This window comes from Capra hircus, chromosome 3 (genome assembly GCF_001704415.2).
Source record: "Capra hircus breed San Clemente chromosome 3, ASM170441v1, whole genome shotgun sequence".
Taxonomy (NCBI): Eukaryota; Metazoa; Chordata; class Mammalia; order Artiodactyla; family Bovidae; genus Capra; species Capra hircus.
In genome coordinates, this window is record NC_030810.1 from 61748223 (window position 1) to 61820311 (window position 72089).

At 39.6% G+C, this 72089-nt stretch overlaps 1 protein-coding gene and 2 pseudogenes across 8 annotated transcripts; 1 reads left to right on the forward strand and 2 right to left on the reverse strand.

The window, feature by feature from the left end:
• SSX2IP (SSX family member 2 interacting protein) lies at positions 777 to 60268 on the reverse strand. 8 transcript variants are annotated; one of them, XM_018045680.1, is made up of 14 exons: positions 60148 to 60268; positions 31129 to 31248; positions 30358 to 30527; positions 29694 to 29906; positions 20888 to 20998; positions 19182 to 19317; positions 16575 to 16650; positions 16316 to 16493; positions 12376 to 12526; positions 10785 to 10921; positions 10271 to 10441; positions 7299 to 7413; positions 6667 to 6832; positions 777 to 2923 (listed from the first exon to the last, which is right to left on the reverse strand). In XM_018045680.1, the coding sequence occupies exons 2-14, from the start codon at positions 31157 to 31159 to the stop codon at positions 2749 to 2751; spliced, it is 1830 nt and encodes a 609-aa protein (XP_017901169.1). In that variant the 5' UTR covers positions 31160 to 31248; positions 60148 to 60268; the 3' UTR covers positions 777 to 2748. The 8 variants fall into 8 exon arrangements, with proteins under 8 accessions (XP_017901169.1, XP_017901168.1, XP_017901166.1 ...); XM_018045679.1 differs by having other exon boundaries at positions 777 to 2926; XM_018045677.1 differs by having other exon boundaries at positions 777 to 2926; positions 10271 to 10444.
• Positions 53493 to 54150, reverse strand: LOC102187365 (annotated as a pseudogene).
• LOC102187095 lies at positions 70501 to 71106 on the forward strand (annotated as a pseudogene).

Consider the following 72089-nt stretch of genomic DNA (forward strand, 5'->3'; position numbering starts at 1 on the left):
TCAAGGCTATGGTTTTTCCAGTGGTCATGAATGGATGTGAGAGTTGGACTGGGAAGAAAGCTGAACGCCGAAGAATTGATGCTTTTGAACTGTGGTGTTGGAGAAGACTCTTGAGAGTCCCTTGGACTGCAAGGAGATCCAACCAGTCCATTCTGAAGAAGATCAGCCCTGGGTGTTCCTTGGAAGGAATGATGCTAAAGCTGAAACTCTAGTACTTTGGCCACCTCATGCGAAAAGTTGACTCATTGGAAAAGACTCTGATGCTGGAAGGGACTGGGGGCAAGAGGAAATGGGGACGACAGAGGATGAGATGGCTGGATGGCATCACCAACTCAATGGACATGAGTTTGAGTGAACTCCGGGAGTTGGTGATAGACAGGGAGGCCTGGCATGCTGCAATTCACGGCGTCGCAAAGAGTCGGACACGACTGAGCGACTGAACTGAACTGAACTGAAACAAGAAGACATTTAAGATGGTCAGGAGGGCTTCCAAGCAAAAGTGAACATGGTGCTCTCATGCACCATCATAGCTAAATGCAAGACTGCCACATGGCTCAACTACTAGAACACAGCAAATACCTACAGAAGGAAGGGAAACAAACTCTAGTAGGAGTTTTATATGTGGAGTCAGGAGTTATCCAGCATGGAAACCTTTTTAACATTTTGGGAAGCTTTGAGAAACTAGGAACCACTGTTAGAGCTGAAACGTAACTGACACTGTTAAGTAAAACACATGACTTCTGGCAGATCTATGCACACTTTTTTCAAAAGTATGATGACCCTGGCTTTCATTTTGTTTCTTTCACACCTGAGATTTCAAAGTAAGTCTCAAGGGAATTTTTCTTTTCAATAAGAGAATTCAACCAACTCCAAAATGGAAAGAAAAAACATGCTGCTTTGTAGAAATTCATCACTATGAAATGCAACATTCCCTAAAATAAGATCTAATTTAAAAACTAGAGCAAGTTTCTAGCCAAGTATATCATGGAAACCCCTGAAAAAAACACCCAATTCTTGACAAATATATCACTATTTAGAAAATTTGCTTTTCTTTGATATCATTATTGCTCAGTTCAGTTCAGTCGCTCAGTCACGTCCGACTCTTTCCAAGTAGCCAAAGAATTATACCACCAGCTGTTTCTTCCTTTGGAATATGGTACTATTTCTGAAATTCTGCATAATTTCTAATATTTTAAATGGTAAAGAAAGGGCATGCACCAAGCTGAATGTAGTGAGTGACTAATTTGCTTTTACTCAAGAGCCAGCTTTTTGAGACTGTAACTGCAGTACTTTCACTAATGTCTTATAAGATACTCAATGATATGCTATTAGCCCTGAAAAAGTTTTCTATACAGTGAGTGGGTGACAAAAGTACTATTTAACACGACAAATTTCAATGGGACAGCCATAACCAGGTGAGTGAATATAAATGGTTAAGACTGCTAGAAAATGGGAAGGCAGATGGGCCTCAACTACAATACCTGCAGCAAGGACTGGGTATGTGTAGGTTTCTACATGCAGAGATAAATAAGGGTTAGGTACTTAAAGCTTTCTGATGAAAACCCTGGAAAGGGCTTGGGCCCACACTTACATTATTCTTACTATAAATAATAACAACAGTAACAACCATGAAGAAACATGCAATTAGTCCAGAAAATAAAACAAGTCTGTCCAGAGTATCATAGTATCTGGACTATAAAGTCTGATAATTTATGTTGTCAGATTCCCTTATTACTAAATATCTCATTGAAAAATTATTAAAGAATTATTGGCAACTATACAAAGCCTTTGCTGGTACAGGCGTTACAGTATGGGTACCCATCCGGTAAAGAAAATATCACCATCCAAACATCTTAAATATCAGTATCTTCTAACATCGAAGTATCCTAAGCCAATACTCTTAAATTGTTTTATCCAAAGGTACTCTAATCATCTTACCTCTGTTACCCTAAAATCAACAGTCCTTTGAAAATTGTAATATCCTTCATATTAAAAAAACCAATGCTATAGAAATCTCAAAAATGGAATGTTAGTAATGTTAATTATCTAAAGAACTTGGCTTCATGGAATAGCTTTTGAGTATTTATTGCTCAGATGGGTTCAAAAACTTCTTAAACATAATGCTGCAATGGCTTTCATACATCTGTAACAGAATATCACTAATAAAAATTTACCGGCATGAAATACTATAATTATGGATGTGTAAAATCTTTAAATCTTAAAGCCTCTTAACATAATCATGTATATCTATGTACAAAACATACATAAACTTCACTTTATTTAAAACATATGAAAGAGGGAATTTCAAATCACATTAAACATAATAAATATAGAACTTGCTTTGTTAAAAATCTACAGTATACATTCAAGGAAAGGCTAAACTTCCAATGCCAACTATGTATGAGACAAAATTAAACATTTACAATAATCAGTTTCCTAAAAGTGCTATTTTTAAGATCTATAATAGGAAACTCATTCTAGTGCTTTGTTTTCATCCAAACATGTATACATTCCTTTATTCACAGAACCAGATGCTTCTGTTACTAAAAATACATATCCAAAGTTTTTATATCCTTTTAAATAGATTTAACATTTTAGTTCTTTGGGGAGGAACAGGGAAGTCCAAACAAACAACACAGACCACCTTAAATTATTAAGAGATCACTGACTTTATAACATGCCCTGTTTCAACTCAGATGTGAAATCTGATGACCATGTTAATGAAAAAAACACTCCCTGTTCATATATCTAAGGTAAGTCATCCTTCTCTACATGAGAACTTGTGTAGGCCAAGGAGCATCCACTATAGCAACCTTCCTGTGACCCAGGCCTTGACGACATGCTCCACTTCTGATTTGTACATTCTCTTCCAACCTGATTTGGCTTAGTTTCTTCAGGGGTGATATTCAGTACATTGATTGAACTGCTGGGGAAAGAAAGGCAGATCTTAATTATTATCTCCTCCCTTCATACCTTAGATATGCCTGAATGTCTAAAATCTGATTTCTCCCTTGCCCCATGCTAAACAAAAATTTTGAGGACACACTGGTCAAGAACATACAAGTGCTTTAACATGGTCTAGTCTAATTTATTACTTTGATCTATCCATCTATTTATTTATCTGTTCAGTCTACTCTGAAGGATGCTACCCAACCACAGCCTAAGGCAGACAGATAACATGTGAATTTTGAAAGCTAATGTCTCCCATACCACAATGTCCTAGTCTTTTTATGCTTTCTTTCTTCACTCATTGATTTGTTCATGCACGCTTGCATCCTCCATCCATTCAGCCATGCAGATATTTAATGAGGGCCTACAAAGTAGTGAAGAGTCTAGGCCCGAACAGATGGTTTAGGTTCACATCCCAGCTGGACCACTTAGTGCATCATTTCTGGCAAGTTAAGCCCTGCTGTTCTTCAGCTTCCTCAGCTGTAAAGTGGAAATAATAATAGAACCCATAACTCATAGGCTTGAGGTGGAAACTAAATGAGTTAACACACACTAAGCACGTGTGATGATGCTCAGTTAACTTTAAGTGTCAGACAACAACAATTTAAGTGTCTGAACACTGACACAGCCCCCTAACCTCAGAGATACTGTCTGAGGTATGCTCTGCAACCAGCCCCAAAGCAAGGAAATTTAGTTAAATGACTACTTGCAAATCATGGGCTGAGCCAATGAACAATACATTTTTATCAACTAAATAGCTTAATTTTTTCCATAAAACTTATTTTCCCTAAATATTCATTTTTTGATGTGACTTTGGTTAATAACTCAACCTTATAATGTGGCAATCCTTAAAAAAATTAAGGTGCTCCAATTCTAAAACTCTAAACCAAAAACACTGACAATTTTATACTTATTTGCTTTAAAAAAAAAAAAAAAAGGCACTTGCTTATAAATCAGATTCAGAATCCCTGCCATCTCAGATGAGATTAGATCAATGGTGAACTAAGTTTCCTACATAACTTAGTACGTGAGTTACTTTGCCGTTACTTTGCTGTAACGTGAGTTACAGCTGATATGTAAAATTCCACTCTACAGTGAAGGAGGAATGAGGATGTGCTATAGAAATTAGGCATAAATACTCCTAATTATTTTGCCATAATCTTATTACAAACCCAGATCCAAAGTGCTTGAAGATCAGAAATTCAAATACACCAAATAATTAAAAATTTCAAGGCCGATGTCAAGCTGCACAGCTTCTTGCTTGATAACTAGTCACATGACTCTTATTTTATCCTCAGAGGCCAGCAACTGGGAATAGCTTAATGAAATTTTCTTAAGCTCCAAAATTCTGTTTCTATGCCACTGATACTGTTCAGTGTAGCTCTTGGGATACAAGAAACAGAAAAGCATTTTTAGAATCCACTTATGCTTACATATATTTTTATATGCTGCTACTGAAGGTTTACAAAGGGCCAAGTACTGTTTTAAGTGCTTTACATATACTGGCACTGCATCTCACACAGTACCCTTAATGTAGGTACTAAATGTTGGCCTTTTTATTAAACACAGAGTCTTCAAGGAGTTATAACTAAAAATAATTATGTAAAAAGGTAAAAATTCTAAATATATAAATATAATTGAGGCAACTAGGCTACATTCTCCTTTAGGTACAGAATGCATTATAAGCATACTTCATTTTATTGCATTTCAACTTACTGTACTCTTTGCAGATATTGTATTTTTTACAAACTGAGGGTTTATGGCAATCTTGGGTTGTTTCCTAGTGATAAAGTATTTTTTAATTATGGTAGGCACACTGTTCTCTAAATACACTGCTACTGCACACTCAATCAATAACAATACAGTGTAAACACAACTTTTACATGCACTGGGAAGCCGGCAAGTTCGAGTAGCACACTTTGTTGTGATATTCCCTTTTGTCTCAATGGTCTGGAGCTGAGTCTGCAACATCTCTGAGGGCTGCCTGCATTTGTGAATTGCAACTAGAATGTGTATCTAAATCTATACGCAGAGTTTTGATTGGTCAATTTGGGGGTTTCAATAACATTCTACACATATACTCTGAGCTTACATTATCTTTTGATTGTAAATTAAACAAACTTTACCCTCCCACATTTAACCCATCAGTCAACCCACTGGCTCTAACTGCAGAATACAGCCTAAATCTAAGCATAGCCCTATCTTCAGGTTATGACCCCAGAGTCCAGATGACTACATCTCTCATGTCCACTCCACTGACGTCTTCTAACTGGGTCTCCTGGCTTATACTACTGGCTTCTACAATCTGTTTATCACATAATAAAATGAAGTCATCTTTTTAGAACTTAGATTTTTAAAAAATCATGCTCTCACTTATAAGGTCTCCAATTGTCTTCCAATGCCTTAGAACAATCCTACTTACAAGTACAGACTAACATAGTTTACAAATGAAATCTTAAGTGCATCATGGGGGGAAGGTGTCAAGCACAGCAGGGTTGTATACAAACATATTAGTCATGAGTTGACAACTAATGAACCTGGGTGATGGGTACACAGGGACCCTGACCGTATTCTCTTTATATCTGTATATATTTGAACTGTTACATAAAATATTACTTCTCACCTTCACACCACTTGGTTTTGCTCGCACAAACACACCTGTGTCCTACTTCAGGGTCCCTACACTTGCCTGGAGGGCTCATCCCCCAGTCTTTTTTTGCCCCTCCATATTTAATATTTAGAGCCCGAATCCTTTTAAAAGTCAACTATAAAATAGAATGCCTTGTCCTTTTCTAAAACTTCATATTTTTGTTTAAAAATTCTTAAATTTTGTTTCAAAAATGGACAATTATTGGTTCAAGGGCTATTTGGCCTCTTCAGCACTGGGCTCCATGCCAGTCTGTCACTGGACAGGCCAAGTGTACGCCAGCCCCAGCTCCTGCGGTTCTGAGATGCCTGGCCAGGTCCAAGCGCCACTATCTCCTACTTTAACGGAGAGGAACGAGATCATGCCACACGTTGCAACATAGCCCTTTGCTCTTTTCTGTTCTTCTCTACCTCCCTAGGAATGTTCCATCTGCTTAGTTCAAAATTAATCTTGAAATAGGCTCTGAGGTAGTGCTGACATTATACCTTAGAAAATGATTTAACAACTTAAGACCAAGGAAAATACTGAAATGCAGCAGTTAAAAGCAGTTATCTGGCTTTCCTGGGGGGTGTGGAGCAACTCTGCCTGTCCTGTCACCCTTGGATACAGATCCTCGTCACCAGTCAAGGGAAGGTAGCTTTTCTCAGGTCTTTGTCCTTCCACATCCATAACATGGGCATACCACATGAGATGCTTAAAGAGGTACTCTACAGAAACTATCAATGCAATATCCTTCTATTCAATACAATTAAAATATTAAGTAACTCCTGAGATAAGACTGTACTTTAAGTTGTATTTTACCCGTGAAATGAAAAGAATCACATATGTATATGACTCCGCGCCCAGAAGACAGCGACCAGAGCTACCTTGCTCACCACTGTATTCCCCACATTAATAGGCATCTCTATGTAATGGATACCCAATAAATATGTGTACAATGAATGAGTCAATCTATTCAGTTCCTCTTCAGAGCCTTTACTAGTCCTCATCCTAGACAGGCCAGCTCTTCCTTCACAACGCCTCTCTAGCACTGTAACAAGTGTGTGAGGAGATCACCTACAGGCCAGTACCTATGTTCAGATGCACAAGAACGTGTCTGGCAAAAGTCTGAAGTAGAAGGAGAAGCAGGAAGAGACTTAGTCAGTTTAGACGTGCAAACTGGAGACCCGCTAGGCACACCGTGAGGCTTCTTTTGCCGTGACCTCGAGTGTAATGTAGGGGTGTCCCGATCAGAACCTGTTAAAAAAAGGAAGAAAAAGAAGGAAGAAAAAAAGGCAGTACATATGAGGAAGCATTAGTAATAAATACACTGAAGGTAATCAACTAGGACCCTAGACTAGGTTCCTTTGCAGCTCTAAGGGAGGTGTGAGAACAATCTGAATATCTTCTGTACGTATGAGTGTAGTCTAGCTAATCTGGTGAACTTTGCTACGTTCAGTCCACAAACATTTAGGAGGATCTAGTTTAAAAAATATTTCTAGATTGTGGATTTTCAAAACTTGACATTACACTCACAAAAGTTGTCTTCGGTATGCAAAATCCTCCTGTCATTTCTATTTTGGTTACAGTAAATTAAAATATCAAAGTTGACTTTTATTCCAATTAGAGAGTTTTTACTGGTGACTGCTAAAGTTCTATATTAATAACCTACAGTACTTTATTTACATGTATTTTCAGATTAAAAAGCTTACGAAGTACTCACTTCCTGAGAAGGCACTGAAAAGTTTCACATTTTCTGAGTTCTGGTGGTCAAAGGTAGTCATATTTAAAAACTGTTGCTTTAACCAACTGGCTCTTTCTTCTTCAAATGCCTTTCTCTACCGTAACAAGCAAACCAAAAAAACAATGATCAGTATTTCAACATTCACACAGTTGCCATTTTGCACGATTTCTCTAGGTATTTGTGCTTGCTCTCTGACTATCTCTATATATTAAGTGAAAGGAATTAACCCTAGAAAACCAAAATTAAATCTCATCTAAGAAAGCTGTTAAAAATAAAAATTCACCTGTTTCTCCTAACAAGTCAACTACTATTTTCACATCAATTCTGAATAAATTCAAGAGTATAACACAGAATAAGCACATTAGCATAACTTTAAACATACAGAATATCAGCATAACTTTTGAACATACAAAACATGGTAAATATAAGATTACAAACAACAGAAAAATACCCCATTGTAAACTAATCACTTGGGGAAGAAAAAGGCTTCACTGAGCACCGCTCTCTTCCTCAAGCCACGGCCCAGGGCCTAGCAGCCCTCATCACTTAGGACCACAAGAGGGCGTATGTGAAACCTCCCCCTTCTGAAGGCGCAGGGGATGGAGCCTAAATTCTCCCTCACCTCTCAGGTCTCCGTTTCAGGGAGATGCGTATGCAAAGTAACAAGAGTATCTCTTGGATTGGCACGGAGAGAGGTGAGGGATATGAGCTCAGAAACAGAGGTGATCCCGTAAGACGGGAGAAAATGCTAGCACAAACTGTCTGTTTCCTGAGGAAGACAATAGCTATAGATAACACAGAATTTCGTAATGAAGGAGGAAGGCGTCAGCTACTTAAGATAACATACAGTCTTTCATTCATAAACATTAATACAAAATCATGGATCAACAGACATTTGAAGAAAAGTAATAGCATAAAAGAAAAATGCCAGGAGAAATAGAGAGAACTGGCCATGGGTAAAGCTCAAGGCAAGTTTTTTTAAGATAACACAAATTATCAGACAGACTTAAAGACATCTGCAAAATATAATACGAGACACAAAACAAAAAATACACTATAAAACTTAAAAGATAAATTGTGAAGTAAAAACTCAGTGGATGAAGTGAAAAATCAAACTGACCTTGCTGAATACCAGGTTGGTGATGCACAAGATAAAAGAGAAAATATTCCCGAATTCGGAACATAAAGTCAATCTATAGATGTAGTCAGAAGGCCAAATATTTGTCTAGCAGAAGTTCCAAAATGCAAGAGAAGTCAGAGAAGGAAAAAATACAGAATTGAAGAAAATATCCCTGAACTGAAGAAATAGAGCATCTTCAGGTTAAAAGGAGCTACCCAGACCTACCCTGGTAAAATTTCAGAACTCTTAATTTAAGAACATAAAATTTCAAAAGCTTCCACAGAGGGGCAAAAACAGCACAGCTGTCTAAAATTAACCCAGGGTATTTTATAACCAGGCTGCTCATGAGCAAAATCAAACAATGGAAGAATCAGAATAACTCACAGTTTTGAAAGGAAAAGTTGGAAAACAATTCTACATCCAGGCAAACCAATCAAGTATGAATATATTTTTGGATAGTCCAGAATTCAGAATATTTTTCACTCACACACACTTGTGAAAAAATTACTCAAGAAGGTAATACAACAGATTGAAAAAGGAACCCAAGAAAGAGAATATGAGATAGAAGTTGAACCTGATTCAGAAATCATAAAGCAAGCACACACAAAAAAGTCAAAGAATTTACTGCAGATTCTCTTCTGCGTGACAGTTTTAACAACAAAGAATACTATATAAAAGTGTCCAAACATATTACTTGGCCATAGAATGAATATTAATATAATCACAGTGTTATCAATGTTCTTTCTGGTTTTCCATTCTTAAATCTCAATCTTGGACAAAGTACTTACACTTGAATTTGTACTAAAAATCAGAGTATAAATGTGGTAACACTTGACAGTGAAAAATAGCATCACTGACAAAAACTGAGGAGTCGAGGGGTAAGAGCAGTGCAACAAGGGTAACTACAAGGACGCCCTCACCTTCCATTTCAGGGATAAACCCATCCTGTCTAACGCTGAGCAAACATGGAATGGAAGCATTAAACAAATTTACTCAGAGTAAAAAAATCAACCAGGAGAAACAGTTCTTTAAAAATTAGCTTAAAAAAGTAACAATATTATGAAGAAATCATATGTATATGAGAAATAGTGTAGATGGGAGCTCTGGTAAGGGCACTAAACTCCTTGTGTTTCATAATGGGGAGTCAATAGGCTGACTGTAAGAAAAAAGGCTGAATTTTATTCAAGCTAAAATAGTTTTTCCCAGAAGAATCATAAACCTTCAATAGTGGTACCTCTGAGGAATGAAACTGAGAAGAAGGAAGGATACTTTCACACCTTGTAGCTTTTTGGAATGAGTTTCTTTTTTTAAATCATGTCCAGACATTACTTCTCTAGGTTTTGATAGGGAAATAATGCATGTAATACACTACTAAATAAAAAAGTGAGCTGCTGAAGTGCACACACACACAGTTCATCCCTGGGTAAGGCAATGGCGATACACTGTACTCTCCCTTCCCTTAAAAAAAAACCCAAGACACTCTCTTGGTTGAACTCTCTCCTGACTTTACACCTACTAACAGTGGAGAGATGACAGATGCCCAGAAGAAATCTCCTTCGTGAAGCGAAACTCTGAACAGCAGAAAGCTACCCAGAAGGCATGACAAATGCCTAGTTTTTTCAATATAAAATTTTTTTCAATTCCCAAATCTGAAGGTAAAATGATACACCTCTATTACAGCTTCCGTTTCAAGCTATTTTGTGAAATCACTGGTAAAATACTTGAGGAAATGTACAGCAAAAAAACAAAAAATAAGAACTTCAATGCATTCTAGTGAGGCTTCTCCAGGACCTTCAAACATTCTACAAGGAAGGCCAATTGCTTAGAATACCTCCAATCCTAGGCGAATAGCTGCTTCTGTAAAGCTTCGTCTTTCCTTCTCGAAATTCTTTTTCTGCTCTTTGAAAAGGGACCACTCTTCTTTGAGGCGTTCCTTTTCTTCCAACAAGTAACAGTCTCGTAGCAGTGAAGTGGTGTCATCATCACATGCAGTAGCGAGCTGCTGCTATTAAATTTTAACACATAGTAAGTTCCAGAGGGTCCCTGCAACACTCCAACAAGTTGAAATGAAAGCAAGCAAAAAAAGCAGGCCTAACTTCAGGGCAAGGAGAGAGATGATGAAGAATCAGAAAGTCAATGGAAATGAGAAGCCTCATTTCCCAAATGCTTCTACTCTAAAAGGCAAAGCATCGACTAATGATGCTTTGTGGTCTATCTGCTAGCAAGCAGAGAACTTAGACTGTAAAACATATCTTACGAAATAAAGGAGCAAAAATCTAGTAAGATTCAATAAAATCCTGACCCTTCACAGGGGAGAACAGCTTTAAAAGGTGTCCTGCGTTTACCTGTAAAAGTTGCTGCTGAGTTTTAATCATCTCTTTACACTGCTGAATTTCCAACTCGAGTTTTTCAGTTTCTTGTTCATGGTCTTGTCGTGAGATTACATCTTCGTCATTAAAACCTTCTAAGTGTACCTTTGAAACTAATACAAAACCAATAATTTGACATAAACCTTATAGTCTCCATTTTAGTTTATGGCATTTGGGGACATATATTTAAAAATCAAGAAATAAATTTAAAAATCAGAAAGGTTTTCCCTTTCTGGAATCTCAAAGGTTTTCTAAAAGGTAGTTATTTCTTTTGTCCTTTAAAAACTCCACTAGCTATAATAACATAGAATAAAAGGTATATTATTTAACACTAAAATATTTTTTTAAGTAAGCAACTGTAATGAGTTCGTGGTAACTATAAATTCATGCTATTTCTGGACTAAATGATACCCTTACTTACAAAATTCTATTTCCAACATTTAACCTGTAATTTGTATTCATTCAAGATGATGTCCTAATTAGAAACGCAAACCTATGTTCCCAGAAAAATTAACGTTCATAAACTATACTCTTTTGACACTTCCTCAAAGATCAGTGCAAGATTACAAATCTTGCTGTTATTAAATCTGACAAATATCAGGTCCAAAAATACTTGCTATTTACTAATAGACAGTGATAAATGAAATCAACAAAACCTCATGTATAAATTAATTTTGATACTTTAATTGTTCTGACTTCACTTTTTAAGACAATTAGCACTGAGATTGTCATTTCTGACCATTTAGAATAAATTTTCTTTAAGTAGACTGCATTTACTTAACAGACGTCTTAATTTTCTTGATTTAAAAACATGCAAGCTTGAACAAATATAAAATGTTAAGGATATACTCATCAACATTAATCTACTATGTATCTATAATGACAGGAAGTGGTTATCTAAAAATAATACACTGTTGAGTGAAAAAAGAACAGTGTAGAAAAAAACAAGTAATATTCAATTTATGGTTTGTAGACATTTAAAATAAGTATTTTGCAAATGCAGAAAGGTCTAGAAAGGTATGCACAAAGCTGTTAAGTGTTACACATAGGGAACAGAGACCTGACTGTTCTCTTGGGTTAGCCAAAAAGTTTATTTGGATTCTTCAATAAGATCTTATGGACAAACCTGAATGAAGTTTTTGGACAACCCAATACCTTATATACTTCCTGATATTTTGAATCAAATGTCTATTACTTTGAAAATAATTTAAAAATGAATTATTTGCAACTTAAGAATATGCAAGTATCTATGAATAATAAGAAAAAGGTATATATTTATACTATATTATGATTGATATTTCCTGATTGCCAAGATATAGTAGAAGACCCAGTTTACTTTATTCAACTGTCTTCTGCACTTGGAATGGATGGACAATAAGATGTCCTTTTTTGAGAGATTCTGAGAGCAAAGCATATTTTCTCAAACCGCACATCTGGAAGTAGGCAGAATTTTGCTTTTCAAATTGCCAAGCTAAGCTAAGGACTTTAGTCTGAGCCTGTACATGACTTTCCAAGTCGGCTTCCTGAGTGTCACAGCTTACTCTATCTGCATTCAGGCGGTACTTACCTTGGTTATCAAGTTTTTCTACGTGACTTTTCAAAATTCTCCACTGTTTTCTGATGCTATTGGTAAGCTGCTCTCTCACAGTCTCACAGGAAAGGTCCCATATACTCTCTCTACTCAACTCCCCAGCATCCTCTTCAACATCAGAGATAACCTACAAGTGGCCAGAGATGAGAGGGAAAGACCAATATCTTAAAAATGATTTGAGACACTTCAGACAAAAATCATCAGACTGATGGTCAGAGACACATATCAAAATCATTTCTATGTTGTATGTGCAACATAAATGACCTAGTTCTTAACATAAATGTCTTAAGAAAAAATGATTAATACTGGAGATAGAAATTCCCCAATTCAGGTCTCTTTAAACCTGAATTTGAAGCCAAACACAGTTAGTGACAAAGGCATGGAGCTGTGTGAGGAAGAGCCTCACAACCTGTCTCATGCTGTGTGAGGTGCTTTCACATGTCAACTGGTCCTCAAATCATGTTAGCATGTGAGGAAACTGAGGCTTAGAGAGGCAGACTATCCCGATGTCACACAGCTCTAATCCAACCTGCTTCCAATTTTGGCTGTTCAGACAACTAAAACTGTGAAAAAATCTCCAAAGTAAAAGCAACTAGTAATCCTATTTTTCTCAAATACTTTCTAAAATGAAATTGGAAATATTTTTATCTGTATTCTACCAGAACATTAAATCACTGTAAAATGTAGCAACCTTTACTACTATGATCGAATAGAATCAAAGCAGGAGAAAGAACACTACCTGCATCTACATAAAATGGTCCTAATTTGTTATTAACGTTCAGGAAAGTAGATACATATACTTAACTAATTTGAACAAGAAATATCTTCCTGGAGAAAAAAAAAGAAGAAAAGAGAAGATAAAAACAAAGAAGGGCTGATTAGACTGTTCCCACAAGCAGGGACAGAAGTGAGGTAGTGACGGAGTCTGAAGAACTGTATCAATATCTGAAGTCAGCAATGGACTGACAGAGGTCAGGATCTCCCAGGGAGCACAGATGAGGGAAAAGCCCAGGGTATGGCTCACTATGACTCTGGTTCTTTCCAATCAACATTCTGGAGCTAGCTGACAATAATTTTTCCAAGGAGCTACACCATGTCTGCTATACATTTCAAGGAATACCAGAACACTACAAATTCATTATTAAAATTAATAATTTCCAGATTGAGTGTAAAACCATTAAATGAAGACTAAAAAACACTGAGCAAAAAAAAAATCACCACACTTAACTTGAATTTTGGGTATATATTTTGGCTACAATTAAGTCAGCAAAATAAAAAATGAAAACTTGGATGCTAACTAGGCATTCCAAAGTTTTACTAATAAGCCTAAATCTTTCCCTCAAGTAAGGAATAGCTGAATTACTTTTAGGAGAAATTGGATCTAGAGAAAGATCTTCTAAAACTAAGAAATATACAAGAAATTATTGTTTCTCCAAACTTCAGCATTTGAATTATGAAAAACTATACAGGATACTATCATTTGTATTAAATTTAATTTAATTTTTAAATAAATTTAGTTTAAAAGACACTTGCTCCTTGGAAGAAAAGCAATGACAAACCTAGACAGCGTATGAAAAAGCAGAGAGACGTTACTTTGCCGACAAAGGTCTGTCCAGTCAAAGCTATGGTCTGGTAGTCATGTATGGATGTGAGAGTTGGACCATAAAGGAGGGCGAATGACAAGGAATTGATGCTTTTGAACTGCTGTGTTCAAGAAGACTCTTGAGAGTCCCTTGGACTACAAAGAGATCAAACCAGTCAATCCTAAAGAAAATCAACCCTGAATATTCATTGGAAGAACTGATGCTGAAACTGAAGCTCCAATACTTTGGCCACTTGATATGAAAAACTAACTCATTAGAAAATACCCTGAGCTGGGAAAGACTGAACGTGGGAGGAAACAGGAATGAGAGAGGCAGAGATGGTTGGATGGCATCATCAACTTGATAGACCTGAGTCTGAGCAAGCTCTGAGAGATGGTGAAGGACAGGGAAGCCTTGTATGCTGCGGTCCCTGGGGTCACAAAGAGTCAGACACAACTGAGAGACTGAACAATAACAACAACTATCATTTCAGAAAGACCTCCTTCACTTACCACGTACTTTTGCTGACTAAAAGTTGGTAATGAGAGGTGAGGAAAGGCTGGGCCCAAAACTGAAAAACTAGAGGAGTTATAGGAACGATGCCAACCCTGGCAAAGTGTTAGCGAGTTATGAACTGACCCAAAGTGATGGAAAACCTTTCAGAGAAAAGGTTAATTAAGGGAATATAAGATGTCAACATCAAGCAGATCTCAAATTGGAGAGTCTAAAAGAACATTCAGGTTCTTCTTTAAAGAAGAAAAAAAAAGGTAGAAGATGAGCTTATCAGTTAGACTGATTTTTGATACTACAAAATAATCCTCAGATACAGGTTAAAAAGGGGCTTCCCAGGTGGTGCTAGTGGTAAAGAACCCGCCTGCCAATGCAGGAAACGTAAGAGACATGGGTTCGATCCCTGGGTCAGGAGCATAGCAACCCACTCCAGTATTCTTGCCTGGAAAACTCCATGGACAGAGGAGCCTGGGGGGCTACAGCCCATGGGATCACAAAGAGCTGGACACAACTGAAGCAACTTAAACTTAGCATGGCTCAGCACATGTTAAAAAACAAGTCTGGTGACTTACTGGTAATTTTAGCACTTTCCATCAAAATCGTCATTTTCACATTTTAGTTACTAATGTGAACTTGCCTGAATTTAAATGTCTATGTAAAGAACTAAGTTTAAAAAACTTTTCACCAATATATGACTTGTTTTTTTCAGACCTCTACACATTAGGCCCTTATCAAATGATTTCCCTAGGCTTTCTATCTCAAAAATACCTACTAAGGGGTAATTCAAATGTGACTTTCTGTGATGCCTTCCATAGTTGTTTTGTTTTATACACTGCATCACTCTATGTACCTGTTAATGTGTATAATAATCACTTCTCTATATACCTATCTCTCTCAAAAAGAGCTTCTTGCAGGATGCAATGGTCTGAATGCTTGTGTTCTCTCAAAACTCATATGTTGAAATCCTAACCTCACAGCATTAACAGGTGGGTGACCTTAAGTAAGTGAACAGATCATGAAGGTGTAGCCTTCATAAATGGGGCCCCTGAGTTCTCTCGCCTCTTCCCACCAGATGAGGACAAAAGTCAGCAATCCAACCAGGAAAAGGGCCCTCACGGACACCCACTCTGCTGGCACCCAGATTTTACATTTCAGTCTCCAGAATTGTGAGAAAACTTCTTGTTTTTTATAGGCCAACCAGCCTACGGTACTCTGCTTTAGCAGCCTGAACTAAGACAAAGCAAACAGTCAAAATCTTCTAAGCTTTTCCTTTCCAGGGATTAGAACACATAACAGACATTCAATAAATTCATGGACTAAGTGATCATTTGGTTCACAAAGTTAGTAAGCGTTTCACTCTGGAAAGTAAAGCCTGAAGTTACTGAAAACTGAAGCTACTTAAAGGACACTTGGCACAATGCTTAGAAGCAGGGGCTGTGGAGTGAGACAGCCTTGGATTCAAATTCTAGTTTTATCATATGTTGACATTAAACTGGCTTTTGTGCCTCAGTTTCCTCACCTACAAAAACAGGGACAATTACAGTACCAAAGCCATCAAGTTATTGTAAGACATAAGTGAGACAATGTGCTTTTCAGGGTGCGTGGCACAGACCGAGTCCCCAGAAAACCATTTCCATCATTTCCCAGGACACGTCAGGATACTTAGAGGGACATTTTTTGGGGTTGTCAGAGTGACTGGGTGTAGCATAGCAGTATCAACAGCAGTATCAACATAGCAAAATATCAACAGTGACCTATCTACTGTTTTACTTATTCTGATGAGCCATTTGAAGACTATATTAAGAGAGGAAAGAGCCACTTACAGTTCCTGTACTATCATCTGCTCTTTCTCTAGGTTTCTGCTTTTGGGGAGAAAGAAGAGAAATCATTTCCTTTTTCATTTGCTGAAGAACCTTCTTAAGTTCAGCATTTTCCATTAGGATTTGTTTCTGACGATATTCATAATCATTCAAGAGAATTTTATACATTTCATCTTCATTCCTGAGAAAGAAACTGTCAGTATGAAAACGCAGTAGAGAAAGGGAAGTCTGGTGAAACGTGTCAGTTTCAATCGTGCTTTACCTGGCTTCGGTTTTACCCGTCCTCCAGGAGCCTCTTTTGCCATCAGCTCGCCCCACATAATTTAAAACTTCCATAGCTACAAACATGAACACAAAGAACAAAACCAATTCTTACATTACATGTTTAAGTGTTTAAAACCCTAACACTCTATATGCATGAGGGACATAAGTTAACCTGGTATACAGATTAGGATTTGGGCTCAAACAGCCCAGAGTTTAAGTTTCCATTCCATCATTCATAAACATCTTGGCAAGTTATAACTGCTAAGCCTGTTTCTTCATCAATGGGGTAGTAATAATAAAAGTATCTAAGAACTGTTGTGAAGATTGAAAGAAACATTGAAGTACTTAACACAGTAAGTACTTACTGTTAATTATCATTATTAAATTTTATCATCAGGGTTGACAACTATGGCCTGTAGGCAACTGCCTGATTTTTTAAATTAAATTTTTATTAGAACATAGCCTCACCATTTGTTTATGTATCTTCTATAGCTACTTTTGCACCACAATGGCAGAGTGACAAAAGACCATAGAACCCACAAACGCCAAAATATTTACTATGTGGACCTCTACAGAAAAAGCCTGCCATGCCTTGTATCTTGACCACCACTGACATCATCCTCAAAGCAGTCAAGGTTCCTAACAGTATTAATGTGTCCTCATCCCAGGTGGAGATGAAAGCAGTTGACATAAAAAGGAATAAGATGAGAGTAAGTATTGTAATTTTAGATCTGATTAAAAAATCATTACAGAATGGTCACTTCCAGTTGGGTTTGGAACAGGAAAAGAACCGCTACTGCTGCTACTGCTAAGTCACTTCAGTTGTGTCCGACTCTGTGCGACCCCAGAGACGGCAGCCCACCGGGCTCCCCCGTCTCTGGGATTCTCCAGGCAAGAACACTGGAGTGGGTTGCCATTCCCTTCTCCAATGCGTGAAAGTGAAGTCGCTCAGTTGTGTCCAACCCTCAGCAACCCCATGGACTGCAGCCTACCAGGCTCCTCCTTCCATGGGATTTTCCAGGCAAGAGTACTGGAGTGGGGTGCCATTGCCTTCTCCGAGGAAAAGAACTAGATACCCATAATAAAATGGCTCTGCTACAGAGTTAAATATTTAATAAACTTCTCTAAGTGTTACATTTTATACTTCTAGTATTTCATCCTGCTCTTTGTTATTTCTTTCATGAATGAATAAGAGGTTAACCAATCTTAAAAAGCATTAAGTGTCCAAACTGAGTTTAAGATTTATAATCTCAGAATACGTTTTTCAATTAATTTTAAATGAAAGTGTTCAAATAACTGTAACAGTGCTCCTGTACTGAATGACAGTGACACAGTCCACACTGAACCACTTGCTGGGAACAGGCTTAGCCACCATGTGACAGCTTGAAACATCTGCTCATCAGCTGTTGTATGCAAGTCCAAGTTCAGAATAATGCATAATGTGGGTTAGATGACAGCGTATAGTCCACTTGGAAACCACTCTTCAATAAATCAATGTGCAGATTTCCTGTTCCCTGAATCTTGGCAGGCCTGCATAACTTTATCTGTGTAGCTCTACTTTTGTGTGTCTGCAGTTCTCTTTTTCTGAAGTATAGTTTATTTACAATGTTGTGCTAACTTCTGCTGTATGGCTAAGTGACTCAGTTATACACACAGATACGTTCTTTTTTGTATTCTTCTCCACTGTGGCTTACCCCAGGAGACTGCATATAGTTCCCTGTGCTATAGAGTCAAATCTTCTTGTTTACCCAATCTGAATAGTTTGCATCTACTAACCCCACACTTCCAGTCCATCCCTCTCCTTCCCACCCTTCCCCTTGGCAACCAGAAGTCTGTTTTCTATGTCTGTGAGCCTGTTCCTGTTTTATAGATAGGTTCATTTGTCCCATATTTTAGATTCCACATATAAGTGACATCATATGGTATTTGTCTTCCTCTTTCTGACTTACTTCACTTAGAATGATAATCTTAAGTTATATCCATGTTGCTGCAAATGGCATTCTTTTTTATGGCTGACTAGTGCAGTTCTATTTTTTAATCTACACTATCTACCTTTTGAAAGCATGCATCAACTTAGATGAAATAAGTGGTAAATAAAAGTTTCAAAAGAATAATAGAAAAAAGTACATTTTAACAAACTTTAACTTTCACTGTCAAACTGTACTTCAAAGATGCACGCTAAAGTAACTGAAAAGAACTCCAAGTGACATGAATGATTTGGCCTGATGAACAATTTTATGAAATTAACTAAAAAAATCATACTTTTGAGACTCAGGAACTGATCCTAATTTTAATATTATCACAGTTCTTTGCTACGAAAGATTAGTGTGTCCTCTGGCTTAGCTTTCTTCTGTGGATTAATCCTACATTTGTCACGTTAAAAAAAATACATGCAATTCTTATATGCAACTAAAGTAGCAAAGCAAAACCACTATTTTTCAAGTAACCAGTTGTCTCAATTTCTAGTTCATATGGATATATACCATCTATAATCAATTATATAAAGAATGAAAATGACACTTCAGGAATTACTGAGCTCAATTCCTCTACATTTCTTAGCGTAATACTAATTTATTTCCCTTTATCTTAGCCAGCTGCTTTTTACCAATTTTTTTATCCTTCTTGTTCATAACAAGTTGATGTAAACGTTCCTTTAGTTTATTATATTCACGCTCTTTTCTCTTCATATCATGATTATACTGAGTAGCTCGACTTGCAATGATGTTTTGTAATTTCTGCACCTAAAAAAAAGAGCATTTTCTATTAAATGAGTCCCTTTTGGATTGGTAAACTCAGTTAAAATTTACAAATTCAAGAGAGAGAAGTCATCCTAGAATTCAGCTCCTCAGAATAGTTTAAAAGTTATAGGATTATTCTTCCTTCTCTATAGCCACTGGAAACCACTCTTTAAAACATCATTAAATAAAGCACATAGAGTGCTTATTTTTTAGTTCTGAAATTTCCAGCGCTTATAACTCTCTAAATTATCTTCTACACCTTTCACCCTAGGTATATAGATTCTGATCATTTAGAAACCAAAAATGCTTACGGAAGTATTAATGTGATTAAAGCTTCATTTGAAACAAGTAGATCATTTGTAAGGACTTCCTTTTACCACTGACTTGAATCATTTTATTCTTTCTCAATCTGTGACAAGCCCAATTAGTCATGGCATGTGGCAGCAGATAAACAGGTTTGTTTTTCTCTGATCAAAAACAGTTCTCAAATTAGAGTGAGGCAAACAGCAGACAGAATCTGGTTCAGACATTTGCCAAGTACTTATATGCCAAGCACTACTGGTCAATGTTCGTATCTGCTACAACTGCTTAGGCAGCCCTGGATGGGAAGTAAGTTCTTTAAAGACATTCTTTATCTCCACTAGAGATGATTATGTTTAACTTAGTCCTTACAAAAGAAGAACGATAGTCAAACCATTTCAAGTATAATCAACAGATTAAGTCAAAATTTTCCGTGAAATAACTCAAGGAAAAGTATACATAACCTTGTGGTTTAGGTAAGATACTTCATTACCCATTTACTAAATATACTACTACATGCCAAAACAAACCTGTCACTGTAAGGTGATTTAGACAAGCTCCCTTAAAAGTCTAATTATCATCAAAGTAACATATACAACACTGAAAATGTTCTGCTTTTACCGTGATCACGTGGTCAGAAACCAAACCACAGAGCAGTAAAAACCTAGTGATTTCTTCTTATATAAATTCAAAGATAATTTCAAATGCATTATTAGTTCTATAGGTCCAAATACCAAGTAATCAATAAGGCAAAAATGAGATTAGAATTATAATGTCTTCAGCCTAGAAATTAGATTTTTAATGTGAATTGCTTTTTTCAAACAGTAACTCGTGTGTTCATTTAGTCAAGTAATTGTCTCACTAGATGGACAATGTCAATATTTCAGATAGTTCAGGAAGAAGTATTCAAGATACAAGTAAAGGTATGACAGAGAATAAAAGATGTGCATTTAAAGCACCCCTGTGTCTGACAAAAAGTGGCGTGCGTGTTGAGTCCAGGATGGATGGTACAGAACACTGGATGTCACAAGCTGCGCACTGACACACTAAGCCAGATAAGCCCCTAGGGGAGAGGGAGCTGGAGAAGGTTCCTGACCTCTCAGCTGAGTACGAGGCAACACTATACACACAGAGGTCTGCCATACCAATCTGATACAGGATGAACAAACGGTTCTATCTTGTTATAAAGTTAAGTGACCGTTACAGTCACCTCAAATTACAAACAACAACAAAAAATTCACTTCAACTTTATCTGCAACAACTGACAACTCACCTCATCTTTCTCATTTTTCAGTAGCTGATGCAAATTCCTATTCTTGCACTGTAATTGTCTGTCTCTTTCCTGAAGACCAATCATTTCTCTCCTGGAGCTTTCCAGTTGTTCCTAAAACATTCGTATGCAATTTTGACTAAAATTAACATTGGATTCAGAGCAACTGAATCCTTAAAAGATTAGTAAAAACAAGTTACATGCCCTAGGATTTGTTACCTAAAATTGAAGTTTAGCAGCACACAAAATATTTAAAACAATTATAAAGCTTGATACTATAGTTACAAATTTTAAATCTGGATAGCAAATTTTAATTTAAATACCAATTTTAATATAAATGCAAAAGACCTTCAAAGTGGATCCTTCAAAAGGCCCTTCACCTATTTCAGTGATATTGCCACTGAACATTTTCATAATTTCCTTTTAATACTTTTTAACACTTCTATGACACACTCTTAAGAAAGATCCAGAAATGATTTGGAGCTAAGTCTAAAGAAGACAGGTGACTACGCAAAGAAAAACACTTTTTCCAGGTCAGAAAAGGTGGGACTGCAGCATATCAGTCCTGCCTTGCAAACAGTAAACTCTCTCAAAACCTTTCCCTAAGTGCAATGGCAGCATTGCCAGAATCAATATGGGATTAAAATGTGTGTGTGTTAGCCACACAGTCGTGTCTGACTCTTTGTGACCCCATAGCCTGCCAGGCTCCTCCGTCCATGGGATTTTCCAGGCAAGAGTACTGAAGTGAGTTGCCATCTCCTTCTTCAGGGGATCTTCTCGACCCAGGGATTGAACCTGGGCCTCCCACATTGCAGGGGGATTCTTTACCGTCTGAGCCACCAGTGAAGCCCTGGATGTTCACTTGAAATTCATTTCACACATTTCCAGAGGAACTGTACCAAAGTATGCATGAAGCTGCTAGAATATTTTTTTAATCTTCTAATATTTATAAAATATAAAAGGCACTCAAGTGATGTCACAACTAACCACAAACAACTTGTATGATCTCTGGAACAATGGACCTCAAGAAAAATTTAGGAATAAAGCTTAGATAGCTACAAGGTTGCCAAAATTTCCTATCATGCTTAAAACTTGCTATCATGCCAGACCATCTGGCACTGGGCCAGCTGACATATCCCACACACATCAAATCAGATTCTCTCAGAGTCATCCACACTTCCCATGAACTTACCATCTTCTCTGCAAATCTATTTCTTATCCCAGCGAATCATACTGCCATCATCAGTAAATTCAAATCAGAGACCTGAACAGTATCTTTAATTCATGACTCTCTTTTCCCCAAATTCAATTTTTCATAAAATTCTACTCATTCTACTTCTTGAGTTTTCCTCATGTCTCACTCTTACTCTCTTCACTGGCACTTTCTCAGTTCAAGCCCAAACACCCCTGGACTGAGCGATTGCTAAGGACTGCTAAGAGATGACCTTTTCACCAGGCTTCCTGAGCCTTTTCCTCCATTTCTCTATCTTCTACACCTCCTCCTCTAATCTCTTCAGCCAACTCCAGATGAATAGTCACATCCTTCCTTGTGCTTACATTCCTTGGTGCCTCCAGGTTTCTGCACAATGTCTTTCATACCTGGAGACAGAGTCCCAGCCTCATGTCTTACTATTCTTCACCATATATCACATAGATCAGCCCCTACTGAGCTGTTTGATGTTCACTGAAAGGAAAATACTCTTATCTCCATGCTTTTATATGGGTCATATGCTCTGCCTAGAATGGCTTTCCCAACACTAGTGAATTGTTTTTTATTAATTTATTTAATTAGAGGCTAGTTACTTTACAATATTGTAGTGGTTTTTGCCATACATTGACATGAATCAGCTATGGGTGTACATGTGTTCTCCATCCTGAACCCCCCCTCCCACCTCCCTCCCCATCCCATCCCTCAGGGTCATCCCAGTGCACCGGCCCTGAGCACCCTGTCTCATGCATCAAACCTGGACTGGCGATCTATTTCACATATGGAAATATACATGTTTCAATGCTAGTATCTCAAATCATTCCACCCTCGCCTTCTCCCACAGAGTCCAAAAGTCTGTCCTTTACATCTGTGTCTCTTTTGCTGTCTCGCATATACTGTCATCATTACCATCTTTCTAAATTCCATATATATGCAATAGTATACTACATTGGTGCTTTTCTTTCTGACTTACTTCACTCTATATAATAGGCTCCAGTTTCATCCACCTCATTAGAACTGATTCAAATGCATTCTTTTTAATAGCTGAATAATGGTCCATTGTGTATATGTACCACAGCTTTCTTATCCATTTGTCTGCTGATGGACATCTAGTTTGCTTCCATGTCCTGGCTATTATACAGTGCTGTGATGAACACTGAGGTACACGTGTCTCTTTCAATTCTGGTTTCCTTGGTGTGTATGCCCAGCAGTGGGATTGCTGGGTCATATGGCAGTTCTATTTCCAGTTTTCAAAGGAATCTCCACACTGTTCTCCATTGTGGCTATACTAGTTTGCATTCCCACCAACAGTGTAAGAGGATTCCCTTTTCTCTGCACCCTCTCCAGAATTTATTGTTTGTAGACATTTTGATATCAGCCATTCTCACCAGCATGAGATGGTACCTCATTGTCGTTCTGACTTACATTTCTCTGATAATGAGTAATGTTGAGCATCTTTTCAAGTGTTTGTTAGCCATCTGTATGTCTCCTTTGGAGAAATGTCTGTTTAGTTCTTTGGCCCATTTTTTGATTGGGTCATTTATTTTTCTGGAATTGAGCTGCATAAGTTGCTTGTATATTTTTGAGATTAATTGTCAAGTTGCTTCATTTACTATTATTTTCTCCCATTTTGAAGGCTGTCTTTTCACCTTGCTTATACTTTCTTTCATTGTACAAAAGCTTTTAAGTTTAATTAGGTCCCATTTATTTATTTTTGCTTTTATTTCCATTACTCTGGGAGCTGGGTCACAGAGGATCCTGCTGTGATTTATGTCAGAGAGCGTTTTGCCTATGTTCTCCTCTAGGAGTTTTATAGTTTCTGGTCTTACATTTAGATCTTTTATACATTTTGAGTTATTTTTGTGTATGGTGTTAGAAAGTGTTCTGGTTTCATTCTTTTACAAGTGGTTGACCAGTTTTCCCAGCACTATTTGTTAAAGAGATTGTCTTTTCTCTATTGTATATTCTTGCCTCCTTTGTCAAAGATAAGGTGTCTATAGATGTATAGATTTATCTCTGGGCTTTCTATTTTGTTCCATTGATCTATATTTCTGTCTTTGTGCCAATACCATACCATACCATGACTGTAGCTTTGTAGCACAGTCTGAAGTCAGACAGGTTGATTCCTCCAGGTCCATTCTTTTTTTTCAAGAATGCTTTGGCTATTCAAGGTTTTTGTATTTCCATACAAATTGTGAAATTATTTGTTCTAGCTCTGTGAAAAATACTGTTGGTAGCTTGATAGGGATTACACTAAATCTATAGATTGCTTTGGGTAGTATACTCATTTTCACAATATTGACTGTTCCAATCCATGAACATGGTATATTTCTCCATCTATTTGTGTCCTCTTTGATTTCTTTCATCAGTTTTATAGTTTTATATATATAGGTTTTTTTGTTTCTTTAGGTAGATTTATTCCTAAGTATTTTATTCTTTTCATTGTAATGGTGAATGGAATTGTTTCCTTAAGTTCTCTGTTTTCTCATTGTTAGTCTATAGGAATGCAAAAGATTTTTGTGTGTTAATTTTATATCCTGCAACTTTACTATATTCATTGATTACCTCTAGTAATGCTCTGGTGGAGTCTTTTAGGGTTTTTTATGTAGAGGATCATGTCATCTGCAAACAGTGAAGAGTTTTACTTCTTTTCCCATCTGGATTTCTTTTATTTATTTTCCTTCTCTGATTGCTGTGGCTAAAACTTCCAAAACTATGTTGAATAGTAGTGGTGAGAACGGGCACCCTTGTCTTGTTCCTGACTATAGGGGAAATGTTTTCAATTTTTCACCATTGAGGATAATGTTTGCTGTGGGTTTATTATATATGGCTTTTATTATGTTGAGGTATGTTCCTTCTATTCCTGCTTTCTGGAGGGTTTTTATCATGAACGGATGCTGAATTTTGTCAAAGGCTTTCTCTGCATCTACTGAGATAATCATATGGTTTTTATCTTTCAATTTGTTAATGTGACGTATCATATTGATTGATTTGCGAATATTGAAGAATCCTTGCATCCCTAGGATAAAGCCCACTTGGTGATGATGCATGATCTTTTTAATACATTGTTGGATTCTGTTTGCTAGAAATTTGTTAAGGATTTTTGCATGTATGTTCATCAGTAACACTGGCCTGTAGTTTTCTTTTTTTGTGGCATCTTTGTCTAGTTTTGGAATTAGGGTGATGGTGGCCTCATAGAATGAGTTTGGCAGTTTACCTTCCTCTGCAATTTTCTGGAAGAGTTTGAGTAGGATAGGTGTTAGCTCTTCTATAAATTTTTGGTAGAATTCAGCTGTGAAGCCATCTGATCCTGGGCTTTTGTTTGTTGGAAGATTTTTGATCACAGTTTCGATTTCCATGCTTGTGATGGGTCTGTTAAGATTTTCTATTTCTTCCTGGTTCAGTTTTGGAATGTTATACTTTTCTAAGAATTTGTCCATTTCTTCCAAGTTGTCCATTTTATTGGCATATAGTTGCTGTTAGTAGTCTCTTATGATCCTTTGTATTTCTGTGTTGTCTGTTGTGATTTCTCCATTTTCATTTCTAATTTTGTTGATTTGATTCTTCTCCCTTTTTTTCTTGATGAGTCTAGCTAATAGTTTGTCTATATTATTTATCTTCTCAAAGAACCAGCTTTTGGTTTTGTTGATTTTTTCTATAGTCTCCTTTGTTTCTTTTTCATTTATTTCTGCCCTAATTTTTTATTATTTCTTTCCTTCTACTAACCCTGGGGTTCTTCATGTCTTCCTTTTCTAGTTGCTTTAGGTGTAAAGTTGGGTTATTTATTCAATTTTTCTCTTGTTCCTTGAGGTAAGCTACATAGAGTTACATAGGGAAGAGAAGAGGGAGGAGGGAGATAGAGATGACCAGGAGGAGAAGAGGGGGAGTCAAAAGGGGAAAGACCAATCTAGCCAATACTCAGTTCCCTAAGTGTTCCCCACAGCCCAGAACACCCAGAGAGATTCACAAAGTAGAAAAGAGAAGGGGCAGGGAGGAGATAAGAGGTGACTTGGGGAAGAAAAGGGAGAGTTAAAAGGGAAGAGCAATCAAGCCAGTAATCACATCCCTCAGTAAAAATGGGTACTGAATTTTAAGATTCTTAAAGGTACAAAACTGATAATACCAAAAAGCAAAGATTAAGAATCTAGAGTAGATGTTAGACTACTACAAAAATATATTAAAAATACAAAACAAAATCAATCACAAAAGTTATAAAAAATAAATATATGAAATTTGCTTTAAAAACAGGGTCTTTTTTTTTGCAAGGTAATAGTAGGTTATAATAGTAGGTTATAAAATTAAAGGAGTAATAAAGAACTTAAAATTTTTTTTAATTTTTAATGAAAGAATTATAATAGTAAAAATATATCTAGAAATTTCTCTGGAGCTGTTCAGGGCAGTGTGAGGTCAGTTCAGTTTCAGCTAATACTTCTTCTCAAGGTCTACAGGCCCATTCCAAGCTTCTTAGTCAATGCTAACTACAGGGTTTTAATCTGTTGCACCTGTCACTTCCAGAGCGGTTCCCTCTTCTTTATTTTGGTTTCCTCTGTTTCCAAGTCTCTTCAGTGTCTGATTTCCACCCTGACACAAAAGGGCGAAGGTGGTCACTTATTTAGGCCCACTTTGCTGTGGGGAGGGAGGAACACTGCACACAAATATCATTGGCATGTGTGGGGAATGCTCGCAGTGTATGGACCACAGTGGGTTTGCCCCAGCTCACAGCAGCATGTGCTTTCCCGGTCTACACTGCTCAGGCTCCAGGTTGCTCTGCAGGGGAACTGTCTAAACCGGGCCCTGCATCTCCTGCACTTCACAGTCTAAGCTGCTCAGGTACAGGTTCTCAGGTACTCCACAAAGTCACAGACTCGGTTGGGTATGCGTTTTGTGCCCTTTCCAGGTTTGAGCAGCTCAGGCAGCCAGATGCTTGGCGTGCACTGTCCCAGGTGGGCTGTGTGTCTTAATCACCTCCCAGGTCCCAGCAGCTTGGTTTCCCGGTTACGCCGCGAGAACGCTGTCTCAGGCATGCTGTGTGTCTCCTCTGGGGACCTGATCTCTGGCTGCAACCCTTCTGGCAGATGTCAACCGTCTTGGATCCCAGCAAGACTTGGATTAGCAACTGGGAGCCTGCTCACTGGTGGAGGATGCTGGTCTCTGGGGCTGAGACTGCCCTTTGTCTTCTGGCTCTGGCTGTCACCAGCCTGCCTCTCTGCCTCGGGTGGACAGATGGGCCAATCTGCAGCTGGCTAGCTCTCTTTTGGTATTTGCGCTATCTTTTGTTATGTGAGTGGGCCAGGCTGCACCTTAGGTTAGAGCTTTCGCCGGAAAGTTTTTTTTTTTTTCCCTCCTCTTTCTGGCTATCCCCCAGTGTGGGTTGCTATCTCACGTTAGCTCCCTCAGATTGTCCTCAGGGCATTCAGGCCCGGTCCTTACCCTAAGCAATGCAGCCGGTGCCTCCCTGTCCAGCCCATGCTTGCTGGTGGCGGACACAAGCGTCTGGGCTAGTTCTCCGCTGGGAATTGCGGTTAGGCGCATATTCTGTGGGGGTTTTTTTTCTTCCCCTCCCAGTTATGTTGCCCTCTGAGATTCCAAAACTCCCCACAGACCAGCCAGTGAGAGGGTTTCCTGCTATTTGGAAACTTTTCCTCCTTCACGACTCCCTCCCCAGGACAGGTCTCCACCCCTAACTCTTTTGTCCCTCTTTTTGTCTTTTATATTTTGTTCTATCTCCTTTTGAAGAGAATGGGCTGCCTTTCTGGGTGCCTGGTGTCCTCTGCCAGCATTCAGAAGCTGTCTTGTGCAAGTTGCTCAGCATTCAAATGATCTTTTGATGAATTTGTGTGGGAGAAAGTGGTCTCCCCATCCTATTCCTCCACCGTCTTAGGACCGCCTCCACTAGTGTATTTTTATTCATTCCTCAAATCTCAAATCGAGCGTTACTTCTCTCTGTAGCATTCCTTCCCTCCCACACCAACAATGAGTGAAGCAAATAATTACAGATCAACCTGTCCGTTTACAATGGACTACAATCTCCTTGCAAACAGGGACTGGGTTCTACTCATATTTGAAACCCAGTGACCACCACAAAAATACTCCATAAATTCTGCTCAACAAACTGAGTGAATAATAGTCAGATCTAGAAACTTTCCTAGGATAGATCAGCAACTCCTCCCATTGTACACACATTTCTGTCCATAGCTGATCCAAAATACCTGATTTTGGCCCAGGTCAAATCCCAAATTAGAAGATTTCTTAAAAAACACTCTACGCTTTGGGTCGTCCCAATGAATGATCATTTCTTAAAGGAAAGGTTCAACAGTCCCAGATTATCAATATTATTATGTAATTACTCACTAGCTATTTATAAGACAGTGAACCAAAGGTGCCTAGAAAAAGTTTTAATGCAGAATTACTCCCTTCTAGGACTTAAAACTTTGGGTCTAATTCATAAGATCTTCCATAAGTTTCTCTGATAGGTTGGAGGGTATCAACTATCCCCTCTATCACAGTTCCCCAATCACACAGAATGTACAAAAACCTAGTATTATTATAATAGAGAAAATATACTGTTATATACGTATATGAGCTGAGATGACAACATACAGTCGTATTTGGCAATGACAGGCTGGTATGGGCAAGGGCTGCTGAGAAGCTAGAATGCTTCCCTATTACATATATTTTATATTATATACTAGAGATTCTATTATTTTCCAATAGAGCTCAGAGATTCAAAATGCTGAGCAGGTTGTTGTTATCTGTTCTTGGAGTGGGGTAGGAGAAGATACAGAAGAAAAATAAAAAAGGAAACCCATTATAGAACAATATCTTTTAAAAAATTTTGCTTTGAATTGACTATTACCTCCTTTATAATATACAATCATAAGTCCCTACCAGACTATGATTTGAATACCTTCTTTCCTCTCAATAAATGAGAAATTCATTTCTTAAATAAATAATACTTTTTTTTAAAAAAAAAGGAATACATCTGTTCCTTTAAAAGGAAAGGATGAACAAAGTAGAGCCAGCAATAGATGTTCCATAGTTCAAGGTAGCAGGTCAATGTAAAAAATACTTCTTTTGTTCTGAGAAATTAGCAGGTCTCTGAAAGCATTCTTCTCTGGTCCTCTCTAGAGTCCCAGGGACTTCTAAGACTTAGTAGTTATCTGGTCTGCTTTCATTATTGAGCTTCAGCACCTGTGGCACAGATCACCTCAAGAATATTATTCTTGAAATAAACTGATGCAGTATCTCACAGTAAAATTATTTTAAATTAAGCATTTATAGTTTATTAAGCAAGACTGGATAGGGTGGGGGAAGGTCCTCATTTTATTTTCCTCAGATTTAAGTATTTCCTGAACTAACTTTTCAAAGATTCAGCAAGACACCAAACAGTTCATAAAATCATCGCCTTCAACATTGATATCAGGAAGCGGCACAGTTGATTTGTACAAACTATGCTCACTTTCACTCAGCAATTTAAAAAAAATCCTAAAACTTAAAAAAAAAAAAACCCACTAAAATTTGTTTGATAAAGTCCAATGAAAATTTATCGTATCAAACTACATAACAATGGCATTGAAATACATACTGAAATGTAATTTCTACCTTAAGTTTTGCATAGCAGTTCTGTAGATGGTCCATATCGCTTCCCAGTTTCAAATTCTGTGTTTCCACATTTTCCTGAGCTAGAAGGTTCTTCCGCTGAAGTACAAGTAGCTCATTCATGCAATTTAAAACAGCAACTATATTTAATTCTCTCTTTGTCTCTTTACCTTTGGATTCTTCATATAATGAAGGAAAACCGAAAGTAGTCAATTCCTAGTAGGAGAAAATGTTTTCCTAAAAGTTGGTTACTGACAACTTAGTAAATAAACAAAAGACAGAAATCTCTTCTGAGAAAGAAAACTATCCTAAGATACTTAAGAGAATAGTACCTATGCCAAAGGACAAAGAATTAAGAGACCTGGGCTCTTTCAGCCTCTGCTCTACAATTACCTGTGATCTGGAATAGGCACTTAGGTTTCTACATGTAAAATAAGGGTAAGGCTCCCCCTGGCAGAGCTCCTGGAGTGATGAGGGAGCTGACCGGCTCCAGACAAAAGCATTCAGCTGGTATCTAGACTAGATGGTCACCGAGGTTCTCTGCAAATCTTATATAAGTTTCGGGCCAATATGTAACATATGCGTGCTTGACAAGTTTACCACTCTTATGTACTACTGTATAACATGATTTCTGTTATTTATTGTATCTTACAAAAAAAAAAGTTACCTGATCAAGATATGAGATACTTTGCTCAATATTCTCTTCTGTGCAGAAGGCACTAAAATAACTGTGCACATTTTTTGATAAAGGTATTGAAGAACATAGCACTTGCTGTGAGTATAAACTTGATGGAGACATCTTTGTTTCTGAGGTATATTGAGGGAGAGTTTTGCTTTCTGAAAGAATCAATAAAATGCATTTACATAAATAATTTGCAAAAATGCATGCAAAGCTAATAACATGATCTTCATTACCAAAGACTGTGAACTACAGAAACATTGTTTTTTCAAGTTAAGGCAAAGCTGGTTTTTGTATGAAAACTATACAATATTTTCCAAAAAATATACAATAAAGTGGTGCTCTTAGAAGGCATGTTAAGCTGCAATATTCTATCTTAAAAATTAACAGTACTTTAGATTTATAAAACTGCTAGGCAAAACCTACTTGTCTATGCACTCAAACTTTATGTGATTAAAGGAATAAATCAGAGAAATATACTGAGGTAGCCAATGAATTTATTTCAAACGCAGAAAAATCTCCTCCTTAAGTAATCAACTATTCAGCCAAAGCACTTAACCCTACTAATAAGGCACAGTTCTTAGCTCTCCCTGATGATTTTACTAAAGAAAGATGAAAATTATATATTTTAGTCCTATTTATGTCTCTCTCTAGGTACATCTTCAATATTTATGGCAGTTATAGTGTCACTGAAAATTAACATTTGCAATTATTGCTCTAGCTTACAACTATTCTAAACTCTGTTATCTGAAGACAGACCTGGATCTGTAACAGTCATCCAATCTCCCATAGCAATCACCAGAGCCAGGATACCTGAGGAACCAATTCAGCAGTGACACATTCAGCCCAGCTGCTGTCAGGCTTCTATGTAGGCATTTCCTTAGAAAACAAATCACAGAATAAGAGCATCGAATTAAACATATGAAGGCAAATATAAAGTCAATGTGTCAGAGATAGTCATATGTGCTTCAAACCAGGATTCTGTATAACTCTCATGTACTATCATACAGAACACAGTAAAGCACAATAATAAAAATCGTGTGTGTGTGTGTGTGTAAGTTCAGTTCAGTTCAGTCACTCAGTCGTGTCCAACTCTTTGCGACCCCATGGACTGCAGCACACCAGGCCTCTCTGTCCATTAGCAACTCCTGGAGTTTACCAAACTCATGTCCATTGAGTCGGTGATGCCATCCAACCATCTCATCCTCTGTCGTCCCCTTCTCCTGCCACCTTCAATCTTTCCCAGCATCAGGGTCTTTTCAAATGAGTCAGTTCTTTGCATCAGGTGGCCAAAGTATTGGAGTTTCAGCTTTAGCGTCATGATTTTCTTTAGGATGGACTGGTTGGATCTCCTTAAAGTCCAAGAGACTCTTAAGAGTCTTCTCCAATACCACAATTCAAGATTCTAGCTTGTGCTTCATCCAGCCCAGCATTTCACATGATGTACTCTGCATGTAAGTTAAATAAGCAAGGTGACAGTATACATCCTTGACATACTCCTTTCCCGATTTGGAACCAGACTGTTGTTCCATGTCTAGTTCTAACTGTTGCTTCCTGACCTCCATATAGATTTCTCAAGAGGCAGGTCAGGTGGTCTGGTAGGAATGGCAAACCACTTCAGTATTCTTGCCTTGAGAACAGTATTAACAGTGTGTGTGTAAGGATCAAGGTTAAAAGGCTTCTCAAGTTATAGTAAGGTATTCATATTACTTCACATATACAAAGTGCATGATCTGACTCACAATATAAATCTAAGGTACAGAATTGTACTAGAATATTGGAGTGGGTTACCATTTCCTACTCCTAGGGATCTTCCCAACCTGGGGATCAAACCCGTGTCTCTTGCATCTCCCGCACTGGCAGGCGGGTTCTTTACCACTGAGCCACCTGGAAAGCCCTAATAAATATTTCCAAATTGTATCCTTTAAAGTAGAATTCCTACTTTACTTTACTTTTTTGAAAAGAAAAAAATTTCTTGGCCAGCATTCCCACTTGTTTGTTTGAAGTTTTTACCAACTATATTAGCAAAACTTTTAATTAGTGTTGGCATGGATGCAGTGAAATGAATACTGCCATACACTGCTCTCCAGAAAGATTAGATCAATTTATACTGCTGCTGCTGCTGCTAAGTCGCTTCAGTCATGTCCGACTCTGTGCAACCCCACAGACGGCAGCCCACCAGGCTTCCCCATCCCTGGGATTCTCCAGGCAAGAACACTGGAGTGGGTTGCCATCTCCTTCTCCAATGCGTGAAAATGAGAAGTGAAAGTGAAGTTGCTCAGTCCTGTCTGTAGCAATTCGACAATATGTATCAAAGTCTTAATAATTAAAATATATTTTGATCCAGAAATTCCACTGTTAAAACTTAATCCTAATAAAATAACATCTTCCACAAAGATTCACCTACATATTGTTCCTTATAATATGAAAAAGACAGAAATCACTTATATGTTCTACAATAGGAGATTGGTTATATAATACATTTATATACTGGAACACTGTGCATCCTTTAAACACAATCATTCAGAATTAGAGTGGCTAACAAATACACAAAAGGCAAGAAATGTATATGAATCAAGTAGACTAAGTATACGAAACACATAAACTTTTTAGCCTACCATTCATACTTCTATTTTTCTATAGAGATAACGGAAGTAGTAAATATTTCTCCACCATGAAAAATTCAAGTGAAATTATAAATGGCAACTGGAAATTGATTTCAAGGTCAGGGACAGGAGGAGAGAGGTGAAGACGGGAGGCAAACTGGAGAACACACGTCAATACTTTGGACAGCTGCTTCCCAGCCACAATAAACTGTGGCCCAATGAGAAAGCAACTCCTATGTTGGTACATCATTTCGAGAGATGTTGAGATGCTGGATTTCTCTGTGAAATCTCCAAATAATATTAGCAGCTAATTACAAACATGAACTATGCAAGCTACCCTGTGCAAAGGCGGAATGGCTAGAAGGGGGAGATCAGAGCACCACACATTTTGATCTGAGAGGTTGTTACTTAGGTACACATATCAGTACAATTCATCAAGCTGTACACTTAAGACCTGTGCACTTGACTGAATAGAATTTATACCTCCAACACCACCATGTTTTAATAAGCCAAATAAAATGTGTCTTTAGGCCAGATCTGGACTATAGCTGGAGAGTTTATCATACCACCTCTCTTTTGAATATTAAAGATGTGGGAGAATATTCACAATATGATGTTAAAGTGAGACGAAATCTTTCATTCATTCAGTAAAATTTTAACTGTGCTACTACATGCTAGCATGCTTTTCTAGGCATAGGGAAAGCCCTGCTCTCAGGAAGTCCATATTCTGGTGGGGTAGAAATAGATCAGAAGTAAGCAATAAATTACAGTAACATCACACTCATTGTGATGAGAATAAAGAAAATAAAACACTAATGAGAGAATGCAGGGGGTGGGGGGAATATCTGGATCAGCCAAGGACGGCTGCACTGAGATGCTGATGTCTGAACTGAGACCTAAATGATACGGAATTATCAACCACAAAATATAGCCAATGACCAGAGAAGCCCAGGTGGAGAAAACAGCACATACAAAAACCCAGGATGGAAAGAACCTGGTACATATGAAAACCTTAAAAACAGCCAGTACACCTGAAGCACAGTAACAGAGGTACAAAGCTGGATTTCCTCTGAACTGCAATGAAAAGCTCTCAAAGCAGTTTAGGCAGGAAAGCAATGTGATCCCCTTTAGGCTTTAAAAAATATCATTATGACCACTCTGCCCTATGAGATTACAGGGGGCAACAGTGGGCACTGAAGAAATCAAGCTACTACAATAATTCAGGCAAGAAGACCAGAGTTACAGTATGTCTCTTCAGTGAAAGCAGAGACACATGGATAAATTAAGGATGTGTCCTGGAGACAGAACCTTCAGGATTTATAGATGGATTGGAACAAGGTCAAAAGAGAGACGACAATTCCTAGATCACACAGCAACATAAAATATATACTCATGCAAATCACTATATTCACAATTATGTGATATCACATATCACAATTACGTGATAAAATGTCACATATTATACACATAACATATTATGATGTCATACACATACACATAGAAGGTTTTCTAGGCTAGCACTTATCTTTTGCTATTTTGCTACTTTTGTGTTTTGGGAAGAACACCTTGAACTCTTGTACTTTCCACTGACCTTAAATGGGTGTCTTTAGCAACAGGAAGAACAGGGTAAGAGTTGAATCTGCACTTAGAATGAAAAATGATCTCACTTTTGGTTTTCAGAAATAGTAGCTATAAGCAAAACAGAATCCAAGGGACAATAAACCCAACAATTCTAACCTGACTTTGGTTTGGGTAAGTTATTTTAACTTCTCCAAGCCCTAGTTTCCTCACTGATAAATTGCCATTATCTTCTAAGGACTGAGATACTGCACATTAAATATTTATTTAGCAACTGCCTGGCATATGGGACACATGTAATTAATATCAGTTGTTATCATCATCATCCCAACATGGATCTGATTGGTATAAATGACAGGATTCTAAAATGCATTGCTGCTCTAAGACTTCAACATAAATCCTCAGAAGACCTGAGACACATCACTAGAAAACCTACCACTGGCTCTAAGTGCCTTTTCTCCTCATACAGAAAGATTATTAAACACCAAAATATGTCTAATACAATTCGTTGTTGTTCAGTCACTAACTCGTGTCTGACTCTGCAACCCCACGGACTACAGCACACTAGGCTTAAACCTCCACTATCTCCCGGAGTTTCCTCAGGTTCGTGCCCATTGAGTCAATGATCTGCTACATATCCACACTTTAAAACTGTAACTTAAGTGAGTTACACTTAAGTGTGTGTTTAGCTCTCCAATGTCTACAGGTTTCAACAGTAAATGGTTCCCTGTCCTGCTAAAAACAAAAACATAGTTGCAAATATTCAGGTCTAGTTAAATATCCAAAGTGAAAACCAAAACTACTCTTCTATTCAATGAGGTACCAAATTATACACATTGAGGCTTGTGATAAAATGTCACCTAGCCACTTTTCAAGAATAAGCAAACTATGCTATACGTGTCTCCTGAGAAACCTGTATGAGGGTAAAAAGCAACAGAATCAGACATGGAACAACTGAATGGTTCAAAATTGGGAAAGGAGTACGTCAAGGCTGTATATTATCAACCTGCTTAGTTAAATTATATGCAGAGTGAGTTCAGTTCAATCACTCAGTCATGTCCGACTCTTTAGGACTCCATGGACTGCAGCACACCAGGCTACCCTATCAATCACCAATTTCTAGAGCTTACTCAAACTCACATCCATCAACTCGATGATGCCATCCAACTATCTCATTCTCCATCACCCCACTCTCCCCCCACCTTCAATCTTCCCCAGCATCAAGGTCTTTTCCAATGGTCGGTTCTTCCCATCAGGTGGCCAAAGTATTGGAGTTTCAACTTCACCATCAGTCCTTCCAATGAATATTCAGGACTGATTTCCTTTAGGATGGACTGGTTGAATCTCTTTGCAGTCCAAGGGACTCTCAGGAGTCTTCTCCAAAACCATAGTTCAAAAGCATCAATTCTTCAGTGCTCACCTTTCTTTAATAGTCCAACTCTCACATCCATACATGACTACTGGAAAAACCAGAGATTTGACTAGATGGACCTTTATTGGCAAAGTAATGTCTCTGCTTTTTAATACGCTGTCTAGGTTGGTCATAGCTTTTCTTCTAAGGAGCAAGCATCTTTTAACTTCATGGCTGCAGTCACCATCTGCAGTGATTTTGGAGAAAAAAAAATAAAAAGTCTGTTACGGTTTTCAGTTTCCCCACCTATTTGCCATGAAGTGAAGGGACCGGATACTATGATCTTAGTTTTCTGAATGTTGAGTTTTAAGCAACTTTTTCACTCTTCTCTTTCACTTTCATCAAGAGGCTCTTTAGTTCTTCTTTGCTTTTTGCCATAAGGGTGGTGTCATCTGCATATCTGAGGTTATTGATATTTCTCTCGACAATCTTGTTTCCAGCGTGTGCTTCATCTAGCCCGGCATCTCACATGATGTACTCTGCATGTAAGTTAAATAAGCAGGGTGTCAATATACAGCCTTGACATACTCCTTTCCCAATTTGAAACCAGTCCATTGCTCCATGTACAGTTCTAACTATTACTTTTTGACCTGCACACAGATTTCTCAGGAGGCAGGGAAGATGGTCTGGTATTCCCATCTCTTGAAGAATTTTCCAGTTTGTTGTGATCCACACAGTCAAAGGCTTTGGCATAGTCAATAAAGAAGATGTTTTTCTGGAACTCTCTTGCTTTTTCGATGAACCAGTGGATGCTGGCAATTTGATCTCTGGTTCCTCTGCCTTTTCTAAATCCAGCTTGAACATCTGGAAGTTCACGGTTCACGTATTGCTAAAGCCTGGCTTAGAGATTCTGAGCATTACTTCACTAACATGTGAGATGAGTGCAATTGTGCGGTAGTCTGAACATTCTTCGCCATTGCCTTTCTTTGGGATTGGAATGAAAACTGAACTTTTCCAGTCCTGTGGCCACTGCTGAGTTTTCCACATTTGCTGGCATATTGAGTGCAGCACTTTCACAGCCTCATCTTTTAGGATTTGAAAGATCTCAACTGGAATTCCATCACCTCCACTAGCTTTGTTCATAGTGATGCTTCCTAAGGCCCACTTGACTTCACATTCCAGGATGTCTGGCGCTGGGTGAGTGATCACACCACTGTGGTTATCTGGGTCATGAAGATGTTTTTTGTATAGTTTCTGTGTATTCTTGCCACCTCTTCTTAATATCTTTTGCTTCCGTTAGGTCTATCCCATTTCTGTCCTTTATTATGCTCATCTTTGCATGAAATGTTTCCTTGGTATCTCTAAGTTTCTTGAAGAGATCTTTAGTCTTTCCCATTCTATTGTTTTCCTCTTTTTCTTTGCATGGATCACTGAGGAAGGCCTTCTTATCTCTCCTTACTATTCTTTGGAACTCTGCATTCAAATGGGTATATCTTTCCTTTTCTCCTTTGCCTTTAGCTTCTCTTCTTTTCTAAGCTATTTGTAAGGACTCCTCAGACCACCATTTGCCTTTTTGCATTTCTTTTTCTTGGGGACGGTCTTGATCACTGCCTCCTGTACAATGTCATGAACCTCCATCCATACAGTTCAGGCACTCTATCAGACCTAATCCCTTGATTCTATTTGTCACTTCAACTGTATAATCATAAGGGATTTAATTTAGGCCATACTTGAATGGTCTAGTGGTTTTCCCTACTTTCTTCCATTTCAGTCTGAATTTGGCAATAAGGAGTTCATGATCTGAGCCACAGTCAGCTCCCGGTCTTGTTTTTGCTGACTATATAGAGCTTCTCCATCTTTGGCTGCAAAGAATATAATCAATCTGATTTCAGTGTTGACCATCTAGTGATGTCCATGTATAGAGTCTTCTCTTGTGTTGTTGGAAGAGGGGTTTGCTATGACCAGTGCGTTCTCTTGGCAAAATTCTGTTAGCCTTTGCCCGGCTTCATTCTGTACTCCAAGGCCAAATATGCTTGTTACTCCAGGTATTTCTTGACTTCCTACTTTTGCATTCCAGTCCCCTATAATGAAAACGACATCTTTTTTTTGGTGTTAATTCTAGAAGGTCTTATAGGTCTTCATAGCACAATTCAACTTCAGCTTCTTTAGGATTACTCGTTGGGGCATAGACTTGAATTACTGTTGATACTGAATGGTTTGCCTTGGAAATGAACAGAGATCATTCTGTCGTTTTTCAGATTGAATCCAAGTATTGTATTTCAGATTCTTTTGTTAACTATGATGGCTACTCCATTTCATCTAAGGGATTCTTACCCACAGTAATAGATATAATGGTCATCTGAGTTAAATTCACCCAATTCCAGTCCATTTTAGTTCACTGATTCCCAAAATGTTGATGTTAACTCTTGCCATCTCCTGTTTGACCACTTCCAATTTGCCTTGACCCATGGACCTAACATTCCACATTCCTATGCAATATTGCTCTTTACAGCACTGGACTTAACTTCCAACACCAGTCACATCCACAACTGGGTGTTGTTTTTGCTTTGGCTCCATCTTTTCATTCTTTCTGGAGTTCTCCACCATTCTCCAGTAGCATACTGGGCACCTACCAACCTGTGGAGTACATCTTTCAGTGTCCTATCTTTTTGCCTTTTCATACTGTTCATGGGGTTCTCAAGACAAGAATACTAAAGTTGTTTGCCATTCCCTTCTCCAGTGGACCACACTTTGTCAGAATTCTCCACCATGACCCATCTATCTTGGGTGATCCTACAAGGCATGGCTCATGGTTTTACTGAACTAGAGAAGGCTGTGGTCCAATTAATCAGTTTGATTATTTTTCTGTAATTGTGGTTTTCATTCTGACTGATAGATAAGGATAAGAGGCTTATGAAAGTTTCCTGATAGTAGAGACTGACTGAGGGGGAAACTACACCTTGTTCTGATGGGCAGGGCCATGCTCAGTAAATCTTTAATCCAATTATATGCAGAAAGAAAGAAAGAAAGAAAGAGAAAGTGAAGTCACTCAGTCGTGTCTGACTCTTTGAGATCCCGTGGACTGTAGTCCACCAGGCTCCTCCATCCATGGGATTCTCCAGGCAAGAATACTGGAGTGGGTTGCCATTTCCTTCTCCAAGGGATCTTCCTGACCAGGGATTGAACCCAGGTCTCCTTCATTGCAGGCAGACGCTTTAAGCTCTGAGCCACCAGGGAAGCCAATTATATGCAGAGTATGTGTGAAATGCCAGGATGGATGAAGCACAAGCTAGAATCAAGATTGCCACCAGAAACATCAACAGCCTCAGATATGCAGATACCACCACCTTTATGGCAGAAAGTAAAGAGGAAGTAATAAGCCTCTTGATGAAGGTGAAAGAAGAGAGTGAAAAAGTTGGCTTGGTATCCAGTCCCACCAGTTCATGGCAAACAGATGGAGAAACAATGGAAATAAGTGACAGACTTTATTTTGTGGGGCTCCAAAATCACTGCATATGGTGACTGCAGCCATGAAATTAAAAGACGCTTGCTCCTTGGAAGTAAAGCTATAACCAACCTAGACAGCATATTAGAAAGCAGAGCCATTACTTTGCCGACAAACATCTACCTAGTCAAAGCTATGGTTTTTCCAACAGTCATGTAGGGATGTGAGAGTTGGACTATCAAGAAAGTTGAGTGCCAAAGAACTGATGCTTTTGAACTGTGGTATTGGAGAAGACTCTTGAGAGTCCCTTGGACTCTGCAAGGAGATTCAACCAGTCCATCCTAAAGTAAATCAGCCCGGAATATTCACTGGAAGGACTTTTGCTGAAGCTGAAACTCCAATACTCTGGCCACCTGATGTGAAGAACTAACTCACTGGAAAAGACCCTGATGCTGGGAAAGATTGAAGATAGCAGACGGCGATGACAGAGGATGAGATGGTTGGATGCTATCACTGACTCTATGGACATGAGTTTGAGCAATCTCCGGGAGTTGGTGTCAGACAGGTAAGCCTGGCATTCTGCAGTTCATGGGGTAGCAAAAAGTCTGACATGATTGAGCAACTGAACTGAACTGAATCTGTAACCCCCAATTCTCTTTATATACCTTGGATTAGAGTAGCTGCCCAAATTCCCAAAATCATGAATGAATTTTATGAGCAAGACATAAGGATTAAGAATTTAATATCTGGTGAAAGATACTTCATTCATTTAAGATGGATGGGAACAGTCATGAAATAAAGAAAAAAATCTATAAAGTATCCCATAAGTAACAATTTTTTCTCCTACACATCAGAAAGACATAGTTTTGTTCCTTCCTAGTGAATAACATATATATAGGCACATAATAAACTTTCACATTTCAAGTACTCCTCAATGTACATTCCAATAAATCTTCATAAGAGAAAACCTTACTAATTGCAGTAAAATTGCAAACTTCAGTAAAAATGTTATCTCACTATTTCTGAAGAACTACTTTGGCATCCATCTATGTTGCTATGGGACCCAAGTACAACACAATATACCTCAGTGTAAAATAAGCAAGGGTAATCTGGTCTTTTCTGGGTGGATTATGCAAAAGTCAAGAATTATCAGGTAGCCATTTTTTAGGTTAGAATCCTGGCACAAAACTGAGAAGCAGTGAGACAGCATATTAAAAAGCAGAGACATTACTTTGCCAACAAAGGTTCGTCTAGTCAAGGCTACAGTTTTTCCAGTAGTCATGAATGGATGTGAGAGTTGGACTATAAAGAAAGCTGAGCACCAAAGAACTGATGCTTTTGAGCTGTGGAGAAGGCTCTTGAGAGTCCCTTGGACTGCAAGGAGATACAACCAGTCCATCCTAAAGATCAGTCCTGGGTGTTCATTAGAAGGACTGATGTTGAAGCTGAAACTCCAATACTTTGGCCACCTGGTGCCAAGAACTGACTCATTAGAAAAGACCCTGATGCTGGGAAAGATTGAGGGTAGGAGGAGAAGGGGACGACAGAGGATGAGATGGCTGGGTGGCATCACTGACTCGATGGACATGGGTTTGGGCAGACTCCAGCAGTTGGTGATGGACAGGGAAGCGTGGTGCACTGTGGTTCATGGGGTCACAGAGTCGGACATGACTGAGCGACTGAACTGAACTGAGACAGTTGAACATAACGATTTACACTGTTTCTGAAAGAAAATGAGGATTTTAGTAAGTTTCCAAAAAGAAATCCATCACTCTTCATGTCAAATTATTTTCTTTCATATGTATTTATCTATATTACAGATAGGAAACTCGGGCTCAAAGAAGTCAACAGGACCGCCTGAGGTCACACTTGTAATGGGTTGTGAAGTTCAGTTCAGTTGCTCAGTCGCGTCTGACTCTTGAAGCCTAGACACAAATCTCCATCTTTAAACTGGTGCTGTTTTCACTCTACCATTCAGTCTTTCAACACCGTACACACAAATCCATTGATTAATCTCTCTATGTTAAAAGAAGAATATAATGAAAGATTTTCATAAGGTTCTTTAAAAGACTGAGTACCTCTAATTCATTTTAAGTGATTCCACTCAGAACACACAATTCTTAAAGGATCTTACCTACTATTTAAATTGAGATACACTTCTGAACTTCTCCCCTGCTGTGCTACCAATAATAGCTTTTTACTCATTTATGAACACTCTGCTTTAAAAAGGCATAAAGACAATGCCTAGAAATGAGATCAGTTCCACAAAAAGTTTAATGAGGGTGGAAGTAAGTCATTTTACCATTTATCCCTCAAATATTAAGACATCATCAAATACAAGTTTATGGGTCTTTAGCAAGAACATTTGTGGTTCTAGGTTAATTACATGTGTTTTTTCCAATAGAAATGTTCCTTGCCTGATTCTTCCTTCTTCCCCAAAGACTCAGGGTTGCACAATATATATCAACCACGTATAGCATTTTAGGGTAGGCAGCCTGTAGATTATTCTGTTCCTTTAGATGATTCTGTTCCTTCAGTGTGGGCTGTATTTAGTGACTAGCTTCTAATAAACAGAATAAAGCAGAAGTGATTAGATTTTACTTTCATTAGGTTATAAAAAAGGTCATGCCTTACATTTGGGGTCATTCCTGGTAGCTCAGATGGTAAAGAATTTGCCTGCAGTACAAATTGGCTTTGATCCCTGGGTTGGGAAGATTCACCTGGAGAAGAGAATGGCTACCCACTCCAGTGTTCTTGCCTGGGAAATTTGAAGGACAGGGGAACCTGGCACACTACAGTCCACAGGATCTCAAAGAGTCAGACACAACTGAGCGACTAACACCTTCACACTTTCACTCACTCAAGGTATCTTGGATCCCTCTTTCTGGAGAAAGCAAGCTGTCACAGCTGTCCTATGGCAAGCAGCCCCATGAAAGGCCAATGTGGCAATGAACCAATGTCTCCAGCCAACAGTCAGTGAGGGTTTGAGGCCAGCCAGCAGCCACGTGAGTGAGTCTGGAAGTAGATCCTCCCCAGTCAAGCCTTGAGATGCCTGCAGCCTTGGCCAACACCTACAGCAGCCTAGTGAGAGACCCTGGGCCAGAGGCACCCAGCTAAGTGGCACCCAGATTCCCAATGGACAAAAGCTTGGAGATAAATGACTTATTTTAAGCTGCTAAATTCTGGAGTAATGTGTTATTTATGCAGCAATAGATAACACAAGTTTACATACACATATATGTATTAAATTTTTGAGTCCCTTCCATAATTATGTTTCCTGCTGAAACGTAACTAAAGTGATACCATGCACAACAAAAGCAACTCATCAGGTTTATGACAATGATACCATGCAGTATTACAACTAATCATTTCATACATTTTTAGTTTACTAGTTTATCAACTTCTAAACTAGGGTGAGAAATGTATTCACCTCTGTATCCAACAGTTCCTGAAACACAGGAGATGCTCAAGCAGACATTTATTACATGAACCAAGTCCCACATCTGGCACACTCACTTCGGCCTGTGTGCTCCACTTGTGCTTTCTTCTTTCACCCGCCCCCAAACTAACATTTCTTCAAAGCCCAGATCACCCACCATCATCCTGTTCACAGAGTCCAAGGAACTCTATTCTCTGGGTCCTTCTAATTTATTTCACTTTTCCATCTAGACCCCTGAGTCACATTCTCCACTTCTGTACCCATCTCCCATTTTAATAGAATAATCAATGAATACCCAAGTAAATAACTGATGATAAATTAGCACATTCATTCCAGCAAGCAGAAGTGGATAAACAAAAACAGTAATGGAAGAGACGCACAAGATGTGAGTCGTTTAGAGAAAAGAACTACTCTTCAGCATCTCCCAAATCTCTCCTAACACTCCTACCCACGGAAAGAGAGCTTGGCAGAAACCTAAGTGATTTGATTACAAGATTTCCTTCACACAGTACACTATTTTAACTGTTCTTTTCAAGTTCACTTGAAATTCAAACTTGAGAAGGCACAACTGCCTACCTAATCAGAGTTCTAAGACAAACTTCAATCAAGTGTCAGATAATATTGCTTTTTTCATTATACAGGAAGGTAGTAACATGATACTATCTGGACTTCTAAACATTACACAGAATTTTCCACAAATAACCAACTAAAGTCTTTGCTAAAATCTCACAGAGTTACCCAACTTTGGGTTAAGAAAATAAAATTCTTAAAGTCTTTAAACATTAGTCCTTACAAATTCAGCCATAAAACTTTAGAATTTAGTTATCTGCATACTTTAATAAATGCTATTACTCTCAAAAACCAAATACTTTATGATTACATGGAAAAATACTATTCTACTATGATTTTATTCCAAAGTAAACTATAGCTTTCAATTCAATTATTAATACCTGTTACCTCACATATAACTATTCAGATATGCATATCAGTACAGATAAATACTAAATTCAACCTCTTAGAATCTACTTTTTACAAATTTAAGATCTAAATGATTTCATCTGAGAGGCATAATAGTATAGATTTTTCCACAGAAATAAACTCTTCTCCATAAATTAAATTTTAATATATATCTGAATGGCTGAAACTCAAAATCTGATATCCCTTTAATCACCCGCCTTGTTGCTGAGTTTGTGGTTCTGAGGACCTATAGTTGGGGACACAGTGCAAGTACTGTGAGCCTTGCAGGCCTGGGCAGACAGGTCATATCCTGACCAAGTCTCTCAGCTGGTTTCCTTACCCAGAAAACAGGGTGACACTACCTACTTTGCAGGGTGTTTATGGGTATTTAGTGACATAAGTGGTAAAAACTCAGTACCGAATACCTAGGGAACTGATCTAACAAACACATGTCAGGTGCTGTTCTAAATGCTATAAAAATTTATGAAGGCAACCTTCACAACAACCCTGAGTCATCACATTATTTCCCTTTTCAGTGATAAGGGACATGAAGTGCAGAAAAGCTAGGTAATTTGCCCAAGGTCACACAGCTGGCAAATGGCAGAATCGGAGGCTATTGCCCACTCCACACTCCAGAGCCCAGGTTGCTGCTTCATGGATGAGAGGCCCAAGAACAGTACCTGCTACCACCACTCATTAGAGCATTTGGGCAGAACTGCACAAAATAGTGTACAGACACAAACTGGAGGAAAATTTTTCCCGTGTATCCTTTTGAGCTGAGGGAGACAATTGCCGTAAAACTTCAAGTCAGAATCTTCCATTAGAAAGCTACCCTCGTAGCAGCTTAGGGAGCAGGAAGCTAAATCAAATCCTTTATAAACACCTTGACCCAGATACTGCTGCAGTATGAGAAACAGTACTTAAAGCACAGGGTCCAAAGTCAGACCACCTGGTTTCAAACTCAGTTCCAGCACTTACAAGGTAAGTGGCTCTGAACAGAAATATCTGGACCTCATTTTCTTTATCTGCAAAAGGAGAGTAAAACCAGTCTTTACCTCAAAGGATTATGATAAAAAATCCAAATTAAATAATTATGGTTAAGTAATAAACTTAGCTTTAAATGTACTTATAACTTTATTAAATAAGTATATTCATGCAAAGGACTTAAAACAGAGTCTTGGGTATATGGTAAGTGCTCAATAAATGTTAGCTATTAGATATTTTACTAATTTGGAATATTTCCATGATATTTTATAAGTTTAAAGAAAAGGCTGTAGGACAATAACATGATCTTATTTGGTCTTTTTAAAAAATCTAAACAGTGTTCAAACTACTATACAATTGTGTTCATTTCACATGCCAGCAAGGTAATGCTCAAAATCCTTCAAGCTAGGCTTCAACAGTACGTGAACAAAGAAATTCCCAACGTACAAGCTGGATTTAGAAAAGGCAGAAGGACCAGATATCAAACAGCAAAATCTGTCAGATTAAAGAAAAGGCAAGGGAATTTAGGAAAAACATTTACTGCTTCACTGACGAGGCTAAAGCCTTTGACTATGTGGATCACAACTAACTGTGAAAAATTCTTAGAGAGATGGGAATACCAGACCACCTTACCTGCCTCTTGAGAAACCTGTATGTGGGTCAGGAAGCAAGTTAGAGATGAACATGCAACAAAAGACTGGTTAAAAATTGGGAAAGGAGTACATCAAGGCTGCATATTGTCACCCTGCTTACTTAACTTTTATGCAGAGTACATCATAAGAAATGCCAGGCTGGATGAATCACAAGCTGGAATCAAGATTGCCAGCAGAAATATCAACAACCTCAGATATTCAGATAATACCAACCTAATGGCAGAAAGTGAAGAACTAAAAAGAGCCTCTTGATGAAGGTGAAAGAAGAGAGTGAAAAAGCTGGCTTAAAACTCAACACTCAAAAAACTAAGATCACGGCATCTGGTCCCATCACTTCATGGAAAATAGATGGGGTAAAAGTGGAAACAGTGGCAGATTTTATTTTCTTGGGCTCCAAAATCACTGCTGATGGTGACTGTAGCCACGAAATTAAAAAACGCTTACTCCTTGGACGAAAAACCATGAAAAACCTAAATAGCATGTTGAAAAGCAGAGACATCACTTTGCCAACAAAGGTCCATACAGTTAAAGCAAGGTATTTCCAGTAGTCATGTACGGATGTTGAGAGTTGACCATAAAGGTTGAGCACCAAAGAATTGATGCTTTTGAACTGTGGTGTTGGAGAAGACTCTTGAGAGTCCCCTGGACTGCAAGGGGATCCAACCAGTCCATCCTAGAGGAGATCAGTCCTGGGTGTTCATTGGTAGGACTAATGATGAAGCTGAAACTCCAATTTGGCCACCTCATGAGAAGAGCTGACTCATTTGAAAAGATGCTGATGCTGGGAAAGATTGAGGGCAGGAAAAGAAGGGGACAACAGAGGATGAGATGGTTGGATGGCAACACCGACTCAATGGACATGGGTTTGGATGAACTCAGGGAGTTGGTGATGGACAGGGAGGCCTGGTGTGCTGTGGTTCCATGGGGTTGCAAGGAGTCGGATACAACTGAGCGACTGAACTGAACTATGGTGTTGGAGAAGACTCATCTTGAGAGTCCCCTGGACTCTTGTAAGATCAAACCAGTCAATCCTAAAGGAAATCAACGCTGAATATTCACTACAAGGACTGATGCTGAAGCTCCAATACTTCGGCTACCTGATATGAAGAGCTGACTCATTGGAAAAGACCCTGAGGCTGGGAAAGACTGAAGGTAAACGGAGAAGGGGATGACAGAGGATGAGACGGTTGGATGGACATGAGTTTGAGCAAACTCCAACAGACAATGAAGGACAGGGAAGCCTGGTGCACTACTGTCCATGGGGTCGCGATTGAAACAACAACAATATACGAATGTATATACACATAAAAGTTTTGCTCTGTAACGTTTGTATAAGAACAGAAAAAATTAGAAGACAAGACCAAGACCAACCTGGGAGTAGAAAAGAGAAGGACAACAGCAGGACATCCATCCCCTTCACAACGTATTTTCACACACAAAGGTATTATGAATAATCCCTTTTTTTGCGCCTTCCAAATTTTCTATAAGTGAATGCGTTTTTCATATGAGAAATAAAATCCACATTTTAAAAAGGCAATTACAGAGATAAGCAGAGAAAATGGGGGAGAGTAGCACCAAAACTCACCAAAACTTAAAGCAGAATGGCATGATTGATAAAAAATATAAAACACTTACCTTCAGACTAATCAGTTAAGCGGCCCTGAAGAGCAAAAGTTGATTAGAAATATACAAATGTCCCAGAGTTATTCAGACAGTCAATTATGTAAGTGAAATAGAACTTTACCAGAGGTCAGGAGTTTGCAGTTTTAGATGGCAACCCAGCAGTCCACAAAAATTTGAAATGCATAAGTCTTTCTGCTAATCAATTATACTTCTAGGCATCTATTACTGCATATTCAATCATACAAGTTAGCAAGCATGACATATAAGAACACTGTTGACTACAGCTTTATTTTTAATGGCAAGAAATTTGAGAAAATTTAAATATTAATAAGGAGGGAATTCCCTGGCGGTCCAGTGGTTAGGACTCCATGCTTCCAATGCAGGGGGCCCTGATCTGGGAATCAAGATCCTACAAGCCCCATGACGCAGCCAAATGAGTCAATGAATGAATAAATAAATATCAATAGAGAAACAGTTAAAAATCAATATATATGGTATAGTCAAAAGAAGGGGTACTCTGGGATTAATAAAGTGAAGTAGATTTGCATATAGTGTGAAAAAAAAGTGATGAAAAACAAAAATATTTTGACTACCATTTTTTGCTACATTATCTAAATACATTTAGGCGAACAGTATGGAAAGGTTATGAACTGTTAGTGAAGACGGCCCTGGGGAATGGGATGCCTGGGTGTAGTGAGGCCAGTGTTTTCACTTCTACAGCACACCTGTATACAGCTGGATATTCTAAGGCATGTACTGGTCTGCAACATTTTTAGAGGTAGTGGATTCATGCACGGTTAATGAGATGGTATGGATGCACTTTAATCCCAGACAGGAGCACCGCTGCCTTTTAGTGAAAACATCAATGTAGACAAATGATAAATGCTCCCCATCAATCAATGACACTTCCAGAACCTACCCCCTCCTCATGATCACATATACAGGTGAGCAACGGTGCTGCACTCTTCACACTGACCCTGGCCATGTCAGAGCATGTCTGTGGGGAACCAGCCCACCAGGGAGGAAGGTCTGCCTTGCACTGATGTGAAGAGCAAAAACACCAGAGTACTGGCTGGCCTGGCGAAGATGGACTCTTCCTCCAGATCAATTACAGTCTAAACTCAGTAGGGAGAAAGAAGACGGAGGTTGACTTTGGTTTATAACTATTGATATTCTTCTCAAAAAAAAAATGCTCTTAATCTACCAACCTTCTAGGACTCAAGCAACTAGTACGATGCATTTCTCTCCTTCAAGAGAGCAGCTGATGAAGTTAGATGGGTATGTCCTTAGAGTCTATGCCACACCATCTGGTATTTCATTATACGATGACTTCTTATTGCTCATGTTTTCATCTGTTTTGGTCTTAGCTCTTCCAATAAACTCATCTTTTTCAGGGCACTGTCCCCTCAGGGAAGCTGCACAAGGCACTGAAAAAGCACCAGACAAGAGTCAAGGGCCACAGTTCCCAGAGCCACTTCCACACTGTGCAACCCTGAGCAAGGGATCATTTCTTTGGTCTTCAGTTACATGTGTAAAATTAGGAGTTTTAAAGACTTTTCCATTCTACTATCTATGATTTTTACATTTCTCATGGGACCTATTATAGAATAGAGTACAGCTATTTATATCAAAATTTTCTCACATTTTTAAGCAGAATATGCACACGTTGTCTTCACAATCATCAAACAAGATTATACTTAATTTTAAGAATAAATTAAGTATAAACCATTTGAAACAAGTAAACTGAAATCATTTTACATGTATTAACTGCTTAAATTTCACAATAACTCAGTCAATTGCCCCTATCAGAGATGAGGAAACAGGTCCAGCAAGCTTTCTTACCCAAGGTCACACAGCTAGAATATGATGAAGTCAAGAAGCAAAGCATAGGAGTCCAGCACATTTAACTACACACCCTCAGTTCAGTTCAGTCGCCCAGTCGTGTCTGACCCTTTGGGACCCCATAACTGCAGCACGCCAGGCCTCCCCATCCATCACCAACTCCCGGAGTTCACCCAAACCCATGTCCATCAAGTCAGTGATTTCATCCAGCCATCTCATCCTCTGTCATCCCCTTCTCCTCCTGCCTTCAATCTTTCCCAGCATCAGGGTCTTTTCAAATGAGTCAGCTCTTCGCATCAAGTGCCCAAAGTACTGGAGTTTCAGCTTCAACATCAATGAACACCCAGGACTGATCTCCTCTAGGATGGACTGGTTGTTATCTCCTTGCAGTCCAAGGGACTCTCAAGAGTCTTCTCCAACACCACAGCTCAAAAGCATCAATTCTTTGGTGCTCAGCTTCCTTTATAGTCCAACCCTCACATCCATACATGATCACTGGAAAAACCATAGCCTTGAATAGATGGACCTTTGTTGGCAAAATAATGTCTCTGCTTTTAAATATGCTGTCTAGGTTGGTCATAACTTTCCTTCCAAGGAGTAAGCATCTTTTAATTTCATGGGTGCAATCACCATCTTTAGTCATTCTGGAGCCCCCCAAAATAAAGTCACCCACTGTTTCCACTGTTTTCCCATCTATTTGCCATGAAGTGATGCAGCCATGAAATTAAAAGACGCTTACTCCTTGGAAGAAAAGTTACAACCAATCTAGATAGTATATTCAAAAGCAGAGACGTTACTTTGCTGACTAAGGTCCATCTAGTCAAGGCTATGGTTTTTCCAGTGGTCATGTATGGATGTGAGAGTTGGACTGTGAAGAAGGCTGAGTGCCGAAGAATTGATGCTTTTGAACTGTGGTGTTGGAGAAGACTCTTGAGAGTCCCTTGGACTGCAAGGAGATCCAACCAGTCCATTCTGAAGGAGATCAACCCTGGGATTTCTTTGGAAGGAATGATGCTAAAGCTGAAACTCCAGTACTTTGGCCACCTCATGTGAAGAGTTGACTCACTGGAAAAGACTCTGATGCTGGGAGGGATTGGGGGTAGGAGGAGAAGGGGACGACAGAGGATGAGATGGCTGGATGGCATCATTGACTCGATGGACGTGAGTCTGAGTGAACTCCAGGAGTTGGTGATGGACAGGGAGGCCTGGCGTGCTGTGATTCATGGGGTCGCAAAGAGTCGGACACGACTGAGCGACCAAACTGAACTGATGGGACCGGATGCCATGATCTTTTCTGAATGTTGAGCTTTAAGCTAACTTTTTCACTCTCTTCAACTTTCATCAACTACACACCCTACACCCTACTCTATTGTAGGAGAGGAAGGAATATACAATTTGTGAGTTGCTTTCTCAAATCTGACACAGAGATTCTTGCTTTCTAACACCTCTCCTTGAGACTAAATTATAATCCAATAGTGTTATTCCAATTGAATAACTATATAGAAGCATACAAAATATTAAATAGCAACACAAAAAAAATTCTGAAAAAAAATCTAGTGAATATACAGCCATTCTCCAGGCTTTCTCCAAATGGCTTTGCAGAACACTTTGCATTAACTCTGCAGTACAGAACCAACTGTAATAACACTTTCTCTCCCACCACCTAAGCTGCATTCCTGGCCAGCAGGCCTGTCAGTATATTGCTTGTACCCTTGCTTTGGTATGGCAAACAGATGGGGAAACAATGGCAACAGTGACAGACTTTTATTTTGGGGAGCTCCAAAAATCACTGTAGATGGTGACTGCAGAAATGAAAGTAAAAGACGGTTGCTCCTCGGAAGAAAAGCTATGACCAACCTAGACAGCATATTAAAAAGCAGAGACATTACTTTGCCCACAAAGGTCCATCTAGCCAAGGCTGTGGTTTTTCCAGTAGTCAGGTACGGATGCGAGAGTTGGAGGATGTGAGAGTTGGACTATAAAGAAAGCTTAGCACCAAAGAACTGATGCTTTTGAACTGTGGTGTTGGAAAAGACTCTTGAGAATCCCCTGGACTGCAAGGAGATCCAATTAGTCCATCCTAAAGGATATCAGTCCTGAATATTCATTGGAAGGACTGATGCTGCAAGTTTAAGCTCCAATACTTGGCTACCTGAGCAAAGAGCTGACTCACTGGAAAAGACCCTGATGCTGGGAAAGACTGAAGGGAGGAGAAGAAGGGACGACAAACGATAAGATGGCTAGATGGTATCACCGACTCGATGGACATGAGCTTTAGTAAGCTCCCGGAGTTGGTCATGGACAGGGAGGCCTGGCATTCTGCAGTTCATGGAGTCAAAGATAGTCAGACACGACTGAGTGACTGAACTGTACTTGCTTTGGTATAGGTATCATAACTGACCCTCAGTCAATATGGAATCCAATAAAGTTTGCTGAATGAACGTCAACTAAGTTTGATGATGTATTAATGTGATGTATGCTGCTTTAAGGGCTTCCCTGGTGGCTCAGAGGATGAAGCATCTGCCTTCAGTGCGGGAGACCCGGGTTCGATCCCTGTGTCGGGAATATCCCCTGGAGAAGGAAATGGCAACCCACTCCAGTACTCTTGCCTGGAAAATTCCATGGACAGAGGAGCCTGGTAGGATATAGTCCATGGGGTCATGAAGAGTCAGACATGACTGAGTGACTTCACTTTTATGCTACTTTAATACTGTGACAGACCAGAATCAACACTTCAGTCATGCTGCAACTTAGTAAGGCTTTCAATGGAGTCTTGATCATCTCTAAGTCTTCCCGCTTAGAGAAGCAGGAAGGTAATTAGATGTTTGAATCAAGAACACTTAAGAGTCAGTATGAAAGTGAAAGTCACTCAGTCATGTCTCACTCTTTGCGACCCCAAGGACTGTACAGTCCATGGAATTCTCCAGGCCAGAATACAGGAGTAGGTAACCTTTCCCTTCTCCAGGGGATCTTCCCAACGCAGGGACTGAACCCAGGTCTCCCACATTCTTCCAGGGCAGAGCTAGGAATAGCAGCAATCATTCTTAAGAGAGGATTAAGAAAAAAAAAAAAAAAACCCCACATTGATCTAACTTTGTAAACCTGAAAGTGAGCTAAATGAGAATGAAATACCAATAAATGGCAATTACTTTTTAAATCTTATTTGGACTTCTTAGCCAGCTTAAAAGTAGAAAAACAGGCAGTTTTGGCCACAGTTTCAGAGGGTCCATGAAGCCATCCAGAGACTGGCCAAGGATCATGGACAGGAACTGAAGAACTTGTTTCAGATAACTATGTGAAGCTGGCAGGTGCGAAGAACTGCTGCTCTTAGCTTTTACCACCTGCCAAATGTGTTCACCAGCCATGTCACTCAGCCTTACCATGGCCCTAGGAAGGAGTAAATACAATGCTACTTTCTTGATGGAAGAATATGAAACTCAGGGAGGTAAGATAACTTAGCCAGTTGCACACCTGAAAGACAGACAGGAAAACTTAGCTCTTTAACCTGGAAGGTAAGAATAAGACTAGCTTACAGCCTCACCTTGGAGATACTGTGGTTTGCCTCCCGATTATTGCAATAAAGCAAGTCACATGAGTTTTTTGGTTTCCCACTGCATCTAATAGTTATGTTTACATTAAACACGTAGTCTATTATATGCGCAATAACAGCATTATGTCTGAAAACACAATGAACATGCCTTAATTAAAAAATAACTTTACTGCTAAAAACTGTTAATCACACCTGACAAAGCAGGCTTGCCCAAAACCTTCAATTTATTAAAACACACAATAATGTGAAGCAAACTAAAGAGGTATGTCTGTATCTGATTCCAAAGCCTCATAAACCTTGGCCTCCTCTTGACATTCAACAGGTATCTGGAGCAAATGATATAAATTTTTTGAGACCATCTCTTCATAAACTAACACAGCTGGTGATAGACTGTATTAAATGATGAATTCTAAAAGGTCTTTTCCTTCATTTTTAAAATTACATTTATTTAGCATAGGTACACCTAAAGGAGAACTCACTCTCTGTTCCCACCCAGCAGAAAGCATGCACAAACCCAAGGTACACATAAAGGGAAGGGACCCTGGCGCCAAGTTAGTGGTCGGGATGGTGCAATCCTCTGAGTCCCAAGCCTCAGTCAGGAGAGGGTTGGACTGAGATACTGGGCAGCCTGTACTCCCGCTGCTGGCCCTAAGAGAAGCGTGCCCCATAGCCAAAGGTCTGTTTGATGCCCTCAATGTAGTACTGCTGCCAGCCCTGCCGCATTCTCTCCTCCTCATGGGCAGAATGCCTCAGCCTTCCAAACAGCTCATTCTCTCCATTCTTGTCAATGCAGGTCAAGGCAATGGTGGCAAAGCCACCTTCTGGCCAAGATTTAAACCTCCACTTCATCGCAATATGTTTCTCAGGGACCAGTTCAACGAATTCTCCAGACACTGACACCAATCAGCTGAAACTTGCCACCTTTCTCTGCTTCTAACATTGCAGGAGGGCTTTCCAGGTGAAGTAGAAATGCAGGAAATGCAAATTTAATCCCTGGGTTGGAAAGATCCCCTGGAGTAGGAAATGGTAAACCACTTACTCCCGTATTCTTGCCTAGAGAATTCCACGGGACAGAGGAGCCTGTCAGGCTACAGTTCATGGGGTCGAAAAGAGTAGGGCCCAATTAACTGACTCAACACAAACACATAACCTTACAGGAGCATGGGTATAGGGCTGAACAACAAAAAAAAAGGGCAAAACAAAACAACTCTGTAGTGCTCTGACCTGGGTTTTTGAAGGGGCAGATTTGGCCTTGCGATCCTCAGTTTTCAGCGCTGGCTGCCTGGCTGGGTCTACTGACTCTCCATGATTGTAGGCAATATCGTACTCTGTGTGAACCCTGTTTTGAAGATGCTGCTGATTCTTTAAGGCCATGAGATTTGTGTCTGGCTCATTTCTGGCAAAGCTCACACTAATCTCCACTTCATCCACACTATTTTCATCAGACAAATTGAGGATCTCCACATGGCTCTTGTACTGCACTCCAGAGGTACCTGTCCAGTTTAGTTTGATGCTCCACTCATAAAAGAAGGTAAATTTGCCTTTGTGATGGTTAATGGATGACTTCCCATCAAGTTTATTTGCTTCTGACACCTTAAACTTCTCATTTAGCACACACATAAGAACAGTGTTTTGAGTTTACCTGTGGACGTATTCAAAGCATCCCTCTCAATGCCAGCTGCTGACATTGGTGGTGTCTGCTTATTCGTACCTCCATGGTCCAGCATGGGTCACCCTCACCCTACCTGGCCATCGGCTCTCCTCACACGCTGCCACCAGCTCCCGAGCAGCCACAGTCTCAGGACCATTCAGTCCCAGCCTCCCAGCAGTGCCTGGAAGCTACTAGAAGCCAAAATGTCTTCTTGCTATTACATGCTTAATCCTATGTAGAAGGACATTTCTAGAGCTTGAATCCAGAATAAAGGCATATCTCACTTTATTGTTATTGTGCAGATATTTGCAGATATTGTGTTTACAAATTGAAAGTTTATGGCAACCCTTTATCAAGAAAGTCAACTGGCACCATTTTTTATAATAGTATTTGCTCACTTTGTGTCTCTGTCCTCATTTTGTTAATTCCTACCATATTTCAAACTTTTTCATTGTTACTGTGTTTGTTATGGTGAACTGCGGTCAGTGGTCCTTGACACTACTGCTACTACAGAAAGATTAGGATTTGCTGATAATGGTTAGTATTTTTTAGCAAAAAAGTATTTTTTAATTACGGTATACACACTGTTTTTCAGGTATAATGCTACTGCATACTTAAAAGACTATAATACAGTGAAAACATAACTTTTATATGCACTGGGAAACCAGAAATTCATGTGACTCACTTTATTGCAATATTCACAAAACTGGAACCAAATCCATCATATTTCTGAGGGTGGCTGTGGAAGAATGCTGAAGGTTCCATCTTTTCGAAAGGAAGCACAATCATATTAAAATCAACCAGCAAAAGACTGGGAAAAGGCAATGGCACCCCACTCCAGTACTCATGCCTGGAAAATCCCATGGACGGAGGAGCCTAGTAGGCTGCAGTCCATGGGGTAGCTCAAAGTCGGACACGACTGAGCGACTTTCACTTTTCACTTTCATGCATTGGAGAAGGAAATGGCAACCCACTCCAGTGCTCTTGCCTGGAGAATCCCAGGGATGGGGGAGCCTGGTGGGCTGCCATCTCTGGGGTCGCACAGAGTCGGACACGACTGAAGCGACTTAGCAGCAGCAGCAGCAGCAGCAGCAGCAGCAGCAGCAGCAAAAGACCGAGAAACTCAAGACTCTATCCTTTATAACCTAAACTATTAACCATTAGGCAAAAAGTACAGTCGTCCTCCAGGATCCAAAAGGGGTTGGTCCCAGGGCCCCCCGCAGATTGCAAGCTCTGAGGATGTTCAAATCCCTTATAGTACAATACAATGAACACAGTCAGCCCTCCTTATCCACAGGATTCACAGTCACAGATTCAACCAACCTGGGTTCAATTCAATCGATTCAATTCAATCTGTGGTTGGTTGAATCTGTGGATAAAGAGGACAGACTATATATATGCAATGGCTGGTATCCACCTCGGATTACATGTATCTACTGGCCACTCATGAAACTAAATTCTTTTAGAACAATATTATTCTAGAAGTCTCCTCCCACGTTATGCTTACAAAATAGGTCCCATTTTCAGTAGCCCTGCCACAAAAATATTACAGCAAACATAGCAATAATGGTCGGGGCTGGCTGGCCAGATTAGCCAGTGACGATGAAGACAGTGAAGGAAAGATAAGAAAAGCTTCAGAAGCTGGGCTGACAAACATGGTGACAAATATACAAAAGGGAGGCGTGTATTCTCTCATGTAAAAATGTGTTTGCGGTACTAGTGTCACATAGATAGAACACAGAAGTAAGGTTAGCAGCAGGTTTGGTTAAGTGTGTGAAGTATAAAGAGCTCAGTGTAGAAAGTTAGTTAAGTCACTCAGTCATGTCCGACTCTTTGCAACCCCGTGGACTGTAGCCCACCAGGCTGCTCTGTCCATAGGATTCTCCAGGCAAGAATACTGGAGTGGGTTGCCATTTCCTTCTCCAGGGGATCTTCCTGACCCAGGGATTGAACCCAGGTCTCCTGCATTGCAGGCAGACGCTTCAACCTCTGAGCCACAGAACTCACTGGGTTCATACAGGTCCTCATGAAACATTCCGGAGAAGGCAATGGCACCCCACTCCAGTACTCCTGCCTGGAAAATCCTAAGGATGGAGAAGCCTGGTGGGCTGCAGTCCATGGGATCGCTAAGAGTTGGACACAACTGAGCGACTTCACTTTCACGCATTGGAGAATGAAATGGCAACCCACTCCAGTGTTCTTGCCTGGAGAATCCCAGGGATGGGGGAGCTTGGTGGGCTGCCGTCTATGGGGTCGGTTGGACACGACTTAAGCGACGTAGCAGTAGCAGTAGCAGCAGCAGCAGCAGCATGAGACATTCAAATGAGGATAAACTCTAGGGCCTGGAGATTAAGATATCAGGGCAGATTTAGGAGTCATCAGCATACATGTGGTAGTTGAATCTATACAGAAAAAAAGGGGGGAGGCAGAAAGAACCTTCAAGAACATCAACATGTAAGAGGTGAGGGCAAGTGACCTCGATCCAGGAGATGAAAATACAGGGGTCAGGGGAGGTTTTAGGAAAACCAAGGAAAACGAGTTTTAAAGAGGAGGAAATGAGGAACAGCAGCAAATGCCACAGAAAGAGCAGAGCTAAATAGAATATTATGTTCAGTCTGGTAATTAAGGACTCTATGACAAAGCTGAGGAGTAAAAATGGAAATCAGATTTCAGAAAAATGATCAGTAAATAAAAGGAGATAATAAACAAAGATCACTCGTTCAAGAAGTTTAGTTTAACAGAATATATTTACCCTCTCTGAATGTAACGGGTTTAGCTGATACTCACAAATAGAACAAAAAAGAAAAAAATTCTGCCTTTAAGTTAGTTCTTATTCAATTGCAGCATTTTTATGTCAAACAGTTAAGTATTCAAAAGATGTAAAGTGTTTTTCCAGGCACCATTCTGGATACTAACATATTTAATCATCACAAACCTATGAAGTAGGTTTTACTATTCCTAATTTACAAATGAGACAACTAAGGCACACAGAAGATACACTACTTTCTGAGGTCCAATAGCTAGTAGTACGGCAGTCAAATCTAAAATTTCACTCAAAAGAAGTGGGGAGGGCAACCTGAGAAGTGAGGGTTAATAGATGAAAACTGAAAATGTTATAGTAAGACTGCACTGACTGTTTAACTGGACACATTTTAACATCTATTCAAGAACTTATTTTTAATTAGACAGAATCTGTGTCTTCTCTCATCTCAGAATCCCACATTGCTGAGACCTGACATAATCATGCCTCTTGTGACACCCAGATTCAGCACTGTGTTAGAACTGTCATTTCTCTTACTGAACCACAAGTTGATTGAAAACGGATGTGTATGTTATTTATCTTGGTGTATTTATTCCTCTAATCCTAAAAGTAGAAGATTCTAGACTTACTATGGTAACCATTTCACAGATATACAAGTATCAAATTATGTTGTGCACCTGAAACTAATACTGTTATATGTCAATTATACCACAATTTAAAAAAGAAAGATGCTCAATAAAAGCTGGTTGTATGAATGATCATTTTTACTTTTCAGAACATCCTGGGGGCTTCAATAACTTATTTTTAAAGTCTTAAACTGCTATGTACTACTCTGACTCCGATATTATTTAAATCGTCTATGGACCACTCAAATTACTGATTTTGCTGGAAATACCATTCTGAAGTAAAAATCAAGTATAATTCCCCTGGATAAAACTTTTTAAGGATTCTCTATCACCTACTAGTCAAAGGTCATAGCCCTGTTTCCCAACCTTACCTCTAATCCTAGTTACCTGCTTCCAACTACCAAACTGGGATTCCCTGGTGGCTCAGTGGTAAAGAACCTGCCTGTCAATGCAGGAGACGTGGGTTTGATCCCTGGGTCAGGAAGATCCCCTGGAGGAGGAAATGGCAACCCACTGTGGTATTCTTGCCTGGAAAATTCCATGGACACAGGAGCCTGGCAGGCTATACAGTCCATGGACTCACAAGAGTGGGACACAACTTAGTGACTAAACCACCACAGCAACAAACAAGTAGGTGTAAGTCACTAGCCTCGTGGGACTTACTTACATTTTAGTGGGGGGAGATAAAAAATAAAGCTGACATTTTATTAGATTTTTGTTAATTGCTCCGTTTTAATCTGTCTTTCGGTCATTGTTGTTTATCCTTTTTAAATAAAATTTAAAAATCCAACCATACACATACAAAGCTCTGGAAGTGCTCCGACTTAAGTGTGTAAAATGAATTGAAATGACACAATTCTGGAGCAGTGTCTTTTTTATCTTTGTATTTATAGATGCATACCACAATGAAAGCACTCAATATCTTTTATAAAACCTGAGTCATAGCTAGTTTGGTCAAAAGAAGCTATGTGAGGTTTTCAAACAGCCCCAAAATATACCGTGTCAGCCTTGAGGCCGTAGGCACATCATCTTAACAGTTAATGTTCTTTCTCTTACATACTGCCTCAGCATGTTTCGAACACAATGTGCTTTAACAAGCCCTGTCACAAGGCGCAATGTGTTAGGAAGAGATCTTCACATTTCATCCTAGAATAACTAACTCTTTGCAGTTATCTTCAAGCTGCTTCATCCATGTTACTAAATCCTGGGCCATGATTATCTTCATTGTACAGATGGGGGAAGGAAGGATATAAAATGACTTGACTGAAGAGTCCCAGCAAGTCACTGAAAGAGCCTTCATTTTAACTATCCATTCCCGTTCCTCTCTTCAACCAACCATTCTGAGAAACTCTCACCGCCAACAGGCAGAAAAGAGCATCAAACTAGTTATTTGCTTTTACTTGTTTAACTTCAGTGAATAACAGAAGCTTCCTAGACCTGCAGGTTATGATAGCTGTAGGATAGGAGATTTGATAGATTAAGTTTTGCTGACTGAATTCAAATTCATAAATCTACCTCTAACTTCTTCTAAATTTCAAAAGAGCATGAAGCAAACTTTAAAGGCTTTTCTTTTTTCCCCTCTTTCCCCTGATCTCTAATTCTATCGAAGTTTGCTCAGTCCCCTAAATGTGTCAAGTCATACCTACCTTTTCCGTTCAGGATCCAGGCTGCCCAAATTTTCTCCTGCTTAAACTGTAAACCAATCCCTCCTGAGCCAAGCCACCTATCATTCCTAGCCAACTCTAGATCTAGACACTAATCTGAACTGTTAGAGGAGCCCAGCAATGTTAAATTCCAGGCAGCCCCCACCTCTTACACCTCCAAACCACTCTGGGAGGAGTGCCTCTTCTAATCGTCGCCCCATTGTGGGGTCCAGAAAAGGGAAAAGTCAAGTGTCTCAGATTCAATAAAAACTATTATCCACGTTGGTAATTTGGAGATCACAACTACTAATGGAAGTAATAACCTAAAGATTCCCACGTTATACGTGCTGAGAACAAATTACTTAGCAGATGAAATTTCCTAGCCCAAGTGACTTGCATAACTGGGCGATTAGCACAGGCTCGAAAAAGAGCAGGAAGCTCATACTTCAGTTTACTGTACTTTACTACAGAATTCTACACCAAAACATCTTCACACACGCCTGCCTTGAGATGATGTAAGTTGTTGCCCCAGTCTTTTAACCAGAACGGTAGGGGGGTTCTCTTCCCCTACAGCGGCCACCGACCACTCCTTCTAACGACTGGCCCCTGTGGCTCGAGCTAACGACCTCGAAGCCCGCGAGCCCCGCAGCTTCAGCTCGGCGGACACCGCAGCCCCAAACTGGCCATCCCCTCCTCCCCCACGTCCCCGCGTCGCTCGTCATCCCGCGCCAGGCGCCACCCTCTCTCCATCCCGGAGAGGGTTTGGGGCTCCGCTCTGCGACTATCAGCGGGAGAGGTCCCCGCGTCGACACCTACCTCCCATCTCCTCCTCCAGGCGCCGCCGGGGGTCAACGCTCGCCCGCCTCCTCCAACGGCCCCAACGGCAGCGCCGAGCCTCCCGCAGAGAAGCGGGGCGCCGCTCCAGGTGCCGGCGCTCACCTCCGCGCCCGCCCTCCCGACCCCGGCCGGCGCCCGCCCCCCGCCCGCCCGCCTGCCCCAGTCCCCGCAGGCGCCGTCGCCGCTCCCCAGGCGGGCGCGTCACAATCCCGGCGCCGGGTGAGGCTCTCACCTTCACGGCCCCCGGCTGTGGCGGGGAAGCACCGCTCGGAGTCCTAGACCTGCTCGCGCACCCCGGAGGGCCCGCACTGGTGCGGCTGCACACTGAGCCCGGGCCGACGGCCCCGCCTCCACCTCCGGCTCCCGCCTTCCCCGCCCCCGGCCGGGCTCCGCCCCACCCCTTGCGGCCACCTCCCCTGCTCCGCAGGTTCGCAAGGCCTAGCCGCTTCCCATTGGCTCCGCCAGTTGCTAGGCGATGAACAACAGCGGCCTGCATTGGTCCGGTGGCACCTCCAAAAAAACCCGGAGAAAAAGAAAACCTCATCCCTAGAGCCCGAGCGGGATGCGGCCGCAGCTGCGGCTCTCGGCACCTGTTACGCCCTGTGATTCACCCTGCTTGGTCCTGCTCTCCACCCCCTCCTCACGCCCGCGGAGCCCGGGGCCCCCGGCTTCATGGGGCTAGGGACGGGTGGCGGGGTCGTGGCTGCTTCAAAGCACACGTCCCGAGCCCCTGTGAACCCCAGCACCCACCCGAGCAAAAGTGAAGCGCCCAATAAAGCTCTGTGAGCTTGAAAAAGTGGGGAAATAAACCAAACAGCCGGCACCCAGAATTAGGTCAGGCCCAGGGGAAGGGAGGTTCAAGCGCTGGGAGTCGAGGATGCCAAGGAGAAAAGTTCATGTAGATTTAGGGCAAGAATTGGACCTAGGCGAAAGACAGCGGGAAGTCTAAGAAAAGGCATTCGTGAATTAGAAGTTTATGCAAAACTGCCCCACACCCACTGATCAAAATAGCGCAAAGAAAATGTATGCCCGCTACTCCCTTAGCCAGGTCATGGCGGCTCCTCTCGTGCTCCATGGCCTCCTAAAATTCTCCAGCGGAGATGAGACGCCAGAAAAAGGAAGGAGATCAGATGGAGAAATCGCAGGCATATGAGTTGAGTTATAAAACAAAGACGTACTTGGATAGATTTTTTTTTAAGTGAAGCCAAGAAATTTACTCAAGAGAGTAAAAACAGGTTTGGTATTTTAAGGAGGATCCTGAGAGCACTTTGAAAACAAAATACTATGAGAGAAGGACAAGAATTGTTAAAACTGAAGAATGAGGGAGAAAGGAGTGCCTTCTTCCAGTTCACACACGTATATCCAGCCCCAATCCTGGATGAAAGATCAAGGCGAGAAAATGAACATGCTATGGCGACAACTTCAGAATCCAAGGTGACCCTCCTGTTGCTTTTGGCCTAAGCTATCGGGAGGCCAGGACTGATGCAGGTAAGCATAGGTGAATCACAGGCCCTCCTTATAAAGAGAGACGCCCCAGTGCAGGCTGGTGGTAAGGTAAGCCAATTATTACCAAAAGTTAATCGCTAACCCAGACAACTGATGAGACTAGAGTGGGGTTACCCCTGCTCCGAAGAAGAGTTCTGAAATTTCAACTGTCCACCCCTCAAAACCCCACACCCCTTCCCATCTTAAGAAGCAAGTTCATGTGACGTTTGTCTTTGAAGTAACACTTCCAGCTTCATTTTGACCATTTAACTGCCTCACTGTCAAAAAGCAAGAGTTTACTCTCCGATTAGCTAGAAGCATGGAGATCGGTTAATTCAATAAGCTGTGTCTGCGACTTCCTTTTGTGGCCTAACAATTTACAGAGTAAGATTTCAAGAAGGCTTGAGTCAGAAAAAGGAAAAGGCAATGCCACCCCACTGGGTCAGGAGGAGGTGAGTTAGGAAAAGTTCAGGCTCTGCCTCAGGCCACAAGGGTGAATCAGACCTGTCAAATTAAACCAGCGCTTTACTGTCTTGCTCTAGAGACCCACTTTCCATTTCTAAAAGTTATTGAGGGGCCCCAAAAGCTTTTGTTTATGTGGGTTATATGTATTAATATTTACTATACTAAAATTAAAACTGAGAAATCTAAAAATATTTATCTAAAAAATAATTACGTCTTGCCATAAATAGCACATTTTAATGAAAAATAACCATGTTTCCCCCTAAAATAGTAGCAAGAGTGATGTTACTTTAAAAATTTGCAAATATCTGTAATATCCAGCCTAATGGAAGAAAACTGGAGTTTCAAATCTGCTGCATTCAATCTGTTGCACTATTTCAGATGGCCCCTGGAAAACTCCATTGTACCCTCAGAATGGGAGTTTAAAACAAAAAAGGCAAATAACATTTTAGTATTAGAACAAAATAGTTTTGACCTTGCAGACTCCCTGAAAGTGTCTTGGGGATCAGCTCTTAACACCCTCTCCCCTTCCTCAGATTAATGCTCTGCAAGCCACCAGTCTAGACAGGTCTTGCTTCTCTGTCCCTCTTTGTCAGTGACTGTTTTAGGAACTAAGTGTGTGGTGTGAACGTAATGGGAAGGTGGAGGAAAGAGACTCCAGGGGGAGGGTTTTATTTCTGAGAACCCCTAAGAAGTTTTTTGCTTACTTCTTGCCTTGGCCATCTTCCAGTTAGCAAGATATGTTTCAACCTATGGTGGCACATCCTGGAACAATGAGCAAAGAAAATATAGGAATGGTAACCTAGAACCAAAAGGTCACTAAGTGGCTAAGTTAACCTACCCTGGCTCTGCATACTTCATGACTACTCACGTATGACATAGTAAGTGGTCTGATGCCTAAGCCATTTTGGTTCAGGTATGCAGTTCCTTGGGGCTTCTCCGGTGACTCAGAGGTAAAGAATCTCTGCAATGCAGGAGACGCAGGAAATACAGGTTCGATCCTTGGATTGGGAAGATCTGGAGGAAGGCATGGCAACCCACTCCAGTATTCTTGCCTGGAGAATCCCATGGTCAGAGGAGCCTGGTGGGTTACAGTCCGTAGGGTCACAAAGAATCAGACACGATTGAAGCTATTGAGCGATCATGGGATGCAGTTTCTTGCAGCCAAGAAGATCCTGGCTATCCTTTAAACAGGATAAAGATTAAAGAACTTGGCTGCGGCCTGAAAATGGTCTAAGGACACTTTGGGCCCAGGGACAAAGGTATTGGGCCTAATAGGACTTTGCTCTAAAGGAAACAAAGGGGAAAGACATGATCTGGAATGTTTCTTAATGTTTAACTATGGTTACTTTCCCCTTTCCTGGCAAAATTAGGAGATTGATTATCAAGTGATGTTGTTTTCCAAAAAACATAAAAACTTCCATCCTTGCTCCTTATAGTCTGTATCACAGTGGTCAGAATAATGTGTTATGCCACTTTTCTGCTTTGTTTCCCTTCAGTCAGTGTTAAAGTCAAATTTCTTTCCATGGCTACAAGTTTCTTATCACTTGTCCTCCATCTCCTTATCTCTCTGATCTTGTAGCCTACAACTCTCTCCCTTACTCAACCATTAGCCACCCCAGTGCTCCTCATGCTTGCCGGGACTTTCCTATCTCAGAACCTTTACACTGTCAGTTTGAAGTTTCTTCTCCTTAACGTCTGTATTACTTATCTCTGCCCTTTCAAATCTAACCAAAGTCGTCATCTTTGTGAGGCCCAACCTAACATTATTTAAAATTGGAACCCCCCCCCACAGCTTCCTAAAACTCTCTTCCCTTGCTCTTATATAATCTTCAACCATAATACAGAGTTCACTTAGTTTTATTTGTTGTTTGTTTGGTACATCTCTTTTACTAGAATGTAAGCCCAGCAGGATTGGAGAAGGAAAGGGCATCCCACTCCAGTACTCTTGCCTGGAGAATCCCAGGGACGGGGGAGCCTGGTGGGCTGCAGTCCATGGGGTCTTGAAGAGTCAAACACGACTGAGCGACTTCACTTTCACTTTTCACTTTCATGCATTGGAGAAGGCAATGGCAACCCACTCCAGTGTTCTTGCCTGGAGAATCCCAGGGACGGGGGAGCCTGGTGGGCTGCCGTCTGTAGGGTCACACAGGGTCAGACATGACTGAAGTGACTTAGCAAACCCAGCAGGGACAGATTTTGTCTCATTGTTCACTGCTGTGTGTGTGCTCAGTCGCATCCAACTCTTTGTGACCCCATGAACTGTAGCCCACCAGGTTTTTCTGTCCCTGGAATTTTCCAGGCAAGACTGCTGGAGTCAGTTGCCATTTCCTTTTCCAGAGGATCTTCCTGACCCAGGGATCGAACGTGAGTCTCACCTCCTGCATTGGCAGGAGGATTCTTTACTACCATTGAGCCACCTGGGAAGCCGTCACTGATGTATGCCCAGTGCCTAAATCAGTGCCTGGTACTTAGTGATTAGTACTCAATAATTATCGGTGAATAAATATAACTTTAAGTGGATGTTTTTCATTCCAAATAAACCACCTTGGCCAAGTATATACATGTTCCTATGCTGCTGCTTAAAAGTATCACATTTGTAGACATGGAATTTTTGAAAAGAATTCTTTCTTTGAGAATAAATCTGATTTTTGGAATAGTCCAAAAGTTATTCAGACTCAAATCTGATGAACACATTCTGGAGTCATGTTAAAAATGCCAAAACCTGTGTTTTCCAACTAAGTTACTGCATTTGGGTGGATAGGGAAAGGTCAAAAAACAAAATGTGTTTGATTTTCTGAGACAGTAAAGTGACTGTGAACATAATTTCAAAGAGGAGTTCTAAAAATAACACTAGTAGCAAGTTGCAGGAAGAGTGTACATATATTTTAAGCTCTATATGTTTCAGTGTATGTATGAGTGAATCTCTTCCAACATGTCTGGTTTGCAGACTTCCATTCTTGCCCTTATTTTTTTTTTTTCAAAACTGAAGATCAGATTGTCCCTGCTGCCCTCTCCTTCAGTTAAGAATCTTTCATGGCCTTTCATAGTGCTTAGATGAAATTGACCTTCCTACCCAGATCTTGCATGATCTGACCCCTATACTCCTCTTGGAATGTTCACTTTGGTATACTAAAGTGGTATACTATATGCAGCGGCCCCCTTTTTTCTTGTCTGGCCCTTTGAACCTGCAGTTCAGTCTGCTGGAAGGTTCTTCCAACAAGAGTTCAACAGTGTGACTTTATTTTCCATCATTGAGATCCCACTTCCATATATCCCATGTCTGGTTTGTCTACTTATTTGCTTGCTGGTTGTCTGTTTCCTCCCACTAGAATGTAAACCCCATGAAGGCAGGGACCTTGCTGATCATATTTGCCTCTGTAGCCCCAACCTCTTCATGCCTTCACTGGACGGTTGCTAAGCATACTGTTAGAAGTGAAATTGCTTTACATTGTATTAACTCCTGTGATATATAAATTTTTATAAGTATGTATTATTACAATTTTAAAGTATTTTAATTTTGCTGAAATAAACAGGCTCTGATTTTTAACACATGTAATAAATCAATAATCTACTCCATATTTACGTATTTTTTTTCAAAAACCAGTTTTTCAAATAACCCAGCAAGCATGCAGGTCACATGGCTTCTAATAACATGTATCTTCAAATCTGGATAATAGTGGGCCAACCTATAAAGGCTTTCGAATTACGGTGTAATTCGTACCATCTGGATTGTTTCAATAGCAGCAACAGTTTCTGGATCTAGTGAGGAACATTGCTTGTCAAGGCCTGTGTACTATAACAGATGAGAAGAAGGGCTGAGTCACCTCTCCTTAACGCCCCCACTTTCATTATTTCTATGCCCTGGCCAGAACTCTTTCAAGGGGTGATAGAGTGGAAAAACAAAGTCTCGCTAGATTCTGTACTAGGAACTTTCATATCTATAACCTCATTTGATTCACAAGATCAATTTAAGCTGTTTGTAATTAACTATAAAATACAGGCCAAATTCCAAAGGCCCTGAGACTTCAGAGTCCTCACTGTGGGCTGGAGTGGCCCAGGGAGTTCTCCATGGAGGAGAAGGAAAGGGACTAGGGCCTTGGGACAATCTGACTCTGCAAGCCTGACAGTAGGCAGAGACCAGGCCATTTTTAGGTCTGCTTCCTGGTCTAAAAGGTGGCCTTACTCTTAGCTGTGCTTGGCTCCTCTAACTCCTGAGTGAGTCTCTGCATCATGCTGCATTTCCAAAGATGATTCGTTTCTGGCCAATCCCGTTGGATTTAGGCCAGTAATAGTTTAGCTTGAAACGAGTCCTATGCCATTTATAAAGTGCTGGCTGAGTTTGCAGAAAAAGCAGACCCTTATAGTTCCGTCTTTTTCTCATCTCTACCCAGGTGAAGATTCTCAGAAAACTATCCATTACCCATCCTGCTGCTTGTCACGACCCTACCCCCATCCGGCCCCACCACCAGAGACAAACAGAACAGCAGACAAAATGCTTGATCATCTTCTAGGAATTTCACTGTTAGTGCTTTAGATTTTTGTCTGGTGTGCTGAATGTTCTGCTCTATCATTTCTTTTGAAAGTGGATTTTTTTTTTCATTTGTTGAGTGTTTCGTTGTTGTTGTTGTTCAATTGTTTTTGAGCCTAGTGATTTTTACCAAGCTCTAACTCCGATTTTCAACTTTCTCTTTGTCCTAAAATTGATATGTCATGTAAAATTTGATTTTGCATAAATCACTCCAACAGTTAATAAGGGGCTATCATAGAAAATTAATCAGGTACCAACCAGAGTAGTTCTCAAACACTATATTTCCAAAAGAGAAGTATTTCCCTTAGGAATTGCAGTGAGTGCACAGGCAGAACACAGGAGCACAGAAACTCTCCACACAGCTTACCTTGCTGACCGCAGTGACCTCCAGACCTTTCTCATACAGAGCAATGTGGCTCAGTCCTCATTTCTACACTTGCAGATTTTAAACACCGAGCATCAAGAGGACAACAGAAGAGACTCCAAGGAAGTAGGAAGACTATAAATGACCCAAAATGTTTTTTAGTTATACTGAAATCTATTTAAAAACCACATAGCACAAAGATCCAGCCTTAACTTGAATAGTTGTGACATCATTCAACACCAAACCACCCTTTTATTTCACATAGTCTTAGTTTTCCTGCTCTTATTTTTAAATTTCCTTAACTGTTTCATGAATACTTATTAAATGATTACCATGTGAGAGACTGAGAGATTTTAAGTCCCTGCTCACTACAAGAGGGCTTCCCTGGTGGTTCAGATGGTGAAGAATCTGCCTGCAATGCAGGAGACCCATGTTTGATCCCTGGATCAGGAAGATCCCCTGGAAGAGGAAATGGCAACCCACTTCAGTATTCTTGCCTGGAGAATCCCATGGACAGAGGAGCCTGGTGGTCTACAGTCCATGGTGTTGCAAACAGTCAGAGACGACTGAGCAACTAACAACTGCCTTCTTCTTCTTTTACTACAAGAACTCAGAGTTTCCCAGGAAGACAGAATGATCCATTGACACTTGAGTCTGACTGCCTGCGCTGAAATACTGTCTAGCCCACTGGGGTCCATGTTGACATCATTGAGCTCCCAAATCCACCTGGGGTTTTCTTCCTCCGGGCATTCTTTTTAGTAAACAATAAATGCTTCATGGTCTACATCACTTCTAGTTAGGTTGTTTGATAATTGCAGCCAAATACAATACATTGAAAAAAGAACTTTCATGAAGTGATCTGAGGGTGTGATATTTCACTTTATTGGTACAAATATATTCAACTGCCACATGTGGAAATAGTCAAGTGAGCAAAAACGTCAATGAAAAATGAAGTATAGGAGTTATTTACAGAGGGCTGAATGAAATAATTAAAGAAGAAGTAGGAACATGTGGGACTGTGTCTTTGCTTTGAACTGTAACTATGTATCTTGGATATTAACATTTTTCTAAATTTTATTTTTCTTTACTGATTTAACTAGGTCAGAAAAATTAAGATACATTGATAAATACAACTTTTCATGAAATAATTTGCTATTCTGAAAATTTTAGGTTTCAGCTAAATGTCTTCTGGCTAGTCTTTATGTTATATATATATTCCAACAAAAGTCATATGTAAATAATGTATTTAGAAATCAAGTCATAATCTAGATGTACTAGTGAAGCTAAATATTTAAAATTAAATCTATTTGCATAATGAATGACACTTTTGTAGGAAAAATAATCTCCTTATTATTCATCCAGTCTATAAGATCATATTTTAATATGTTGGATTTTCTTAAGAGAGTTCTACTTATCCTTACTTCCTAAGCTCAGTTCGCTGGTTTTTTTTTTTTTTTTTTTTTTCTGTTTTCTCTATTTTTTGGCCACAGCATTTGGCATGGGGAATCCTAGTTCCCCAATAGAAATCGAACCCATGCACTCACTATGTAATGAAAGTATGGCGTCTTAACCACTGGACAATCAGGGAAGTCCCTTCACCTAACCTTATTTAAAATCCAAACTTTTGTGTACTACTTTAATGAAGAGTTTCGTGCTATGAATCTCAGTACAGAAAACAGAGATGTTGCAATCAACAAAACAAATTTTAGCTTTTTATTCTGCAACTGACAATGCAATTTTGTCTTAGTAATAAATTTCCATTTGATCTCATTATTTCTATTCACTAGGTAAAGTTTTGTTTTGTTTCTACATTCTCAGTGAAGAAGAAATCTGAAAGCTTGATTCCTGGTGGATTTTATTTTCTGCTTTGTAAACCTCTATCAATGATGTCATCAAATAATTGTTCAAATTGAAATACAGTGGAAGAGAATCCCCTTTATATCTCATATTATCCATACAGGATAAATCACCCCATAAAAATTCAGAGTTGAAAAACTTAGATATCAATTAAAATATAGTATTGATTTAAAGTAACTGATTAAGGTTTTACAATAGTGAGTGAATCTGCCTGTCCCTTTAAAAAGAAAAGCTATTGCGTTCTGGTTGCTGAGCTCTCTTGGATTTATTTTATCTTAGCAGCTGTTCCTGAAGTCACTGTTATTCAAATGAGGGTTTTCAAGCTCTTTGTTGTGTTTTTTCATAACTTATGGTATATGCTATCAAACATAAAACTCAAATTTAGAATGGGGTGGAGGTGAGGACAATTAGAAATATAGGAGAAATAAAGCAATACTGAAAAAAATCTCTAATTTTCATTTAACAAAGACTGTTGAGTATGATCTCCTGAAGCCCCAATGATAGTAGCAAGGCAAAACCCCTGAACCTCTAAGCACCAGAAGTTGGGATGGTATATTTAGTAATAGCGTATGTGTGGGGGAAGATATCCTAAATGGAAATAATGGGACTTTCCGTGGTTATAAAAGATGGGGAAAGAACACATCAAAAGGTGGGAGGGGGGTTCATGTTTGGGAACGCATGTAAGAATTAAAGATTTTAAAATTAAAAAAAATAAAAAACTAAAAAAAAAAAAGAGAACACATCAAACGCTTTTCTTGCCACTTCAAAATAAGCAGATCATAAATTTTACCTAACATAGGCTATGCTTTGATCTAGAAAGAATAACTTTAAATCTCATATTACCTTTTGTTTCTTTTATTTTTGTTATTGTTTTCTTAAGAGGTAGCATAAGTCTGTAAACTCTGAGCAAGGAACCTGGCTTCGCCTCATACTTGTACTTTTCATTTAATTTACAAATTAAGTGATTAGTTTTGCTAAGAGAAAAGTATATATGGAATTTTGATTTCTTTAGGACTCAGTCTTATGAAACTCATTTCTAGTCATGTATAATCATTTCCTAGTATGAATGTCAATGATTTATTGAGTAATTATTGTCAAACAGTATTCTAAGTGCTTACATATTAATTCTTTGAATTCTCAATACAACCCTATGAGGTAGGTATCATTATTGCCTTTATTTCTAAATTAGTAATTAAGAAAGCAGAGGTTAATTTGCTCAAGAATACCCTGCTAGGAAATTTCAGAGTTAGGGTTTACAGAGCCCTTGTCTTAACCACCATGTCATACCCAGTATTTAGGACTGCCTTAAGCTCTCGTTCGCCAGTCATTTTTGTTCAAATGCCTGCTGACTACTGAATAGAAATCTTCAAACCAGAATAACCATATCTGCCCATGTTTATGAAGACTCCCCAGTAGTACAGAGCATGGATAGTTTTAAGGGACTCAATTCCACATTCTTAACTTTCATTTCTTTTTTTAAAAATATTTATTTATTTATCTGCTGCTCCAGGTCTATGGGAAGCGGATTCTAGTTCCCTGACCTGGAACTGAACCCGGGCCCCCTGCTTGAGAGCACAGAGTCAGCCACTGGACCACCAGGGAAGTCCCTCAACTTCCATTCTTATACATTCCTAAAATTTATGTGCCTGAAAATATGCTTTCAATCTCTTTTCCATACCCCCCCTTTTTTTTTAACAATTTCCATTTTCCCGTTTAACATAAGAAAGTCTTTCTTCTCACAAATTCTACATCATATTGTAGTGTGTTGACTTCAGTTGCACAAAACATGGAAAATCAGAAGCCTGTGTGAGTGCTGAGAAAGGGAATAACCATGATGACTGGGGAACAAAAGTGTGTCACCTGCTAGAGTACTAACGATAATTTAAATGGCTTTAGTTCAGATTTCAGCTTGAAGGGGGCCGAGGTGCAATTTTCTCAGTCCTCTGCAATCCAGGTTTATCTGACACCAGCTGCCTCACCATGTCGCCTAAGTGAGACACTAAGGAGACACAGTTATATACCTGAGGGGCACCTGTGGGGAAATCCGTGCCACATCTGTCCTGGCCCCCGAGCTTAGCCCCCTAGGTCTGTCTCCAAAAGAGGTTGGTGATAACATTGCAAAGGCAGCTGGTGATTGGAAGGGTCTGAGGACTACAGTGAAATGGAGCATTCAGAACAGACAGGCCTAGATTGAGGTGGTACCTTCTGTGTCTATCCTGATCATCAAAGCCTTTAAGGAGCAACCAAAAGACAGAAAGAAGCAGAAAAATATTAAGCACAGTGGAGACATCACTTTTGATGAGATCATCCACATTGCCCAGCAGATGCAACACCAGTCTTTAGCTGCAGAATACTCTGGAACCATTAAAGAGATCCTGGGGACTGCCAGGTGTGTGGGCTCTGATGTGGATGGCAGTCATCCTCATGACATCATAGATGAATGACGACAGTGGTGTGGTGGAATGCCCAGCTAGTTAAGAACTGCAAAGGAACGTAATTCAATAAAGGGCTATTTGACAACCAGTAGGAAGAAAAGATGCTTTAAGGAACGGACCATCACATGGTTTGGGGGATATAGTTGAAACCAGTTCAAGGAACTGAGTAACAGGGCTACAGCAAATCCCTTCAGCTCCCATCTACTTACTTCTGTGAACTAACTGCTTCAGCAATTATATCTATAAGAACAGTATCGAACTCATGATTAGAGTTGGGGTGAAACTCAGTATTACTCTATAATACTCATTCCCAAATCCACTGGGGAAAAAAGCCCCTTCCATTTTGCTAACAGACATGTTTTATTTTTATGCTTAAAAATAGTCATCAATTTGTAATATAGCCATGTTTGATCAGTTGTGTACTGCTACCAATTTTAGTGACACCTCCATCCAGAGACAAAACTAGAAACTTAGAGTTAACAGAAAGCAAAATTATGTAAATATATAGTTGTAAAAAATGATGCAGTCATCAATACAAATTTTTCAAGTATGAAAATATGCAATAAAATAGCAGTCTGTGGGAGCAATGGAAATATGGAAATGAAAACATGAGTTCAAGAAGAAGAAGGAACAATGTAAAATTTCTGGCTGTTAAAGAATAACTAGGTCACATATATTTAAAATGAATAATGTTGGGTTAAAAAAGTACTATGGGATTTAGACTCTTTGGGGTAACTTTAAAAGAGTGAGCTAACAGCTTTATTTTAAAATATCATGAATTGCATGCAATATGCTGGAAATGATGCTCTGCAAACGTACATTGAAAAATTACAGGTGGCAACATAAAAATACAGGAAAGATGCAAATTTTTCAAAATTCTTTCAGGGAGGTATGTGAGCAGAAAGTTTGAAGACCACTAATCTTGAAGCCACAAAAGATCTCCCCCGGGGTACTTAAAATTTGGTCCAAGTAATCATTAACAGTACCATTTTACATATTAAAAACATGGTCGCTGTGTAAATAAAATGCCCTTAGTCACT

Coding starts and splice junctions, on each gene's coding strand:
- SSX2IP (XM_018045677.1), bottom strand. CDS start 31,159: ATGGGAGATTGGATGACTGTTACAGATCCAG. Junction 7,414..10,270: donor CTATTCGCCTAGGATTGGAG/GTATTCTAAGCA, acceptor TTGTTACGGTAG/AGAAAGGCATTTGAAGAAGA. Junction 6,833..7,298: donor TTTCAGTGCCTTCTCAGGAA/GTGAGTACTTCG, acceptor TTTTTTTAACAG/GTTCTGATCGGGACACCCCT.